This window comes from Neofelis nebulosa, chromosome 5 (genome assembly GCF_028018385.1).
Source record: "Neofelis nebulosa isolate mNeoNeb1 chromosome 5, mNeoNeb1.pri, whole genome shotgun sequence".
NCBI lineage: Eukaryota > Metazoa > Chordata > Mammalia > Carnivora > Felidae > Neofelis > Neofelis nebulosa.
In genome coordinates, this window is record NC_080786.1 from 52,945,109 (window position 1) to 53,017,197 (window position 72,089).

General features: G+C 39.7%; 1 protein-coding gene across 2 annotated transcripts; it reads left to right on the plus strand.

Annotated features, from left to right (window-relative positions):
- The first annotated feature begins 3,519 nt into the window (after positions 1–3,519).
- MFSD1 (major facilitator superfamily domain containing 1) lies at positions 3,520–29,635 on the plus strand. Of its 2 annotated transcripts, XM_058730336.1 has the most exons (16): positions 3,520–3,807; positions 6,116–6,168; positions 7,760–7,872; positions 9,776–9,818; positions 10,126–10,193; positions 11,717–11,825; positions 17,186–17,288; positions 19,477–19,575; positions 20,025–20,136; positions 21,466–21,522; positions 21,855–22,011; positions 23,418–23,515; positions 24,100–24,212; positions 26,318–26,365; positions 27,518–27,575; positions 28,883–29,635. In XM_058730336.1, the coding sequence occupies exons 1-16, from the start codon at positions 3,636–3,638 to the stop codon at positions 28,884–28,886; spliced, it is 1,407 nt and encodes a 468-aa protein (XP_058586319.1). In that variant the 5' UTR covers positions 3,520–3,635; the 3' UTR covers positions 28,887–29,635. The 2 variants fall into 2 exon arrangements, with proteins under 2 accessions (XP_058586319.1, XP_058586320.1); XM_058730337.1 differs by lacking the exon at positions 28,883–29,635 and having other exon boundaries at positions 27,518–27,579.
- Positions 29,636–72,089: the final 42,454 nt, after the last annotated feature.

A 72,089-nucleotide genomic window follows, 5' to 3' on the forward strand; every position in this document is an offset into this window, starting at 1 on the left:
AAAATTCTCACAGTCACCTTGACATTCAAATAAAGTATGCAGGGCACAAATATGATTTTTACTGATGGAAAAATTAAGGTGCAGAAATGTGCAACGAGTCCACGTCACATACTGCGTATCTTTTCTCACTGAAAAATAATTTCTATTTCAATCAACTTTTAAAATCATGCTTAAGGAAGAACATCATTTCAACTTTTTTATTCTGGGCAAAGGAAGTAGATATTGGGAATGGACTTCTTTGCAATCCACTGCTGAGAGAAATGTTAATGAATGAAAAAGAGAAATACCTGAGTCCCAGAGTTGAAAGGTGAGGAAGAGCTTTCTCTACACTGGAGACAGTCAAAGGCAGGTACCAAAATGTGTGGGAGACACAGATTCTCAGACCATAAATGGTAATGCCCAAAAATACCCCAAAAAACAACAAAAAAACCCAAAAAGCTAAAGGAAGCAGGTAAAGAATGATTAGTAGATGAATTAGCCAAGGCTCCCCCAGACCTCCTAGTGGGTGCCTCCCCATTATCTGGGCCAGTAGTTTTGCCAATTCAGCTCTAAAATATAAGAGCAATTTTATCTTACGCTAGTTAGTCCCATGGTTTAAATCAATGTAGTTATTTTTTACCAGACTTCCAAAGCTTTCATTTACACATCTTCCACACAGAATATAATGAAGCTGATATGGCAGTTGATGTGATTTTGTATCCCTTTCTTAGTCTTTGTATATGGTGTTGCTTTTGCTTTTTGCTGTAAATACTTTAACAGGGGGGTTAAGAGATCAAGCTCACTTATTACTGCTTTTGGGCTCCCAAGCAGAACTAGACACTCTTCACTCTTGTCCCACATTAGAAACTCACACTGCGAGGGAAAGAAGGCACTGAAAAGGACTATGGGATTTCCAGCTTGGCTTCCACATAAGATGGAGGTAAGAGGAATATTCTGAACCACACAGCCCTCTGGAGGAGTGGTAAGAAGTAAAGGCATGTGAAGGCTGAATCTGGACCTTAAGATTTTGAGAAAACTCTATCCTCTCTTCTTTCTGTGGGGCTAACTTTACTCTGAAGACTGCAGCCATCCCCACACCAATGAAAACGGCTGGTCAGTCCAACTGTGTCTATGCCCTCATTCTTATTTTTCCATCACTTGATAATTATAAAGTAAGTCAAATTACTTGACTAGTAAAAGGTCATACAGTAATATGACTCAGAAAACTTGTAACACTAATACAAAGAATTTCCATATATCTGGAACCAAGATCCCCTAAATGTTAACATTTTACCACATTTCCTCTCTCTCTCCGTATACATATATGTGTGTAAACAACATACACAATTTAAAATTTTCTAGCAGTCATATTAAAAAAGGTAAAATTGTATTATTTGACCCAATATACATCTGTTATCATTTCAACATGTAATCAGTATAAAAATTAACAAGACATATATATTTTTTCATACTAAGTTTTGGAAATCTGGTGTGTATTTTACAGGTACAGTACATCTTAATTAGATAACCACACTTCAAATGCTAAATAGCCATACACAGTGATGGCTACTTAATGACCAGCACAGAGATAGTGATGATCTTTCAAGCTATGGGATTGGATGAGAGAAAGAGAGCCCAGGACTGAGTCTTGGAGCACTCGAAAATTTAGAATTCAAGCTGAAGACGAGGAGCTGACAAATGAAACAGCAAATGAGAGCCCGGTAGACTAGTAGGAAAACAAGGCAAATGTAGTGTCAAAGAAGGAGACTGCCAACTGCATCAACGGATGCTGAGAAGTCAAGTGAGATGAGGACAGAGAATTGACCACCGTAGTTGGGAAGATGAGAGTTGTTAGTCATCTTGGCAAGACAGTTTCATTAGACTGGGGGCTCCTCTTTTGGAATTGAAGAGAGACTGGGAGGTGTTAAGTGGAGGCCTCATGTACAGCTATCTCCAAGGCAACAAGTTCCAAACGGATCTATCTCCTATGATACTCTCCTTCACTCTCTTCTCTTCTTACTTTGGATCTCTATTTGGGGCCTATGCTGGATATGCAGGAGACATTCTCCAGTCCTTCCTTTCTTTCAGACCTCATATGCTATTATTCACAGTGTCATCCCAATTTCACCTCCTAAATACTTATTCTGTCTTCTTTGCTCTATCCGTATTTCCCCATTGTAGGCCCTTGCCACCTCTTTCTAATCTTCCTAATACCTAGTAATCCTCACTGTAATTATACCTCTAGGATTGTCATCCTCAAAATTCTTTTTGCAAAGCCTGGAGACATGCAAAAAGGGGGCGGGGGTTAAGACTGAGTGATGTTGCCAGGTTGATTTTTTAAAAACACCAATCTTGGGGCGCCTGGGTGGCGCAGTCGGTTGAGCGTCCGACTTCAGCCAGGTCACAATCTCGCGGTCTGTGAGTTCGAGCCCCGCGTCAGGCTCTGGGCTGATGGCTCGGAGCCTGGAGCCTGTTTCCGATTCTGTGTCTCCCTCTCTCTCTGCCCCTCCCCCGTTCATGCTCTGTCTCTCTCTGTCCCAAAAATAAATAAAAAACATTAAAAAAAAAAAAGAAAAAAAAAACACCAATCTTGTATCCTTGCTATTCTGCTAGAAAACTTTGCATGGCTCTTCATGCAACAGGTTCAGTGTCCCTTCTCTTGAGTTCCTTCTCCCTTAATCCCAAAGTAACTCTCTCTCTCTCTCTCTCTCTCACACACACACACACACACACACACGCGCGCGCGCACACACACACACACACACACACACACACCCAGTTCTGTTTCACGTTTGCAACGTTATTATCCCTCCTGCCCATCCCTTACCTCCCAGTAACCCATTCCCTGGAACCGGCAGCACTACTGGCTCATTTTTACCAATACTAGTTTAGACACCACCTTCAAGTAGCTTCAGCATTTTCCCACTCTCCCTATGGCCACTTTCTCCAAAACTAGTTAAACTGTGCACCTGTTCTCCTTTCCCAAATGCCCTTCCTGGGCATTTCAACAAAATTCAGGGCTTATTTCAGCCACTGTTCTCATCACATTCATCCATTCCTCTAGTTTTTTAAAGTACCAGTATTTGGCACTATCTCCAACTAAACCGTAAACACCTTGAGGTCCAAGAGCTTGTCTCATTACATTTTGTATTCCCAGTACCTGGCATGTCACGGCACATCATTAGGCGCTCAATCAAGTATGTGAGTATTAAGAGCAGCCAAAGTGGCTGCGGAAAGCAATGCTGCGAGAAGGGCGGCTCCTCTTTTCCTGTCTCCAGCCCACATCCGATCACGCAGGAGGAGCCTGCGTGAGGACTGGATGCAAGTCCCGCACTATCTCCCGGTGGAGCTGCGCAGAGTCTGCAACAACAGCAGGGCAGGAAACAAAAAGATAGCGCTGCCTGTGGTAGAAGGCCGGAGCTGAGCACCTCACACAGCTCCCCCGGGGAAAAGGAGCGGCGAAAACCCCACCTCTTCGTTTCCTACCAGGCCAGTTCTGCCCACCATGTGATCAGGGCGGCTCACGTGAGCGTAGCTCCACGTGACCTGCCGCGGTGTCACGTGAGCTATCGCGGTGAGCACATTCTTCACTGGGCTTTTGGCCGCGGAGCTTTATCTCGGAGTTACCACTCTAGCGTCGATATTTCCCCGGTTCCATGGGAGAGGACGATGAGGAAGCGCGGGCGCTGCTGGAAGGCAGCCCCAGTGAGGCTGGCAGAGGTGCCTCGGCCGTTCCCGCTGTCCCCCGGGCGCTGCCGGCCCTTTGCGACCCCAGTCGCCTGGCGCACCGGCTTTTGGTGCTGTTGCTGATGTGCTTCCTAGGCTTCGGTGAGCCTCTGGCTGGGTAGGGTGGGGCTGATAATCAACACATTTCCGATTTTCACTCGGAGCCCGGAGATCCGCCCTGAGCTGACAGCCGCCACACGGCCTCAGCGCAGCTTCTGGCTTCCTTGCGCGCCCCTCCCTCCCCCCGTTCGCAACCGAATTCAGTCCTGTGGATGTTGCCAGCTCTTCGGCATCTGTCTGGTGGGAGTCGGGCCTGAGCTGGGCGAGTTTTGACTCACTCTTTTGCTTTGCAAGAAGTCCCAGAGGCTAGCAGCTCGCCTCCTGGGGCCATAGATGTGAAGGAATTCCTATGTCGTCCAAGCTTCTGTCGTTATACTTTTTGTTAAGAAGGGATTCAAAAAGATTTACCCACCCGTAAGCACCCACCACCCGCCTTTTAAATAAATAATACGTTAGCAGTCTATTGTTTGTTTCTCACCGTCTTTGGGTAACATGTAGGAGTGTGTCTGGGTGATAGCTTCAGTGAGTAGATGTGTGGTTAGTCTTCCGCTCTGCCACTAGTGAAGTAATCCTACTGGAGTAGATTTGTGTGTGGTAGTCTTGGCGGTATTTGGTTTCAGTTACGAAATCTGAACGCAGTTTCTTAAGATAATTTTTATTTTTTTTATTTTTTTATTAAAAAATTTTTTTTTTAACTTAAGATAATTTTTAAAACATCTTGTATTCCAGCAACTGATGTATTCCGTAGCATTCTAATGTCAGCTTGGTACGGAAGTAATAATGTGTTTTGCGGAGGGATTGGCTAAAACCGGTGTCATTGACAGGTTTAGAACATTATTATGGTGGATAGCTTAATGCTGCTGCTGGAATAGTAAACAGGCATGAAGGATGGTTTGGCCTTAGTTTCCTTGTAACTCTCTTCACCCCTCTCCCCACACTTTGTGGAAAGATGATGCCCATCAAAGCTTTAAAGCATGACACTGGTATCCTTTATCGCAGTTAAAGCAGGAATCACAACTTGCTGGGTTTAGAAACCAAAAAGAAGAACAATACAAAACACTTAGAATTGCCCCACTCAAGCAGACAGATTATTTTTGGTAAATTATGGTTAACTACCTGGTTTCAGAAGCCAGATTCATATCTTTATACTGATAATTTGCTTTCTTTTGAGCTGATAGCTTCTAATGTGTACTTCTAGAAAGTGAAGAAGTGAACTCAGTATTATCTTGTATCCCATTAAAAATCTGTTAGTTATATAACTTTATTTTTATTTTTAAAGTTTATTTATTTTGAAAGAGAAAGTGGGGTAGAGGTAGGGAGAGAAAGATGGGAGAGAGAGAATCCCAAGCAGGCTCCACACCACCAGCACAGAGCTGGGTGCGGTGCTTAAACTCAAGAACCATGAGATCATGACCTGAGCTGAAATCAAGAGTCGGATGCTTAACTGACTGAGCCACCCAGATGCCCCTAGGTATATTACTTTAAATCTGAGTGCATGTATATCAAACCTCTCTACACTTCTTTCATATCCATACAGACATTATCATCATGTTTTAATTTAATCTTTTAGAACTCTGTTTCTTCTTCAATCCTGGTGCTGTATTCACTAAATTATTTGATCTTGGGTATTCTGTTTGCAGAGTTAGATTCTTACTTCAAACAAACAGAGTAGTTAAACTCCATTCCTGTGCTCTCATGGTAAGTGGTGAACTCAGGTAGCATTATTAGGAAACTGCTGAGGATGTTTGTTAGATACTGTGTGTGTGTTTTGGTAGCTTTAAATATGGAAAATATAGCTGCTTCATGAAAATGCTAAAAAAAAATAGACATGGAGCATGATAATAGTAAAATGGAAGAACAATTAGTTGTTGATTAACTTCTTTTTTTTTTTTAACGTTTATTTATTTTTGAGACAGAGAGAGACAGAGCATGAACGGGGGAGGGTCAGAGAGAGAGGGAGACACAGAATCTGAAACAGGCTCCAGGCTCTGAGCAGTCAGCACAGAGTCCGATGCGGGGCTCGAACTCACATACCGTGAGATCGTGACCTGAGCCGAAGTCGGACGCTTAACCGACTGAGCCACCCAGGTGCCCCGATTAACTTCTTAATCTAAGGTCCCAATATTTGCTATATATGCACATAAGTAATTTGCAAATGTTTTGGCATGTTTTCTCTGCATTGTTTGGCTATAACTTAAAAAATATTAGTGGAAAGGAAGTGGTCCACAGTATTAATCCTTAAGCCCCTCATATAAACATTGAAAATCACCATTTGAGTAGTATTTGCAGCTTGAAACTTCTGTATGGGCAGTATTATCACCTATGAAACATTTGTCGTTTTTTATTCTAGGCAGCTATTTTTGCTATGATAATCCTGCTGCTCTTCAGACTCAAGTCAAACGGGTAAGTTGACTTTTCACCTCGTTTCTTTCCTTGGCTTTGGAATAAGTATAGTTGTTGAGGCATGGTCAGGTCTCAGATTGCCTAGTCTGAAACATTGTCCATTGAGTCCATGTTAACATCTGTAGTCAAATCCATATGTAGCAAGGAGTGTTCCTGAGTTGGAATGAGTGGCCACAAAGACTTCATTTATAGCACTTGTCGCTTGATATTGTTTTATACTTTAAATAAATAATTAAGTGCTATTTCCATAGAAATTCCAAAAAGTATTAGCAGATTTTTGTTTGCATTTCACTTTCCAGTTGCATAATCATCTGAATGGCAAATGATTTGGTAGCAATAACTTTTTACTTTCTTAAATATGTCTTTGTTATTGTTCTTTCATTTAAAAAATTTTTTCTTTAATATTTATTTTTGAGAGAGAGAGAGACAGAGTGGGGGGAGGCAGAGAGAGAGAGAGGGAGATACAGAATCTGAAGCAGGCTCCAGGCTCTGAGCTGTCAGCATAGAGCCTGACATGGGGCTGGAACTCATGAGCTGTGAGATCATGATCTGAGCTGAAGTTGGATGCTTAGCCAACTGAGCCACCCAGGTGCCCCTGTTCTTTCGTATATTTTTTAAAAAATTTATTTATTTTGAGAGAGAAAGAGAGCAGGGGAGGGGCAGAGAGAGAAGGAGAGAGAGAATCCCAAGTACGCTCCACCCTGTCAGCACAGAGGCTGATGTGGGTCTGGAACTCACAAACCATGGGATCATGACTCCAGCTGAAACGAAGAGTCGGACACTTAACCAACCAAACCATCCAGGCGCCTGGTTCTTTCATTTTTTAAATGTGGATGCTGATTGCAGAGGATTCTGCATGTCAGTATTTTTAGTCTGGTTTTGTAAAAACACATTTGATATTTCCCTTTTCTTGTGTATTTAATTTTTTTAAATTTACTTATTTATTTTGAGAGAGGGAGAGCAGGGGAGGGGCAGAGAGAAGGGGAGAGAGAGAATCCCAAGCAGGCTCCACGCTGTCAGCACAGAGCCTGATATGGGGCTCGAATTCACAAACTGTGAGATAATGACCTGAGCTGAAACCAAGAATCGGGCATTTAACTGACTGAGCCACCCAGGAGCCCCTATTTTCTTGTGTATTTAGATTTCTGCCTTTGGACAGGAAGAAATAGATTTGCCCCTCACATTCTAGAATGAAAGGGAAAGAAGATAGGAGTTTGTTGGAAGGGGTATGAATAGGTTAAGATAATTTTTTTCCATGTGTTGGTGGGGGGCACCAATGCAGATAGTATCATGGGAATAAGAGTGTAGAAGATACAGGCAAATTCAGATGGAGGTGGTCCCAGTAATGGGGGATCTAATTGACCCTGGACACCATGAAGCCTCTGAAAAGGTATGTGGACCCAGGAAGTTCCCAGGGAGCCCACGTGTGACCATTTTTTCTGAGGCAGGGGCCGTAGCAGACATGAGCTTCTCAAAGCAGTTAGTGACTACAAATGATTAAGAAACGCCTGCCCTACACAAAAATAATGTTTTGATTTGTTGCTAAACTTAACTGTTTGGAAAAAAATAGTTTTATTTTCTTTTCATATAGGATATGCAGGTGAATACCACGAAATTCATGCTGCTGTATGCCTGGTATTCTTGGCCCAATGTAGTTTTGTGTTTTTTTGGTGGCTTTTTGATAGACCGAGTATTTGGAATACGGTAAGCTTGAAAAACATCTCACCTGTGGGTAAAATATTATTAGGAAAACACAGAACTAGTTAAAATATTTCTAGGAAGAAATGAATAAAATTCTGTACCGACTATGATTTTATGATTTTTTTTTTTATGTCCCTGGAATTGACTTTTGAAATTTGGTTGGTATTTCAGTTAAGGTTGGGACTAGTAATGCTACTAATGGAATATGGTAACTCAGTTATCTAAAAGTGTAAATTATGTCCTCACTTGGGACCAGGCAAACCAAGGTCTGAATCCCATTGCTGCCACTTGCTCAACTTCTTATTGTGAGCTGTCCTGGCTTCCTGAGCTTTAGGTTCTTCATTGGTAAAGTATGGGTAATAATTCCTGCTTTACAGGGTGGTTATGAGGATTGAAAGAGATACATGTATGGCATTTGGCTCATACGTAGTATTTGCCTCTCCCAGTCCCAGTGATATTTTCTCTTTCTGCCTTTGGGCATTGAAATTTTTGTGGCCACTTCTGTGGCTGAGGAAGGAATAACATAATAAGCTTTGTCACTTTTCATCCTTAGGATTATGTATATATTGTTAGTGGAGACTTTAAGGGGGATGTAGTCTGGGAATATTTTCAGGAGGCAGAGTGGAAAATGATGAAGGATCTTCCAATCATATCTGATGGGAAAGGATTGAAGAGACTAAAAGTGTTTAGACTTGGGGACTTAAAAATTTTGAAAGATTAAGTATAAAGGAGAAATTAAATTTATTTTGCTTGGTAAAGAGATGGAATTAGCATGAAACTTCAGGGGGACAGATCTACTTATTATGATGAAGACTTTGCTTGGTCAAGGTTGATGAGGGACCATGAATTACATTGGGACCATAGCAAGTTTTCCAGTGCTAGAGAACATTCAGTAGATTGAGAGGGACTTGAGTTTCAGAAGTATGATTTCTTCATAGGATCTATAGGGACTGTTATAATACTGGTGTTTTATTACTCTGGGGAAACATTAATCAGATATTCAAAGTGTAGAATGTGTAAGTAGGCTGATTTGTAATTGTATTAACTTAGCTGATATTTGTCCTTTTAAAAATAGTTATACTAAGTGGAATAAATCAGACAGAGAAGGACAAATACCATATGATTTCACTCGTGGAATCTAGAAAAAAAGACTGACAAATAAATAAACAAACAAAAAGCAAAGTCTTACCTAAACAGAAAACAAACTGATAGTTGCCAGAGGGGAGGGGGATGGAGGGTTGGCCACAATGGCTTAAAGGGAGTGGGAGATAAAGGCTTCTAATTATGGAGGGAATAAGTTACAGGAATAAAAGGCACACCATAGGGTATATAGGCAATGGTATTGTAATAGCGATGTATGGTGACAGATGGTAGCTATATTTGTGGTGAACGTAGCATATGTATAAACTTGTGAAATCACTGTGTTGTATACCTGAAAGTCATATAACACTGGGTCAAACTATACTAAAAGAACAAAACAAAACAAAACACAAACAGGAAACAAAATAAAAATAGTTTTAGTTATCAGGAATTGTAACCACTTAAAATTACTTAATCTTGGAATAAATTCTAAACTATTAGTAGTAATTTTGTAAAGAATGTCCATTTTTAAGTGGGAACCCTGGGAACTTCTTAAAGATTATTTAACAAGTTTTGTTTGTTTAAGAGATGAAAATGGTTTAAACTAACATATGCCATTGCTAAAACTTCTGGAATCTCCTTAGAAGTCAAGACTTCTGTAGATTAGTATTTAGCTGGGGAAGCTGCTGACTTAAGAGGCAGACCAGCACTTTGTTTTTCTTTCCTTGGAGGAAATGTATGGGGGTAAAGAAAACTGAAGTGAATTATTACTGAAGGACTTGGTGACATACTCTTAATTCATTCTCTTTCTCTCTGTCTCTAACAGATGGGGCACCATTATTTTTAGCTGCTTTGTTTGCATTGGACAGGTAAGAAAATCCAAAACATTCATTGATTATTTATTTAACAGTGACTTCTTGTCTAATTCTACCAGCAAAAATGTGTTTATTGAATGCCTGGCTTAATTAAGCAGGGTCCAGAAATGCTCATGTGGCATAATACATGGTCCATTTTAAGCCTTGAGCTAGAGGAACATTAATATCTAAATTTCACGTATTTACTGAGAAGGGATGTTAAAACCATTATAGAAGTTGTTATTCATTGTAAGTTACTTATTTCTCTTGAATACTTGAAATTCACTTTTTCATTGATTCTACGTTATATTCTACGTTATAGGTAGTTTTTGCTCTGGGTGGAATATTTAATGCTTTTTGGCTGATGGAATTTGGAAGGTTTGTGTTTGGGTAAGTTATATATAATTTCATTCATTCTAATATATTATAGTTTTAGTGTTCACCTATCAATTTATTGAAGATTTACAAAAATCTATTATTGTCTCTTCTGGAGAATTACCTCAAATCCTCGAAATCTAACTACATATACACAAGACTGTTTACTTTTCCTTTAAACTAAGCAACAATTTTGAGTGGTCATTGTTAACTCTGGGGTTTGAATATTAAATAGTTCTCTAGAAATGATATTTTTGCTGAATGTTTTGTTTTTTGTTGTATTGAAGACTGATTTAAACCTCATTTAGAAAAGTATAGACCATCAATTTGTAGGTTGGTGATTTTGCTGTTTCTTAGTGGGTAATGTGTAGGTCCTTTTGAAACCTGTTAAAGAGGCTTGAATGGGCAAAATACCAATAGATTGATTATTCTTCATGAATTTCAGTGTCTGTTCAGTAACTCCATTCTGAGTCCAGCCTTGGGCTTCCTGCCCTGAGGATGCAAATGACATAACTTATTTAAGCTTTTAGAAGTACCGGAGACATGTAGACTAATGTGGCAATTCCATATGTAGACAAAGTGCTCTAAGTGAGAGAGAAGGAAACAAAATGTGTATGAAAAAAGAAAGGGATTCAGAGATGGAAATGTGGTCAGAAATGGCCTCAGACATGAAGTATGTTTTGGCATCAGTATAGGATTTGGATTAGTAGAAGAGAGAGGGAAAATTTTGGATTAGGACAGAGCGAGGAGTCAGTATTAGGATATGGAGGAGAATCTCCTAACTGAAAGCCTAGAGGGGGCGTGGTCAATATGTAGAACTTACAGAAGGGAAAGTTAAAACCCAGGAAATAGGAAAATGTCGAATATGGAAGCGATTGGCCTGAAAAATGAATTTTTGTGTTTCCACAAAGTATGAACCACTCTTCCCACATAGACATTTTGTATAGCATAGGTGGATATTTTATTACAGGTCATGGTTATTGCAGCACACCACATTCCCCCAAATTTACCAGTGTCATACAGCAATTACAATGTGCTTGTGAACGTTGTGGATCACGTTGTGGATTTGGGCAGGATACAGCATAGATGGCTTGTCTATGCACCTGAGTCTGGAGCCTCAGCTTGAAACATTCATGTAAAGTTGGGGGCTGGAACCATCTGAAATCTTGTTGACTTATATGTCTAGTTCTGGCATTGGGATGACCTGAAGACTAGTACTGCTGGATGGAGTGCCTAAGTGTGGCCTCTCTGTGTGGCTTGGCTTTCTTATAGCATGGCGTACTGAGGGTAGTTGGACTTCACACCAGGTGGTTCGGGGCCTCCAAGTGTGAATGAGTGAAAAGGCAGATGTCACCTTTGAGAGCACAGCACCATTTCCACCATATTATGTTGCTTGAAGCCGTCTCAAGCTCACCTAGATTCAGGAGTGGGAACGTAGATCCCATCTTTTATTAGCAGGTTGTCAAAAATTTAAACTTGGATTGTTCATTGTGTATTTCCGTAAAAGCTGTGACTTTTCTTCCTTTCCTCATTTTTAGGATTGGTGGCGAGTCCTTAGCAGTTGCCCAAAATACATATGCTGTGAGTTGGTTTAAAGGCAAAGAATTAAACTTGGTGTTTGGACTCCAACTTAGCATGGCTAGAATTGTAAGTATGACAAACTAATGAAGCCAAATGTGAAGCAAGGGATTTAATCTTGTAGTTATCTCATAAAAATTTGTTTTTTTTTTTTTTTAGGGGCACTTGGATGGCTCAATCGATTAAGCATCCGACTTCGGCCCGTGTCATGATCTCACAGTTCATGAGTTGAGCCCCACGTTGGGCTCTGTACTGACAGCTCAGAGCTTGGAGCCTGCTTTGGATTCTGTGTCTCCCTCTCTGTCTGCCCACCCCCCACTCACACTCTGTCTGTCTCTCTCAAAAATAAACATTAAAAAAAAACACTTAAAAATTTTTTTAATGTTTATTTATTTTTAATGTTTATTTATTTTTGACAGAGAGAGAGACATAGCATGAGTGGGGGAGGGGCATAGAGAGAGGGAGACACAGAATCCGAAGCAGGCTCCAGGCTCCGAGCTGTCAGCACAGAGCCTGACGCGGGGCTTGAACTCACGGACCGCGAGATCATGACCTGAGCCGAAGTTGGATGCTCAACCGACTGAGCCACCTAGGCGCCCCAATGTTTATTTATTTTTGAGAGAGAGATAGAGTGCAAGTAGGGGAGGGGCAGAGAGAGACAGAGACGCAGAATCCGAAGTAGGCTCCAGGCTCTGAGCTGTCAGCACAGAGCCCACCCGGGGGCTCAAACTCACAAACTGCGAGATCATGACCTGAGCTGAAGTCGATGCTTAATCAGCTGAGCCACCCAGGTGCCCCTGTAGTTATCTCTTAAAAATAACAGGATGAAGTATGTTTTTGCTTGATAAATTAGGTATTGATTTTTTCTGTATTTCTCTAGACTACAGTATAGCATTTACTTTCCTTTAATCAAGGCATTTCTAACCTTATTTCATTTAGAAAACAGTGTAAAAAGACCAATTGAGTTTTCATTAGTTCAAAGAATCTGAGCATTGGGAGGGATCTTACAGGTTTTGTTATCTAATTTCTTTGCCTACCTTTGGCATCCCTGCTATGAAAGTCTTCACATATGGTCATCCAGACTCTGCTTGCACATTTCCAGTGATTGGAAGTTCGCTGTATGATAGGGCAGCTCATCTACTTCAGTTAACTTTATAAAGTTCAATCTCATGTAGAGATGAAATCTGCCTCCACAAGTTTTTTCTGATTGCTCCCACTTTTGGCCTCCAGTTAATGTTTATTTCCTCTACTGTGCACCAGACCTTTCTTGTAAAGACAGCTCTTAAGTTCTTGGTCAGACGTGCTCATTTCCTGTGCTTGTCTAAGCCACATGACATGGGTTTCAGCTCCCTGACCATGGTGCTCCCGCCTGCCTGGGCTTACTGCAGGTGGTCATACTTTTCCCAGCATTTGAAACCTGGAAATGTTTGTGGTGTTTCAGGTTTGGTTTGATGGGAAACGTTATACTTTTATTAGTGCAACCTGTAAGGTGTTTGGCAGTCCCAAACCCTGTTAGGTTTTTTTCCCTCATAAACTCCTATGAATGGAGGTTTTTTAAAAAATCCTTGCCATTGAAAATCAAGGTTCAAAAGACCAAGGTTCCAAAAATGGCATGAAAATGCTTGTAATATATTCTTAGAAAAGAAGAAATCGAGTATACAAAAAGTTTTTAATGTACTGCTTCATTATATGAAGTATATGACACGTATGTGTAATCTATAGAACATTTTTGTGATTTTGTGCATGCAGTTCTAATTTTTCACCACTGTCAACAGTGCTGTTGTTGTGTGACATTGCATAAAACTTGCCTGCATCTCTGATTGTTTCCTGAGAATAGGTTGCTAGGAATGAAATTGAGTATAGAGGATTTGTTAGGGTTTGTTAGGACATATTCTCATATTATCCTTCCAGCGATACTTACATCCCCATTAATGGGAAATAGAAGGATCCTTTTTATTACAGCTTTGATAGTACAGACTATTATTACATTAAAAAAAGTCATTTTAGGGGCGTCTGGGTGGCTCAGTTGATTGAGCGTCTGACATTGGCTCAGGTCATGATCTCACGATTTGTGAGTTCCAGCCTCGCACCGGGCTTGCTGCTCTCAGCGCAGAGCCTGCTTCGGATCTTCTATTCCCCTCTCTCTCTGTCCCTCCCTTCTCCCACTCTCAAAAATAAATAAAACATTAAAAAAATTTTAAAAAGTCATTTTATCAAGTTGATTAGAAACACCTAAATATTACTTTAATTTGTAATTTTACTTAGTGTGGTTTCCCATATTTAGACAATATCCATATGGATATTCTGAGTACTTCATTATGTATCTTGTGCAAGCCAAGACATGTCTGTGGCAGTTTGTGGGTCTTGTTGTCTAATAACTTGTCAAGGATGTAAGATGCAATCTTTGTGATACCAGTGTGATTACTAGTGATCTTCAGGTTCTTTTCTGTGCAGTCCACTCAGCTGCAGTCTTTTCCCAGCTGCATTCTGAGGAGCCCCCAGTTTCTAGATAGGAATCTCAGGGGCTTCTAGGATGCAGGGTGGGGGTTATTGGAGTAATAGGAGGACCTGAGGAAGAGGTGGAGCAAGCCAGACCTCAAGCAGCCACCTCTTCTTCAGCCAGAATGGCTCAGCTTTGACCTGATTTCTGCGCTTAGGGTCCTTGTGAGATGCATGAGACCAAAGGATTCCATTACAGAGCTGTTGGGGTAGATGGAGTTTTGGTGTTTTTGCACTTCCCTTGTCCTTGTGCATATTCAGAATGGTCAGAGAGGTTCTGGCTTTACTTCTCCTTTTCTGTAGCCTGAGCTGAGTTTGTCTGGTTTTGGACACTTGATCTGTTACCATTACACCTTCAGGCCGTGGACTTTTCCTTTTTATTATTTATCTCTTACTGGGGATTGGGAGTCCAGCACCCTTTTGATGTTCATTTGTAATGTGTTACTTTTAAACTCATTATTTCAACAAATATTTATTGAGTACTTGCTAAGGCATGTCGTGTTAAGCATTTTAGAATTAAAGGATTATTAAGGTGACATCCCTATCTTTGAGAAGCTTTTATTTTCTACTATAATTCTAGGAAAGTTTCCAGTTTTATACCTATGCCCCATTTATACGTTGTTGCTCATTTGAGTAATGCCATAAGCTAGCATTCTGTAAGAAGTAGCCATGTGTAGGGCACCTGGGTGAGCCTCCTATCTTGATCTTGGGTCTCTCGGTTCGTGAGTTTGAGCCCTATGTGGGGCTCTGTGCTGACAGAGCGGACCCTACTTGGGGTTTTCTCTCTCCCTCTCTGCCCCTCCCCCGCTTGTGCCTTGCCCCCCCCCTTCTCAAGATAAATAAACTTTAAAAAAAATTAAAAAGAAATGAATAGCCATATGAAATTTGCTATTGTGTTTGCTGTGAGAATATTGTTGAGGACATATTCATTTCTCTTCAGTGTCTGACCTATTAACAGCATTTAAAACAGTTAACATTCCCCTTACCTTGATTTCTTCTCTTGGGTTCCAGGACACTGCATAGTTTCCCTCTTGCCTTACTATCTACTCCTGCATGTTTTGCTGGTTCCATCTCAGTCTTCTCAACTTGTAAATGTGGGAGTGCCCCAGGGCTTGGTTATTGGACATCTTCTCTTTTCTTTTGACACCTCCTTGGTGATCTTATCTAGTTTTTAACTTTTTTTTTTAAATACAAACAATAGCATTTATTTACCATTTTATTTATTTATTATTATTTTTAATATAATCTGTCAAATTGGCTAACATACAGTGTGTACAGTGTGCTCTTGGTTTTGGGGGTAGATTCCTGTAATTCATCACTTACATACAATAGTGCTTCATCCCAACAAGTGCCCTCCTCAGTACCCATCACCCATTTTCCCCTCTCTCCCACCCCTCCATCAACCCTCAGTTTATTCTCTGTATTTAAGAGTCTCTTATGGTTGGCCTAGTTTTGAACTTTTAAATAGCATGTCTTTGCTCCTGAATTTATATCACTTGTCCAGGTCTTTCCCCTGAATTCCACACCCCTATATGCAACTTCCTACTTGACATTTCCATTTAGATATCTAGTAGGCATGTCAGACCTGACATGGCCAAACCCAGCTGTTGCTTTTCTACCAGTTATCCCCCAAACCAGCTTATGCTGTAGTTTTCTCATCCTCAGTTATGAGCAACTCATTTCTTCCAGTTGCTCAGTCAAAACCTTAGATATTATATTAAATTACTCCTTGCCCTTCAACACACATTTTCCAATAGCAAACCCGAATAGCTTTACCATCAAAATTCATCTATTTTCTGACCACTTCTTATGATACCCACTGCTAGACATCCTAGTCCCAAGACCCTTCATCTCCATTCTGGATTATTGCACTAGCCCTCTAATGCCTGTCCTTACTTCTGCCTTCATCACCCCTTGTAGTCTCTTTTGAATACAGCAGCCAGGGCCAGTCCGTTAAAACGTATGGAATCCTGCCACTTCTCTACTCAAAACCACAGTGGCTTCCCATCTCACACAGAATAAAAGCCAGAAGTCCATATTATAACCTATAGCCTGTCTCCCCACCATTTTGTCTCCAGAGATCTCATCTCATTTTCTTTCTTGTTCACTTACACTGTTCCAGTCTCTGCCCTTCCTACTGTTCCTTGAGCATGCCATGTGCACTTACTGGCTATTCCTTCTGCCTGAATGTGCTGTCCCTCCCAGTTCACCTGATAGCTAGCTTCCGTCAAGTTTTTACTCAAAGGAAAAAAAAAACAACTCAAGTTTTACTCAGTGAGATTTCTGTTCTCCTTCCCTGCTGTATTTTTTCCTTGTTTTTAGAAGTACTTTTCACAATTTAATATACTTCATATTTTCCTCTTCTACCCCACTGAAGTCTAAGCTTTATGAGAGCTGGAGATTTTTCTGTTTTATTCTTTATTATATTTGCAGTATCTAGAGTATGACTGGTTCAATCAGGGCCCAGTGATTGCTGAATGAAGAAGTGAATGAAGATGATATTTTCTATATTTTTATATTTCTGTAACCTTTACTGTCTTCTTATGGACAGGATGATTTTTTTTTTTTTTTAGATGCCAATATCAGTAAAAGCTGTGCTTTTTCTGAGCTAAAGTTTATTTTATTCATAGGTACCGTATGAATTTTGTCACTCATTGTGTTTCATTTTTGCTTTGGCTGCTAGGAAATTCTAGCATTGTGTTGTTTTCCATACTAGCATTTTCTATAAACTGGCATTTTTTGTGTGCAGTAATCTTATCTGTGGCTTTATCTTAGTTTGTTAGTTTTTTCCTAGTAGTGTTTAAAAAAAAATCTATCTCTTATTTAATCTGAATCCTGTTTTATCTGTTTCTCCTAGCCACCTCACATCCTTTTGGAACAAGGCAGAGTATATACAAGTGAAAATTACGTATTTTTTCCTTTTCTTTCAGGGAAGTACAGTAAACATGAACCTCATGGGATGGCTGTATTCTAAGGTTGAAGCTTCGTTGGGTTCTGCTGGTCACACAACCCTTGGGGTCACACTTCTGATTGGTGAGTGGATCCTGATGTCCCACGTTTTGTCTCTTCTGAAAGCATGTCATAGGAAGTACTGTGGCAGAGAGGGAAGAACACTGGCGTCAGGGATAGGCCACTTTGGTTATAGTTTTACCTGAACAGTTCCCTGGTTCTTGGACCTAATTGGAAATAGTGAATCCTTCACCCTTTCCATTTACTTAAAATGGAGGATCTTGTCCCACCTTGTCTACTTTAGTGTTGTCATGCTGAGCAAATAAGAGAGTGTGTCTGAAAACTCTGAAAACAGAGACTTTATGCTTGTAAGGTGTTACTAGTCTGTAGCAGAGAGATAATTACTTCCTTTTGATCAAATTCAATTGTATACCCATAGAGCTAAGATTTTATAGAAGTCAGAGGTAATATCATATGGTGGGAAGTCTACTAAGTTGGGAGTCAGGAGTCTGGGTTCTAGTCCTGCCTCTAACTAGTTCTGTCATCTTGGACAAGGAAGTTAAACTTTGTGTCTCAGCTTTCTTTTCTGTAAAATTGCAAGTGTTTGACCAAAGCTGTGTAGGTCCCTTCTGGCCCTAAGTTCCGTTAGCTAAGGCTTGGGTTATGCTGGTTGCTTGGTGGGTCACTGGGAAACATATGAGGCCTTCTGGAGTTACCACCTGTGCTTTTTCTCTGAGCAGCAGATTTTTGTAACTGAGCCCAGTGATGGGTAAGAGGTCCACTTTCAGAGCCCTACAAAGACTTGTGGGATGGTGAGGTGAACATTCTGTGCCATCTTTTATTCCTTATAATTCCTTGATAATAGCTTGGTAGAAAGAGGGCATTGGAGAGGAAATCTTGGACATGCAGCCTATACCTAGAGATTCCTCTTTTCCTCCCTGCATTCCCAAATCCTATGCTTTATTTAAAACTTCTTTTTTTGATGGGGGGTGGGAAGGAGGGGAGGGTGGGTGATGGGTGTTGAAGAGGGCATTTTTTGGGATGAGCACTGGGCGTTGTATGGAAACCAATTTGACAATAAATTTCATATATTTAAAAAATAAATTAATAAATAAAAATAAAAAGAATAAAACTTCTTTTTTACTCTCAGATGCTCTTTAGGATTCCTTCTAGTCCTCTCCACAATGGAGAATATGAGAATTTTAAAAAATTTTAAGCCAGAAAAGATCAGTGCCATCAAGTCAAAGCCTCTGATTTTACAAATAGAAGTTGAAGCTCTGAGAGATTAAGTTCTGTGTTGAAGATCATTCAGCTTGTTAGTGGCAGAAGTAGAACCCATGTCTACTGACGCTCATTTTAGCAATTTTCAGCTAGACCACATTATGAAACTAAAGATTCATTTATTTTACTGATCTTCATTTTAAAAATCTTGAGAAGTATAAACTTTATTCACTCTTTATCCTGATTTGCTTAAATAATATAAGATTAGCGTTAGCAAGTGATGCTGAGTATGCAAAGGAAAGAGAGCCTGGGTGAACTGTGCTGTGGGGAGGGTGGGCCCTTTGGGCTGCCAGAGGTAGGATCAAGGGTTACAGACTTGAGAAGGGATCTAGAGGAAGATGAGATGATCACAGAATCAGACTTTGCTTTTATAATTTTTTCCCTCTGGCATCTGTCAATAATCAGTGCTTAGACTGAGTTAAGGAATTAGTACTGATTTGCTAGTTGGTCATCCACTTTCTTAAGTCTGTATTCTGCTTTATAAGCCTAGACTAGTATGTTCTAGGCTTTTCCTTCTAGTCTCCAACCTTCTATTGGGAAATAATATTAGTAAGAGTGACTATTGTTTGTTGAGTTCTTATCACATGCTATTCCTTTTCTTTTGTCCTGATTTAGTACTTGTAGGATTTTCTTGTATGTGTCTAGATGCTATCCCTTTTAGTTGCTAAGTTTTCTGCTGTTAGGTAAGGTGCTGCCTCTTGGGAACCTTCAGTCTGATTCTCTTTTAAAAACGTCTTTTAAAAAATTTTTTCTGGGGCGCCTGGGTGGCTCAGTCGGTTGAGCGTTCGACTTCAGCTCAGGTCACGATCTCGCAGTCCGTGAGTTCGAGCCCACGTCAGGCTCTGGGCTGATGGCTCAGAGCCTGGAGCCTGTTTCCGGTTCTGTGTCTCCCTCTCTCTCTGCCCCTCCCCTGTTCATGCTCTGTCTCTCTCTGTCTCAAAAATAAATAAACGTCAAAAAAAAATTTTTTTTTTAAATTTTTCTATTATAGGAGGTATAACATGTGTTCTTTCACTAATCTGTGCCTTGGTTCTCGCTTACTTGGATCAGAGAGCAGAACGAATCCTTCATAAAGAACAAGGAAAAACAGGTAGGTCTAAACGCAAGAAAAGTGGAGCTTTGGGAATTGCAGACCTTTGAGGATAATTTACAATGAGATAAGTTCCTAATGTAGTGTTATATCCCAGTGAGGCTTAATACATGTTTTTTTTCTTTTAATCTTTTATTTCCCAACGTATTTCTACTTGTCTAAATTTTGGGGTACATTTTTTTCCCCTTAAGCATTGACAGCATTTACATTCTTGTATTTAAATGCAAAATGATGAGTGTTCTTGAAGGGGAGCAGGAAAGTAGACACTAATCTTAGATTTTGCTTTTTCTAATGTCTTTTTAAGTTTTCCCAGAAACTATGTTCCAGTAATTTACTGAGAAAAGTATTTTGTAAACTGAATGGTAAAGGTTAATCACATGATAAAAGAAAAATAATCTTGACCTAGATATGCAAAATTATGCTGATAGTTTCTTCCCTTTCTTTTTAAGGTGAAGTTATTAAGTTAACTGATGTGAAGGACTTCTCCTTACCCCTGTGGCTGATATTTATCATCTGTGTCTGCTATTACGTGGCAGTCTTCCCTTTCATTGGACTTGGGAAGTGAGTATTCTCTAGGATTCCATTTTTGTTGGCTAAATTATGAGAATTTAATCACATAAATGTAATTTTTTTAGCTATGAATCTTGCTTTTCCAGTTACAGTTTATATTTACACAGGAATTGTTTTACATCCTGGCATACAACTGATTTTCTTCGCTTTAAGATTTAGTATTTGGCTTAATAGTTTTATTTTTTTTGATGAAATACTTAATGATAGTTTTTGATTCATAATACAGCTTTATTTTAATGCTTTATATTGGACTAGCATTCTTTTTTATTTCCTCTTTATTCCTTTGTTTGGAAGCTTTTTCTTGGAAATGGAAACAGTACTTTGGCTCATTGTGCCTGGGCACATTTCCATTTGCTAGGATTATAATTATGCCAGGGTTCAAAATCATCCTTTTTTGCTCTGTCACCTGGCTCTCCCTTTCCATTGGCAGCTGCTTAAACAGAGCAGTGTATGAGTGTGTATGTACTGAGTGTCTTTGTAATCAGAACCTTTAAATTCAGACTATGTGACTTTGACACAAAGTCACATACATTATTTTGCAAAGAACCTATCCGGTCCTACTTTAAGGGAAAGAAGCACTCTTAATATCATGTAGTAATACAGTTGATTTTCTGAAAACTTATGTATACTGTTTGCTGTATTTTTAAAATGAAAAAAATTGGGGGCGCCTGGGTGGCTCAGTCGGTTAAGCATCCTACTCCTGCTCAGGTCATGATCTCTAAGTCTGTGGGTTTGAGCCCTGCATTAGGCTCTGTGCTGACAGCTCAGAGCCTGGAGCCTACTTTGGATTATGTGTCTCCCTCTCTTCTGCCCCTCCCCAGCTCATGCTCTGTCTCTCTCTCTCAAAAATAAAATAAACATTAAAAACATTTTTTCAAATAAAAATAATGAAAACAAAATGGAGCGCCTGTGTGGCTCAGTCAGTTAAGTATCTGACTTCGGCTCAGATCATGATCTCGCAGTTCGTGAGTTCTCTACTGTGAGCACAGAACCTGCTTCGGATCCTCTGTCTCCCCCTCTTTCTCTGCCCCTCCTCCACTGGTTCTCTCTCTCTCTCAAAATAAATAAATACACTTAGAAAAAGGAAGTAAATAAAGTAAAATGAAAAAAATTGACATCAATATATTTTATTTAGTTAGTGAAGTATTTATATAAATACTAAAGCTTTAGCTCCAGTTGCTTGAACATGAATGTTAAATAAGATGGGAAAGTAGTATCAAGAAGGAAAAGTTGACTAAACTTGAGTTTTTATTTAGTTTAATTATTATAAACAATAGTTCACTCTAAAGTGCTTATTTCTCTCTCTCTCTTTTATTTTAGAGTTTTCTTTACAGAGAAATTTGGTTTTTCTCCCCAGGCAGCAAGTGCTGTTAACAGGTATTTCATTAATTCTGTAAGTGCTTATTGTGTGTTTAGTATGGGTCTATAATTATAACCAAGTGTCCTAATAGATAAAAAAGACATGCGACTTAACATCCATAGTGTGAAACCAAGATTATATTGGTACTTGATCCTGAGAGGCCATCTTTGCATTAATGGAAAACCAAAGAAATCTTGGACCACCCTTTATATCTTTAAATTTCTGTTTGTTGATGACCATTTTAGAAGAATGCTAAATAAAATGAGCTAGGATTTGCTTTGTCTAGTGATTTTAGGGACTTTCTGGATGTGATATATTTCATTAAATATCTTTTATATTCTCCGGACAGTATTGTGTATGTCATATCAGCTCCGATGTCCCCAATATTTGGGCTCCTGGTGGATAAAACAGGGAAGAACATCATCTGGGTTTTGTGTGCAGTGGTTACCACTCTTGCTGCCCACATCTTGCTGGCCTTCACACTGTGGAATCCTTGGATTGCTATGGTAATATCATTGTTGATGTTTGTGGGGATCAGGGCTTTAGGGAAGACTCTGTAGAGTGCAGGTCCGGAGCCACACTCAGCTCTTCTGATAGCAGAGCTTGTGACAGTGAGAAAAAACATGCCTTGATTTTAATTTCTACAAAGTAACTATTTTTAAAGTAAATATTAATTATTAATGCATAAGGTATTTTTAATTTATTTGGCTTATTTAACAGTAATCTCAATGCTGAAATTGAATTTGAAATAAAGTAGTCTTATAAAAGCCAAAATGCATATTAGTTTCATTTATTTTTCTGTACTTTCATCATAGGTGGCAAAAAAACAAACATACAAAAAACCTATCAGCCCAGGATTCATGATTTTGCATTCTTTTGTCCTTAACTCCTAGAAGGTTAAAAAGTGACAACGAATTCATCAGATTTTTGTTATTGTTCTTTAGAATGTCATTTGAAAACTTTTTTTTTTAAACTTTTATTTATTATTGAGAGACAGAGACAGAGCATGAGCATAGGAGGGGCAGAGAGAGAGGGAGACACAGAATCCGAAGCAGGCTCCAGGCTCTGAGCTGTCAGCACAGAGCCTGACGCGGAGCTTGAACCCATGAACTGTGAGATCATGACCTGAGCTGAAGTTGGACACTTAACCAACTGAGCCACCCATGCACCCCAGAATGTCATTTTAAAGACCACAGGCTTAATGAGTGTATATGTTTGCACACTTAGTGAGATTTCCATAGGACAGATTCTTGGAAGTTGAAATGCTGTAACAGAGGATTTGTGCATGTAACATCTTGATAGACATCGTTAAACTTATCTAAAAAGTTTTTACCCACTTATAGCTTTACCAATAATACACAAATGTGTGTGTTTTTTAGTATCGTAGCCATGTTAGGTGCTGGCCATGTTTTAATCTTTGCCAGTATGATAGGTTTAGATGATCTTATTTAAACTTAAATCATAAGGTTTCTTTTTAACTAAAGAAAAGTCTGCATTAGGTGATAGATAGTTCTCTGCCATGCTGTTCAGTTAGGTGTTGGTTACCCAGAGGTAAGATAATGGATTGTTGGTGTGATGTTGCCTTGATTGCTTAATTCGTAATTAATCAGTACTGGAAAATTAGCTTCCCTGAAACATTGGTAATAATTTTTTGCAATTTACCTTTATTTTCTTATTTACTCCTTAATTGTACCCTGGGCCCAGTCAGTTATATAGGTATGTAATATAAAATGGTTAAGACTCTGTGTGTGTGTGTGTGTGTATCAAATGTGAATTTTAGCATAATTGCAATAAATTTTGTATGAATGTTGATATATTTGCTCTTATGTCACTCTAGCTAATCTGCATCAAAGGAAAATCACCTTTTGGTTAATGTTAAGCTTTTTTTCCTTTTTGGTATTGCTTTCTACAGTGTCTCCTGGGAATCTCCTATTCGTTACTTGCCTGTGCATTGTGGCCAATGGTGGCGTTTGTAGTTCCTGAACATCAGCTAGGAACCGCATATGGCTTGTAAGTGTTTGCACCATAATGTCTCTCTCTGCTGTATAAATTTAATTATCGTATAAAACTCTACGTCTCCTGAATCCAGTCACCTTCAGGCTTCTGGGACAGCTCTGAACCTGGAAATCACTGGAGAAGTTGGTTTAATCTATGGGTGATATTGTGACAACAGAAATGCTCCAAGCCTCCACAAGAAAGCTGGAGTTAAGCTAACCCATTAGAAGTGATTTCTGACATTGACATTGGCTGCCTGTTTATCTGAGGCCTTCTGAGTGAGAAATTGAGGCCTGGTCTCTGGCCCAAAAGGCAGACGGGGGAAACTGCACCCGTGTTGGTATTCACTTAGCTCTTTCTTTCATTCAGCAGGAAAGTATTGAGTTCATACTTCACTTAATAAGACAGGCTCCCTTACCTTTGAGCATAACATCTAGTAGCAGAAACAGTCATGGGATAAAAAACAATTCTAATCATGTCGTTCCTGGTTGAAAACATCTTTTGACACTAACATAGATACTAATGTTTAAAGTGAATTGTTATTCTGTGTGTGAAGACTTTCTAAATTGAAATGTGTTTTTATATTTCTTGAATTGTAGCATGCAGTCCATTCAGAATCTTGGGTTGGCGATCATTTCCATTATTGCTGGCATGATATTGGATACTCGGGGATATTTGTTTTTAGAAGTTTTCTTCATTGCCTGTGTTTCCTGTAAGTGTGATGTGGCAACATTTAGTTTCTTATAAAGTGTAGCAGAATGTTTTATTTATAATTTTAGGTTTTTGTTGTTATTGTTCTCATTTTCCCTCTTTTAAACCAAATCCCTAATATGTACCTCTCAGATTTGCCTATTTCTTAGTTTGTACATCGAAGTTTTCCAGCCAGTGGTTTTCTAGTTCTATGAGGATTCCCAAGCATTTTTTAAGGAGATGCCTATTTTTAAAAGTAGTAGTGGAATTTGCTTCATATTCTGTTTTAAATACAGTTTTTAGGAAACATTATCCTCTTTGAAGTGGAACCATTTAAAGGGTGCCAGGTATGTTCCTGGTGTGAGTGTATAGAATTTGGTATGATTTAGGTGTGAGTGCTCATGGTTTATTCATTAGGCAACTTTTAATTGCTTTTATTCTTAGTCTTATAATTTAATTTTTACCTGTAATGATTTATTCGTTAAAAATAGGAAATACTAGGAAACTGTTGAAAACTACAAAAATAAACTAGTATTTTTCCTGTGGTAGGCTTCACCATACATATAGTTGTATTTACCTGAAAAAAGTTCTTATATAACATACCAAGTTGTCTATTATGCTTTATTTATTTTTTTCATCATGACATTTGTTTTTTTTAATATAATTTATTGTCAAATTGGTTTCCATACAACACCCAGTGCTCATCCCAACAGGTGCCCTCCTCAATGCCCATCACCCACTTTCCCCTCTCCCCCACTCCCATCAACGTTCAGTTTGTTCTCAGTATTTAAGAGTCTCTTATGGTTTGCCTCCCTCCCTCTCTGATTGTAACTTTTTTTTCCCCTTACCACCCCCCACCATGGTCTACTGTTAAGTTTCTCAAGATCCACATATGAGTGAAAACATATGGTATCTGTCTTTTTCTGACTGACTTATTTCACTTAGCATAACACCCTCCAGTTCCATCCACATTACTGCAAATGGCATGATTTCATTCTTTCTCATTGCCAAGTAGTATTCCATTGTATATATAAACCACATCTTCTTTATCCATCCATTATGCTTTAACATGTGTTTAATTGGCAAACCCTAGTGATGATTTTTATCAGACCTCATTTACAGGGATTAAAGACAATTTATACTTGAAATGTGGTATTTGTAGATAATTGTTATGCAAAGCCTGAGTATATTATATTATCTCATACTTTTAGAGTAAGCACATCATATTTTAAAAATGTATTACTTGTTTTTAAAAAGTAGATGATACAGAATTCACAACTAGGTAATGAAAGTATTTTTGTCTGTTTTTGATGCTGCAACATGTGGTTTAATTTCAGTCCACAATTCCACATATATTTGATTCTCAAACCTGACACCATGCCATTTAAAAATGTTTTTGTTGCCATATTAACTTAAAGTAAACTAAGTGTGCCTCACCTGTTAAGGTAAAAAGCCAAGTCCTGACTTTCTGAGGTTTTCCCTGGCTCTGGGCTTCTGGGATTCAAATGACCACGTTCTCATGTTTGGTGAATTTGTAAAATGGATATGATGTTTTCAGACTAGAAGGATTACTTCTGTTTGGTTCTCTGTAAAAAGATAAGTAGGGTGCTGGCAGGACTTTTTGGAAGTGTAAGGAAGGACCACCACTTAAAAGGGAGAGGAAAGAGCTACAGGGATGATCCGTGGGTAGATCAGCCCCTTCTGTCTCAGCTTCTTTGTTTCTGGCCTGCCATGCCTGGTCTCATGTAGCCCATGGGAAAAAATGGTGTGTAAATAATTTTTAGCGATTTTTGAAAACTAATGTGAATAGTGTTTTTTTTTTATTATTTTTTTGAGAGAGAGTATGAATGCATGTATGAGGTAGGGAGTATGGGAGGAGGGGAGAGGGAGAGAAAGAATCTCAGCACCAATATGTGCTCAATATTATGACCTTGAGATCATGACCTGAGCTGAAATTAAGAGTCTGACGCTTAACTGACTGAGTCACCAGGTACCCCAGTAGCGTTTGTATTTTTAAATGCCGGTCAGTAAAGATTTCTCTAAGTTTTACTTTGTAATTATGATTACATAGGAATCATTGGGAAGAAGTACATGTTTTTTAAGGACCTGTGTTTTTTCCACTTTCAGTGTCACTTTTATCTGTGGTCTTACTCTATGTGGTGAATCGTGCTCGAGGTAAGTAGAATTCAGACATTTTCTTCTTAAACCACCGTGGATCATCTTGTGGGGTCACTGGATTGTCTACATGCCTCTTTAGAGCCCAGTGCTTTAGTTATGTAATAATGACATTCCATTCGTAGTGATAGAAACAAAATTCATTATTTAACATATAATTATGTGTTCTGGAACTTCAGATTTATTAAAATTGTTGTCGTTTTCTTTCTGGCCAGTTTAAGTTTTGTAATATAACATTTTAGATGTTCTTTTTTATGTTAGCATAAAAAAAAGTATGGCATTTTTAAAGTAACTTAAAGCCATTATTGTGTTATTGTCTCATATTTTAAAAAAGTACACATATTTATAGCTACAGTTTGCATTTTAAGGTTGAAAGTGTTTGATACAGAATGAGGTGTTACACAATTTTTCTTTTGCTGTATCTTCTACATGCATTTGTACTTCTTTTTAAAATTTTTTTTAATGTTTATTTATTTTGGAGAGAGAGTGAGAGAGAGTGAGCGGGGGAGGGACAGAGAGAGGGAGACAGAATCCAAAGCAGGCTCCAGGCAGGAGCTGTCAGCACAGAGCCCAATGCAGGGCTGGAACTCACGAACCTTGAGATCATGACCTAAGCCGAAGTTGTACGCTTAACTGACTGAGCCACCCAGGCACCCCATTTTCTTTGTTTTTTATAAGGTTTTGATGTTACCTTTATTACTCTTTCTAACTTGCTTGCCCTGAAAGGTTGTTATGTACCTAGAAAAATGTGTGTACTTGCTAATGAAATTATTTTAGGTCATTTCCTTTAGTTTCTCTTAGTTTTCTCTATTATTGAATATTAATACAATGTCCCAGTTAACAAGATGTAATGAAATACGTAAGTCCAAGCTTAAAAAAAACAAAGCTCACATTATACAGTGATTATTTGTATTTGTATCATATAAAGATTCTTAAAGTACATTCCGTCCCTGCCCCCCCTTGGGAAGGTTCCAGGAGATGAACTATTTCTTTCTCATCTTCTGTAGCCTTTTGTGTTACTTTAAGGTATACCAATGTAAATGTGGGGTGTGTGTGTGTGTGTGTGTGTGTGTGTGAGAGAATGTGTGTGAATGTTTGAATTTTAATTTTAGTAGTTTTATAGAAAAGGTTCTGTGCTTATTTGTGTTTTAGGGGGGAACCTAAATTATTCTGCAAGACAAAGGGAAGAAGTAAAACTTTCTCATGCTGAGTAAGTATTAAAAGAGAAAAGTTGTCTTTCTTTTGCAAATCTCAAACGTTAGCATTTTATTTCAAAGTATGAGGTTTGGACTTTTAAGAAATTAGTCTTCTTGAGATTTGAGAGCTAGAAATTATCTGTGGAACTAGTGTAACAAAATTCTTACTTGTTCAGAAAATTTAAATAGGGTCGATGTCAAGGGTTAAAATGAAGGGGGATAAGAAGAATTGGGCTTTAAATTGCTTTCTGAGAGAGAGAGAGAAAGACTTGCAGTATTTGTCATTTATTGGAGGAAAGGTCTTTGTCCTAAGCTCTGGGCTTACCCTTCCATTCTCTCTGATGTTGTCTTTTTCTTAACTAGTTGAGATAATTTTTCATCTTCTGCTACTAACATTCTGTGTCTTCTGACTCATTTGGAACAGATTAAGTATATAGTGTGGTGTTTAAGTTAAATTAATTTTTTCTACAAGTGTATGCTAAAACATAACTGATTCTATTTCCTGTTACTATAATTTCTGATTTTTTAGATATTAAAATTTTTATGATTTAAAAAATGTACTTATAAACATATGCCATGTAATTATAAGTTTTGTGAATTTTGTATAGCTTAAAATCTTGTAGAACAAAGCTGTCTTTTAAGGAGGTGATTCTTGGCCATTTCAAATTCCCTTTTAACATAGTAATTCTACTTCTTGAAATACATCTTGAGAAAATAATCAAAACTATTACAGGTTTTAAATGTCTTTATGACAGTCTTGTTTGTTATATCAAACAGTTGGAAAGAACATGAATGTCCCAAGGTAGGGAAATGGTTAAATAAATTATGACACATCCATATAATATGTTGTTAAAATCATGTTTTAGAAAGAATTTAAAAGTCAGGATGACTTTTTTTCCGTCTCTGCACCAAGTCAGAGATACCTACCCTACCACATGTTAAGTAGGCAAAAGATTAAAATGAAAACATAATATCCAGTTTTGTTAAAGAAAAAGTATGCAGGCATGTGTATTTCTTACTTACTTACTTGTATATGATAGAAGAAATACTGAAAGGAAAAACCCCAAATACTAACAATTCCATTTGAATGGTAAGGTTACAGGCATACATTTTCCTTTATCCATATTTTCCAGATTTTCTACATTGATCTTATGTTGCTTTTACAATCAAGAGGAGTTAAGAGATATTCAGCAAAGTGTGCAGCCTTCAATATTTGGCACTACATGTTTTGTAATGCTTATGGTTTTTATTTTGTAAACCAGTTGAGACCTCCTGTGTTTTCCCTCTCCTTTTTGATAACTTACTGCATTGTGTTTTGCAGATGAGAAGCTTAAATGACTGTGTCATGAGATGGGCTGCACACATCATTGGTTTGAAAACTTCTATTTTTTTTTAAAATCTAGAGATTAATCGTTAGGAAAAATAATGGTGTGGAAGGTTTTTATATTTATATTTCAAAAATACCTAATTCAAAGTATATTTGTGATGACTATTTTGGCCTCTGTCTTATGAATTGTGTATTGCTGAAGAATTCTACTTTGGAATGGGCTAATCAACAGTGAGGTTTAGAAAGTTTCTCTGGTATATACAGGTGAACTTTAGTGAGGACAGTAAATAGTGGAAAACTTGGATCTTGTATTGAGATAATTTTCAGAAGAAGCATCTTTAAATCTTAAAGCAAAAAAAAAAGGCTTTTGAAGGGTAGAAGGGATATTTTATACAGAATAAACAATGGCATGTTCATAGGCATTCCCTATTTTGATAGGGAATATTTGAAAGATATTTTTTATGCAGTCTTTTCATTTTCACAAATAGCAGATTGAATTCTGCTCTCTTTAGTTATGAGAGGTTGATGAGCAGTGACCCTTTTGAACTTCTTTGTATCTCCATTACTCAGGACCCTGATCACTTAGAGATGTAATTTTGTGCTAGAGTTTTTTCTTACAATCTAATTAATTACTAAGCAGTATCCTTGAAATTATGCATATCTACATGGATTAAAACACTGCAAAAAGAATACTTGATGTCTTTTAAAACTTGTTTAAAAAATATTAAAACACTGATTTTAACTGTTGATTATTAACACTGTCTTTAACTGAAGATGATCTCTATAAGAAAGTCTAAGTTGGAGGGGCTCTGGGGTGGCTCAGTCCGTTAAGTATCTTGACTCTTGATTTTGGCTCAGGTCATGTACTCAGTTTGTGAGTTCGAGCCCCATATCAGGCTCTGTGCTGATGGTGTGGAACCTGCTTGGGATTCTGTCTCTGCTTCTCTCCCTCCTTCCCCAGCTTGTGTTCTCTCTCTCACTCTCTCTTAAAAAATAAATAAACAAACAAATAAATAAACAAACTAAAAAAAAGATCTAAGTTGGAATAAAGAAAATTTGCTTAATTAAAGTCTTTATAAGTCAGTGAAGCACCTTTTTCTCCAGAGTAGGACTTTAAATCACATTTATATATTTCGGATTAAATATGGTTATAAAATTTCTTTGACAAACTTAAAAACTTTTTAATTGACTTAGTCTTAGCATATTATATGTTAAAGTCAAGAAATTTTTCATGTGATTTGCTTTTCAGGAGCATGCAGATATTTTAGACAACTATTAAACTGTCATATTTAGCTAATTATATTATTTGAAATATATGACATTGTATGCTCGAAAGTTCTGGAACACATTGAAAATGCATTCCTGATTCAAGTTAAGTTTTATTTACATCAATTTTTCTGATTTACCATTTATTGTGTCATTATTCAGTTGTGAGTTCTTTAGGTTTTGATTGCCCTGTGACTGTTCTAGCCCGGATTATTGAATGTTGGCTTTACCAGTTGGTGAGAGTGGAGGAAGCCAGCTGCTACTGTTGCTGGAGGGTTTGTGTGGTCCAGCCTCTGCCTTACTCTTTCCACCACCTCTGTGCCTCAGCCACAGTTAGCTGCTTAATTACATTTTTTTAAATGGGTCGTGTTCCTCCCCTTTTCAGGGGCCTTGTCCATGCTGCTCCCTCTGCCTAGAATATTTAACTCAAAATTCTCCACAAGCTGGTTTCACCTCATTCACAACAGAAAACCTTAGCCCCAGCTCAGAACCATTCTTCCTGTGGAAACTCTTCCAGGCCCTTTAGGTTATATCAAGTTCTTCTAAAATTTCTGTGATCTTTGAAAAGCCCTGTGCTTTTTCCTTCTTAGCTTACCTCAGCTTATAATGAAGAATTTGTGATAGTGTGGGTTTTGTTATCTACCTCTTCCTTTAGATTGTAAGCTCCATGAGGGCAGGGACTATGTCTATTATGTTAATTACGATTGTGTCAATAGTGCCTAGCACAAAGTAAGCACAAAATAAATATTTTTTGAATGATGCATAAATAAAAAGGAGAGTAAAGTGGAATAACCTTTTTTGGAGGATAAGTTGGCAATATGAATAAAAAGACCTGAAAAGGATGGTGATGGGCTCTGTGCCTTTTGGCTTAGCAATTTCATTTCTAATAATTTATCCCAAGGAAACCATTAGACAAGTACACACATAAATGTCTTTTAAGAAAGTATTTTCATTGCAAGATTGCTTATAATAGCCTAAAATAGGAAACCACCCATGTTTATAAGAATAGAAATTTTGTTAAGTACTTGGTATCATGTGCTTAAAGTGAAATATTAAAGTAGTCATTAAATGGTTTCATTGGAGAGCATTGACATGGAATGATGGCATTATTATGTGAAGATTCAGAGTGCTGCTATTTTTGTAAAAACACACAAACGTGTCTGAAGGATATGTATGTAAATGTCTCTGGGTGATGACTTTGTTTTGGCTTATTTATGTTTTCTAATTTTTCAACAATAAACATTATATAATAAAAGTTGAAAGAAACCCACAAAAATCAAAATTTAGCGCAAGTTTGAGTGCTACTTTTGAGAAAAGTGGAACTTGGTGTTCAGAAGGGAGAAAGGTAACAAATAGGTAGAGTTTCCCAAAGAACTTTGAGGATGTAGGTGGGAGTTAAACAGGGCCCTGAGTTAGAAACAGAATTTGCATTGACAGGAAAAAAATTGAATGTGAAGGGAACCTTGAGAGACAGAATAGAGAATGGGGTAAAGACTAATGAAATAACACATATTCTGTTCCCAGTAGTGTCAGAGAACAGCTTCAAATTGTCTGCAAGCTCTCCATGATTCTGGAATGCCTTAACCTCAGTTTCATCCCCCTTCTTCCATTTGCATGTTCTTGGAGTGCAACACGGGAAAACTGAATTTAGGTCCTGAACACAGATTTGCTACCTAGAGGTTAATGGGGAAAACTCTGATGTTTTGTAAGAAATACTGAAATGTTCTTGACGTCATACAGGTAGGTGACAACCAAACTTATTACATACTTATTACCACTTACCCATGAGGTATTCCTATATAAGGTCACATACTCAAGTACACACTTCTTTTCCTTGTGGATCTTTATCAGTCCCACATCTTGTCAGCAACCCTGCTTAACTCCCTCAACTTCCTAAAATGTTTTTTTTTCCCCGTAGGTTTGACCGCACATCAGTTGTGTAATGAAAAATCAGTAGACCTATGAGGCATTCCATTTGGGATTAGTGTGTACTTTGTAGGAATTTGTCTTTTTGAAGATCATCTTCCATGCTTGTCTTCTAAGTTTTACTAGGTTGTAGTTTCCTGTGCTTCCATTTTCTGATTAGCGAAATGGAGTATCACTAGAATTCCTTCTGGCACTCACGTACTTAATGTATGAAACATACAGATATAGTTTATTGCCACATGTTAGATATATATTCATTGATGGATGACCTAAAACACTGTCGAGAGAAATATCTGTCCATTCCTTGCATTTAGTTGATAGATTGGAGAAGATGGACTGTCTTACAATTATGCTCAGATTCCTTTGGACACTGTGGCAAATAAATGGAGCATGCTTGGAAATTTCTAGGACATAGTGGGTTGTTTACAAACAGCTGAAATTGTGCACTGATGACACTTTCAAGCTTCTTGCAAGATTTGTCTAACTCTCCTGCCCGCTGCCCCAATATTGAGGCTTGTTCGTTTTTTTTTTTAAGGGAAATCTGATTATTTCAGGGTTCAGTGTCTTAGTATGTTCAGGCGCGACCCTATCTGCCCTGGGGAAGAGGTAAATAAAAGTGTCAGGACACAAGGTGAACCCTCTTCTCTTTTTCCCCTCCTTAATCCAATAGAGCCTAGATTTCACATGGTATGGTGGACAAGAGGTGGACAGTTGATGGGGTGAGGTGGGAAGAGGATGAGAGAGGGGAGAGTCTGGGCTTAAACAGCCACTGGTTTGGGAGAGAAATGGCTGGAACATATGTCTCAGGCGGGGACATAGAGTGGGCAGGTGTGCCTGGAGAGAGGTTAGCTCAGATTTGAAAGTCACCGATCATGAAATGGAGAGTGTCAGAGGAGAAATAAGCATCCTCTTTGGGTACTAGTGGGGTCTGGGAAGGTGGAATCCAGGCTTGGTGAATGGAGAGTGGGGGGGATGGGTCTAAGAAGGCAGGCGTATTTAATGGATGTTTAGAAATATTTTCCATAGCTTTAATTTTATTTTAAAGTTCTATGAATTTTAATAGAGATTTGTGTTCAGACTACCACAGTTAGGATACAGAACAATTCCTCAATTATCATTTTAAAGAAAAAATATTGTAATATTTTAAGGTAATGTAAACGTGTTCCCTTCATTTAAGAGTTGTTTGGTTTATTTTTTAACACTTCAACTGCTAAAATGCTTTTCTAGTCTGTTGACTAAGTACATAAAGTTTTTATGATCATGTTACTTAAGTTAATATGCTGTATTTCATAGACTACAATATTTCATCTTTAATATCTCTGAAATTGGGAGATATGTTTGATACCATCTTATAATTCAAAGAAAACCAGTTATGGGAAAAACAAAGCAGGATGCTATAATAACGTGATGATGCTTGATGATGTAAGATACGACAGACTTCTGTGTCATCACTTGTTTTTGGCATCACTGATCCTAAGGCTCTTCACTAGGGATGACGATTCAGAGATGTGGGAAATGTAGACCATTCCCCTCAAGGGTTGCATAGATGCATGGAGTAAACAGACAAAGGCTCAGTGATTCTGTGATTGTGATACAGTGTGATGAGCACTGTCATAGAGCAATGGCTAATGGGGTTCAGAGGACCTAGAATACTTCCAAGATTCCCAGAGGAGATGGTCTTTGAGCTGTATCATAAAGAATGAGTAAGATGATTCACCTAAGCAGGGGAGGAGTGGGGCAAGAATGGGGAGGACAGGAGGTCCCAGAGCTAATCCTGAGCGAGCTTGCTGGTTAATGAAAAAGGAGTGAAGGGGTGCCAGGGGAGTTTAGCTTGAAAGTTTTGTTTGGTACAAGGCAGATTGCTGAGGCCCTTTCATTCCATGTTCAGCATGATGTTAATCCTGAAGGAAAATGGGAGGTTCTTTTGGAAGATTTTTCTGTTGGGGATTCAGATAGGGTTTACATTTCAGAAAGATGACCCTAGAAGCAGAAGGAAGAAAATGAAGTAGAGGTTGAGGGGAACAAATCTGGAGTCAAGAGGATGTTTAATAGGTTGAGCAGTGAAGTTCACGAGAGGTAATGAGGATTTGAACTAAGGCAGTGGCAGGAGAGGACAAGTTCTAGTGATGCTTAGAGGCTGAACTGACAGCGTGATCATGATGTGAGGTTGGGGAAAGGCTGGAATTGAGGACAACTCCCAGATTTCTGGCTTGAATGGACGGTGGTGCCATTTAACCAAGAAAGAGCAGCCAGCTTGTAATGATTTGGAATAGGAATCCAAGGTAGAAATTAGGATAAAAAAGGTAGCCTACTCTTGGAAGAAACTAGGTTATAAGAGAGAACATAAGGAGTCTTCAGCAGCTGTTTTTGTTTTTGTTTTTAATTGTGAGGTTAATGCTTTAGAAAGGTCTTGTTGTTAATGTGTTTTTCTACTTGTAGAGTGGAACATTCTCATACTCTGCAATTCTTTAATTTTCTTGAAGTGGCACTTTTTGGTTTTTGTTCATGGTTTAACCACTAAAAATTCCCAGCTACAGCTTGCTGCAAGAACCTAAGTTCTACTTCTCATCATGGATTTCTTCTTGAGGCCATTATCTTTGAAGTTTGATAACATTAAAAAAAAAAAAAAAAACCTCTCAACAAAACAAAAAGTTGAGAAATTGAAATACTAAAGGAATTTGGCTTGTTTACAAGAAAGTAAAAGATAATGAGAATATATAACTTTATAAGGTTAGGTTAAGTTACGTTTAATTGCAAACAACTTTGTGAAACATTTCCCCTCTTTATTGTCTTTAAAATGTGGGCTGCAAAGTATGAATGCTTGCAGGTATTGTATATTCTGGAGTTGCTTTGAATTGGAGTTGGTGAGTGTTAGAACAAATAAATCCCAGGCAACTTGTGATTTAATTTTATAGGCACACATTCATAAATTGGATTTAGGCAGTAATTCCAGAAAAGCATACACAGGAGAATCATTTGCTTTGTGTTCATTCTACAAAGATTTAGTGAGTACCCATACGTTGAAGCCTTTGCTACATCCTGTGGCAGGGGAAGTAAGAGGATTTAAACATTGCCACTCATGCTTGGTAGAAGGGATATGTGCTTGTGGCATGGATAATGGGTCAGAGAACGGAAAAGATGTTCTGATGCATGATCAGGGAAGGCTTCTTGGAAGAGGTGGCAATTGAGTTATTTGCCGAGAGATAGCTGTTCATTCTCTTTGACTAGTCTGTTTCATGTGACACTCTTTTTAAATTTTTTAAAATTTTTTAATGCTTATTTGTTTTTGAGAGAGAGAGACAGAGTGTGCGTGGTGAGGGTCAGAGAGAGAGGGAGACACAGAATCCAAAGCAGGCTCCAGGCTCTGAGCTGTCAGCACAGAGTCCGACGCAGGGCTCGAACTCATGAACTGTGAGATCACGACCTAAGCCAGAGCCAGACGCTTAACCAACTGAGCCACCCAGGTTCCCCTCATGTGACACTCGTGATTCATTACCCCCTTTCTTCAAACTGTTCCCTCATTTGATTTTCCAGTGCTCTATTATCCAGTACCATTTCCTCTCACTGTGTTACCTGTCAGGATTTTTATGGTTCCTGTATCTCCTAGGTCCTCTGTTCTTTCTCTTTCCTCCTTTCTCAGAGGTACCATTTACATCTGCAGCTTTGAATACTTTGCTGGACAGATAACTCTAGACTCAGAGCTGAGCCTAAGCTGTCTCTGAACCTCCATCCTGCATTTCCTGCTGAGGCCTCCCTAGCCACTCACATTTAATTTGTCTGAATCTGAACTCTCCCCTACAATGCACACCCTCCCTCCCTCTTTCTTTCCCCAATGACTGCTGAGTGCCTACCATGTGCTAGGTGCTAGTTTAACCTTCTTTTGATTTCTCAGACTTGGAGTCTCAGAGTCATTTTTGTTCTGTCTCCCTTACCACTCTTGCCTAAATAAGTATTTTATTTCTGTTCATTCTTTCCAATATGTTTTAAAATATTTTTAGTTCTACTCGTGCCCATCATCTGTGTGCTTGGATCACTGCAGTGGTCTTCTAAATGTGGATTGCCTTCGTCTTCATTATCAGTGTCACCATTGCTTACTGAGTGTCTACTATGTTCAGAATGTTGCTAGCATGCCATGTTCTATAGACTGGAAAAGGGAGTACTGGGGGAGAGAAAACAGACCTGGGATGATAAAGGAGCCCGACATTAACTCCAAGGTGATAAACCAGTGGGAGAGTCAGCAGTGCAGAGTGAGATGGGAGGCAGCTGGAGGAAGTAGAATCCAAGGCTTGGGAAGATGAGCACTTAAGCATGTGGAGAAGGTTTTGGGCAAGGTGTTGAGTGGTAAACATGTGAGGGCTAGAAATCCACATGGAGTGGTAGGAGAGCTGTGAGCTGAAAAGTTAAGCTGGGAATAGACTCTGATGGGTGTAGTACGCCCATATGGGAAGTCTGGGCTTTGTCCTGTGGAAGTGAGGGTATAGGAGGGGCATGGACAGAATTGGGGAGAGTGTGATGTATGGAAAATGCTCTTGTAAAGAAAATGTGGAGGTAGTGTGTAGGCTGGCTTTGAAGGAGGGAATTAGGAGACCTCACAGAAGTCTTCTGTGACAGTTTGTTCCTCTTCCTTAATTCATTCAAAACACGGGAGCTGCCAGATTAAGTTCCTGAGTCACGGTTTTGATCATACACTCTCCTGCTCAAATGACCTCGAAGATTCTCTGTGCCTTGAGTGGTTCTTTGCTGGGTTTGGGGTGGCCTTTGTAATCACACTTTAGTCCACCTCCTCCCCTTCAGGAACCAACATTTGGCTCTCATACAGATTTTCCGTTTTCTTGAACCCACGTGGGAAATTGTGCTGTTTGAAATTTCACCAATCTTCTGCATGCTCATAATGCCTTTCATGGCCTCTCAGCCAGTAGTATTCTTACCCCTGCTCGTGAAACTTCCCTAATACTTACTGTGTGTACTGTTCATTTTTGATTAATCAACAACTGACATTTCTTTTGTAGCTGCAGAAACTGTTTAATTAGCATTCATGTTGTTGTTTGTATGTTTTTGTTTTGTTTCTTCAACAGTCTGTAACATCCTTGACCCTTTTGTAGGTGGCTACGGCCATTATATTGGTATCTACTACTGCCCCAGTTATGGTATTTTGAACATGGTAATATTTGCTGACCTTCAGTTTTGTTTTAGCTTGTCAAAACAGCCAGGCAGATTATGCAAGATTCGTGGGGCTCAGGGCAATAACACATTTGAAGGTCCCAGCTTTTATCAGGGTGTTGGGCATTGAATGAGTAGATCTAGGAAGAACTTTCGTTTCTTCTAGTCTTCTTGTCCCTTTCTATACATGGGTTTTCAATGACCACAAGGGAGTCAGGAACATCCCCTTGACTTATGTTGGGCAGTGGGTTCCCAGCTCCCCTTACAAGGCGGTCCTGTTTTCAAAGGGAAGAATCTACTTAGATTCTTGTCTTGAGATTTTTGTCTTGATATAATTGTCCCTGAAAACCGGGATTTAATATCAACTAAGTTAAACTTTTTTGATCCCAACTATCCAGAAGTAAGTTAAAAATGGATGCTTACACTTTGCTGTTAAGTAGGTCAGAAGGTCTGCAGAGCAAAATTAGCATTATATGGATCAGAGAAATAATTGCAAGCACCTAAGTTAACAAAGACTAATGGCTGGAAAACTTTGGTCAGGGGTGTTGAAACACTTGCTTTTTAGATGAAGGTGATATATTCTGAAGATTTTAGATTAGTTTTCTTCTTACCTCCAGGGTTGGCAGGCTGGTGTGCATTAGAGGTAAGGACTAAGTGGGGAATATGGGGTGGCTTTATGCTTTTATTGAGGAACCTAGTGCACCAATTTTCCATTAACATAAGCCATATTAATTTGTAGGGGTGATAATTGGGACTGTTGGCTAGCTGATTCTTCCCTGTGCGCTGCTATGCAAAGAAAGGGACAAAAATGAAAAATACAAGCAAGAGAACTGAGAGAATGTTCGAAAGAGCAAACAGTTGTAAGTTCTTTTAGCTGCAACAGAGGCACTTATGTGGAAACAGCTGACCTGCTAATTAGAAAACATCCTTGCCTATTCATTAAATTAATTATCCTAAGGAATTCTGCTAGGCAACACTTCGTCTAGTTCTAATTATTATGTGCCCTTGAAAGCAATAAACTGCACTTTTAGAATAAAATTTTATAATTTAGACATCTACATGGCTTACTCAGACACTTCCTGTAATTAGAGTAGGATAGTAATGAGGGGTTACATTTTGGTTTTTATTAAAAAGGCTTATCCACCTCTTCATAGGGAGATTATAATGAATTATTAAATAATGTATGTTTAGATTTGAGAACTCCTTGGAGATCATTATTGTTCAAATATGAGAGGTTTTTAAGGTTATCTTTTTGGATTACTTTGGATCTTTATTTTTTTGAATGAACGTCATATTATGATTAAAGATAATAGTAAAACTTTTCTGTCATAAACTGACATTATGTTCAAGTAAGAATAAGGTGAATTATCGTTCATGCAGCCACATTATCCTGTTTTCCCCACTTTATCCCGCAGAGCGTTTTCTAACCTTAATCAGAACTCTGTAAGAAGTGTAGGAAAAGAACACCTACTGTATACCCCCAGTGGTCTGCCCATGAGAGCAATTCTGTGAAAGGTGAGCTGATCTAAAACAATGAGCTGGTGTTATTGAGGAGAACTTGGCTGGCTCTTGACCAGTGTTTGGATTGGGCCGTATATGTTTCAGTCTTAGGAGTGTATGCTTCAGAGGTCAGTGCCTGGGTCCAAAGCTTTCATCTAGCGCTGTGATCTGGGCATTCTCCAACTGGCTGACCTTGGACAAGTTACTTGGACAGTCTTAGGAGTGTATGCTTCAGTTTTCTTATCTGTAAATGGGGCTAACATTAGCTCCCACCTCCAAGGGTTGTTGTGAGGATTAAATGAGTCCCTTCATGTAAAGTGCTCTTACATAGTAAGGGCTTTATTCACTTATCCATCCATCCATCCATCCATCCATCCATCCATTACTTATTCATTCCACTCCTATTTATTGTGCACTTACTGTGTGCTGGGCCCTGCTGTGGGGACTGGTGTTAGGGGTACAGGAGTCAAACAGATGAGGTCCCTGTCCTATTGGAACCTAAGTTCTAGGGGGAAGAGACACACTATAAATAACTAAAATTAACAAGTTCAGGTACTAAGTGTTAAAAAGACAATAGCTAGGGAAATAGAGAGTGACTGGGTTGTAAGGAGAGAGGTCATTGTTAACTAGGGTGGGTAGAAATGGCTTTTGAGGAGGTGATAGTTAAGCTGAGGCCTGAGTGATGAGATAAACATCAGCTTTGATTAAAATAAAAAAGTTTTCTTTTGTGTTGGTGGCTGTTTCCATATTCTTATTTTAAAATTTCTTAACATCAATATAAAATCCTTTGTAGCAGGACACCACTAGGAGACCTTGAGCCCCTCCTAGTAGCACATGACTGTGTTCAAACCAGTCATTGTCAACATCTTGGAGCTCATTGTCTCCAAACTTCATCTTGTCAGTACCCAGATCTGCCCATCCCTGGGTCTCTCTCCCTTGGCTCCAGCTGGGTGCTCACCCACCTTGTTATGCCTGAGTTCATGAAAGAGCCTGACTCCATTGTTCCCCACTGATAGAAAGTACAGGATTGGGTTGAGGCAGCTGCTCATGCTCACCAGTGGTCTCCATAGCTTATAGGCCAAGCTGGCCACCATCAAGAGCTGGCAGTCCTCTGAAGATAGGAAGCGGAGTGTGAGGTAGAGGGAGCGTGTGATGTGGAAGGGCACAAAGCAGACAGTGAAGAGGCCGCACACCAGCAAGATGGTCCGGATGGACTTGGTCCGGGCTGCATTGCCTGTCCTCATGAGGGTCTCTCCTGGCTTGATCAGTCTCTTCACCATCAGCGAGTAGCACACCAAGATGACCAAAGAAGGAAAGACAAAGCCAGACAACGTTAGAACCATGCCGTAGGTGAAAAACCGATCAAAATTTTCAGGGCTTGTCATGTCGTAGCAGACCATCTGGCCGTCGATGTAGTCTGTTTGGGAGAAGAACAGTGTGGGCAGTAGCTGGAGGACCACCAGGGCCCAGGTGGTGGCAGTGCCCAGGAAGGCATGCCAGCGGGTCCGGTAGGGCAGTGAACGCAGGGGGTGGCACACGCCCAGGAAGCGGTGCACAGAGATGCAGGTCAGTAGCAGGATGCTGCCATAGAGGTTGGTGTAGAACAGGAAGCGCACCAGCCTGCACAGCAGCTCCCCGAAGGGCCACCTGTCACCCAGAGAGTAGGTGATGATGAGAAAGGGTAGCGTCAGCACATAAAGCAGGTCAGCTACCATCAGGTTCACCAGATAGATGGTGGCACAGCTCCAGCGCTTGCTTTGACGGCAGGAGAGCCACAAGACCATGACATTCAGGGGCAGCCCTAGCACGAGGATGATACCGTAGGTCAGGGAGAGGTAGATTTGCTTGTAGTCCTCCGAGAACTTGCAGAATCTCTGTTCTTTTGAGGCATTAGTATCCAGCATCTCCATCTCCTGGGAAGCTCCCTCTGGGACCATAACTGCTCCTGCTTGTGCTTCCCCTGGGAGGAAAGAAAATGGGCAGCATAGCATCATGACCTTGGCTGAGTGTCAGCCTCTCCCTTGATCTGGCATTTTACTCTGTGTTCCCAAAGTCTGGTCAGAGTCCTTGTTTGAAAGAGGCTAACTCCAGGAAAGAAAATGTAAATTCAAGGGCACAGCAGCCTTTAAAAGCCGAGCTTGTAGACTTACCAGGTCCAGAGGGCTGGCCCTACACTATCTTGTATGCTTGCTGCTCTAGGCTGGGTTGTGACAGGAGGCTCAAACACACATGGTGCTTCCTGTCATTTAAACAGGGCATACAACCTGGAACAGCGTGACTGCTCCTCTGGCTAGAGTCCTTTGCATAGAGTCAGGAAATCTCCAAGGGGATTTTTATTTGTATCTCTTTCAGGATTTATTAACTGCCTATTTGAATACTGAGGCTGATTTGCTTATTAACCATCTCAGCATCCCGAACATCCAAGAAAACATATGTGAGCCATGAAGCCAGGTGCAACTTCTTCCATATTCCCATTTCTGCTGACAAAGCAGACCTAATAGATCCATGTAGCTGAGGAAGCTGTGTGTGGAGCCTGCCGGTTTCTGTCCCATTGGGAAGTCAGTGGGTCAGTTAGCCAATCAGCATGGAGTCTACAGAAATGAAAAGTTTATTTCTAGGGTCTAACATTCAGAAAGATAAGTTAATACAAGGCAAGAGAGAAAGGTTTAAGATAGGTAATTTTGGGATAAATTGAGTGTTGCCTATATAACACATAGCTTTATTCACAACAAAAGGAGCAGAGACCTCATTCACTCTGTCAGTCAACAAACATTTATTGAGCATATCTATTGGGTCTGGCACTAGGGATACAAAGATGAATAAAATATGGCTCTTGCTGTCCAGGATTTCACAGTCTGGTGGGGAAGACAGAAACCAATACAGCTAATTGTAACAGTGTAAAGAGTGGTCAACAAAATGCTGTGAAGGCCAGCAGGATGCAGCAGTTCTCTGCTAAGGGAGTCGAGTGAAGGCTTCCTAATGAGGTGCCATTTGAGCTGCTTGGGAGAAGAACAGAGACAAAGAAGGGTAAGAGGCCTTCCCAGGGGGTGGGGGAGGCAGCCCATGAAAGGGAATGGAGCTTAAGAGCATGGTGTGTCCTGGGGTGGCAGGAGAGCCAGTGTGGGGGATGCCATCATAAAGAGGATGGATGTTCTTCAGCAGGATGGTGATGGGATAGGCTGTTTGAGGGAGATACCCAGCAGCCTGGAACTGGGCCTGGAGCAGTAGGACTGTAAGGGACTGTAGCAATGCATGCAGGTGAGAGATGCTCAGTACTCCCAGTGAGGCCATGCAGCATGGATGGAGGGGAGGGACCTGTCCCCGGAGATGCTGCTGGGGCAAGAATGACAGGACTGAGTGGACTTGGGGCATGCACCAGAAGAGGAGTTAAGGGTGTCCCTCAGACTGGGTGAGTGGGCGGTGAGGCCAGTGTCTGAGCCGAAGCCTGAAGCTTGAAGGTTGGGACTGATGTTCTGAGGTTGCAGGACGGTGGCTGTCTATGCTGCAGCTTGCACACGGGCTCGCCACCTTGCTAACTAGCTTTACAATCTACTTGAGCAAAGCAGAGCAAAGCTTTCTGGCTAGGTGAGTGAAAAGAATATCATTTTCTCTCATTTTGTTCCCCGTAATCTTTCATGTGAGGGGGGGGGTGCTGGAAAATGCTTAGTTATTTCCAGCGAAGCTGCCTTCCCAGCTCAGTGTGTGCTCTCAGAGGGAAGCCAAAGAAGGGAACCAGCCTGGCTTAGTATAGGCTTGGCCAGCCAGTTCACACTGTGATCTTACTTAATCCTCAGAATAACCTTGTGGATGAAGTGTTATTAGCTCTAGTTTACTGCTGAGGAAATTGAGAGTCAGAGAAGACACCCCTATAGGGCTCACTAGGCCCTCTAATCTAGTATGCTAGTTCCTGATGTGGATTGTGGGTTTCTGCTCCCTCAGAGCACATTGTGGTGTGGTGGAAGGTGCTCAGATCTGGCTCTCCCAGGAACCGCTAGTATAGTTTGAAACAAGCCACCTTGTCTGTCTCAGCCCTGGTCTCCTTAGCTATAAGACGGGACAGTCTCTCTGGTGAGATTGCTGAGAATTAGCTGGAAGAAGGGCACACAGTCCCCACAGGCCTGCCACAAGGGAGGGACCTGACACATTTTAGTTCTCATCCCACACCCTCCTCCCTCTTGCCCTAGAGATTATAGTGCTCTGAAAACCTGAGCTCTATTGTTTATTTGGGAGGACAGGAGGGCAAGTGTGCCTTTGCTACCCTATAACTAGAGAAAGTGACTTCTTCATGGCTGTTACCTTCTGCTATGGTCTCAATTGTGTCCCCTACAAATTCATATGTTGACCCCTTAACCCCCACTGTGACTGCAGTTGGAATAAGGAAATGATTAAGGTTAAATGAGGTCATAAGAGTGGGACCTTAATTCTGTAGGATTATTGCCTTTGTAATGAAGGGCAGCAGAGAGTTTGCTTTATGTGAGGACATAGTGAGAAGATGGCCTGCAGGCCAGGAAGAGAGTGCTCACCAGAAACCAAACCTTGCAGTTCGTTCTTGATCTCGGACTTCCAGATCTCGGACTTCTCAGTTTCCAGAATGGTTTCTCCTGTTTAAGCCCCTCAGTCTGGTATTTACAGCAGCTTGAGCAGGCTAAGACACCTTACTTAGACTTCAAGGCCAACCTGGTCTGGAGGGATAGCTGTTTAAGTGAGAGGATGATCATCTTAGTCAAGGCATAAGTGTAGAGAACTACAGTGTTTGGACTAGTGCATTACTGAGGTTGCTGTTATGGAGAAAGGAAGAGGGAGAAAAAAGTCAGGCCATAAAGGGGTAATTGACTTGGCAAAAGCTGTGACAGTCTTCACCACCTCCTTTTCCTTGAAGCTTCTCTTCTCTGGCTTCTGTCATCCGCTGGCTTTTCCCCTGCCTCCCTACAACATCTAACTCTCTCCATTCACTGGGATGAAGAACTGAAAGGCTATATAACTATTCATAGAAGAAAGGAAAAGAGTGGAAGAGAGGCAGGTTGGGGTTTTGCAACAGAAGGGAACGTGAGGGACATTTGCCACGATGAATGGGATTCTAAGGAGAAGTCCACACATCTACAACATATGTATTGCATAATGCAGTTTCCCCTCTTTGTCGCCATTTCTTCAAGAACTTTCAACAAGACTGACACAATTTAGAGTTGGAATTTGTTTCTTTTAAATGGGCTCAGTGGGAAGATGGACCTCGTGAAAGAATGAAGCAGGAGTCCTCAATGTGCTATTAAATGGGTACCACAGTTTCTGACCTTGAGCCCAGGGTTCTTCCCACTGTGAGTCTCCAAGAGCCTGGGGCTGTTTCTGGCCCTGCTGAACAGGGGCCTCAGCAAGCCATCCCAGGAGCAGTCGTGATGTCTGCGGACCACACTGGACATCTTCCAAAGGGGATGGGGAAGTCTTTGTCATCTCAGTAGTCTAAAATAGTTATCACCACCCAGGAAAATGACACACCTACAATGAAAGAAGTGTTCTCCTTCCTTTTAGTGTTTAGAAGTGTTTATGAGATACATATTTTAAGAGTTCAGAAGAGGGAAATTTATGAATAAATGTGAATAACTGCAAAGTGTTACTGCCTTTCAGTTGTGGAGGAGTGGTTGTTGAAAGAGAATATCTTTAAAAAAGATTTTGTGCCAAAGGAGTGGGCATTGCTCATTTTCATTTTAAAATGCCACTATTGGGGCACCTGGGTGGGTTAAGTGTCCAACTCTTGATTTCCACTCAGATCATGATCTCATGATCACGTTGGGCTCCGAGCTGAGTGTGGAGCCATTTTTTCTCACCTTCTCTCTCTGCCCCTCTCCTCTCAAAATAAATAAACAAGGGCGCCTGGGTGGCTCAGTCAGTTAAGTGCCCGACTTCAGCTCAAGTCATTATCTCATGGTTCATTGGTTTGAGCCCTATGTTGGGCTCTACTGACAGCTCATAGCCTGGAACCTGCCTCGGATTCTGTGTCTCCATCTCTGCCCCTCCTCTCCTCACACTCTGTCTCTCTCTCAGAGATAAACATTAAAAAATTTAAAAATAAATGTTAAATAAAATGCCACTATTGTATTATACATGTTTAAATCAGTGAATCGATTTTAAAATTTAATATTTTACCTATATTTGGAGACTTTTTGTTTAAACAGCTGAAGCTATGTAATGGAGTCTCAATGACTTCAGGCAGTAAAAGTTCATTTATGCAGGTTATTCTGAAAAACTGTTGATTAATATGTGTATTTCTTAATTTACAAAGATAAATTCGGGATTTATTATTCATATCACAACATAATTATTTGATTTTTCAACAAGTTTTTAATTTTTTTTTAATTTTAATTTTATGTTTGGGAAATGCCAGTGGGGGGAGAGGCAGAGAGAGGGGACAGAGGATCCAAAGCAGGTTCTTTTTTTTTTTTTTTTTTTTTTAATGTTTATTTATTTTTGAGACAGAGACAGAGCATGAACGGTGGAGGGTCAGAGAGAGAGGGAGACACAGAATCCGAAGCAGGCTCCAGGCTCTGAGCTGTCAGCACAGAGCCCGACACGGGGCTCGAAGTCATGGACTGTGAGATCATGACCTGAGCTGAAGTCGGACGCTTAACCGACTGAGCCACCCAGGCGCCCCAGCAGGTTCTGTGCTGACAGCAGTAAGCCTGATGTGGGGGCTTGAACTCATGAATCATGAGATCATGACCTGAGCTGAAGTCCGATGCTCAACCGACTGAGCCACCCAGGTGCCCCTGATTTTTTAACAAGTTTTTAAAATATGAGTCCCCTAGGTACATTTAATTAGGTGGTGGATTAAAGTAGTTGGAGGTTTACTTTGAATTGCTTTTCTGAAATGTTTCAAATTGGCTCAATAATTTGGTGTCATTTGGCCAGTAGACCACTGGGTGGCAGATGAAGACCGACAGGTTACAGTCTCCTCCCCCTCGCCCCCAAGGAATTAGGAATCGAGGTTGGGCTCAGGTCCAGGAATAGCAGTTGTGGATGAGGTACAATTCATCGAGGACATAGAGAAAACGCCACCAATCAAACCACCTCTTATTTTTGTCTTTTGTCTACAGTTAACGATGCTAGGTTCACACAATGATACAGAGTTACAGTCTGCCAAAAGCACCCTGTTATTGTGATTGATTTTTAAAAAGAGTGGCAGGCATTATTTACCCCATTTTACAGCTGAGCAAACTGAGTTTCAGAGAGACTCAGCAAAAGTCCTATCTGCTGTGATTTGGGGAAAGCCTGCATTTCTTTTACAGAGCAGAGACTCAGCACATTTCCAGATTTCCAGGAATGGTTTCTTACCTACGTACCTCCTCTCCCTGCCCCCAGGTCATAAAACACAGAAAGAAGACATGGAAATAAAAGAGCAGATCATCCCTGAAGTTTTATATCTAGTGCCCTTGTTATAAGTGATAGAGCCCCAGTTTAAACAGCATGATCTGAAAATAACGGTAAAGAGAGAACAGTGAATAGAAAAAACAAAACTATCAAGAATGGGACCTACATAGAAACCCTCTACCCGGTTTTAAACTATACCTTGGGTCTGAAGATAAAAGGCACTGACATTAGCTTTTTAATGATTTTATGCTATATTTTTACAGTGTACTGACTCCTAATTTCAATAATTAATTTGTATAGCGGCTTGCTCATTTTTGTTTTCTGTTGACAAGGATCTGACATAATTGGCAGCTTTAAATTAGTGTAAACATGGGGAGTGATAGGGAAACATTGCTCTGACATTGTACCATCACAACAGAGAAGGTGGCTGTTCTGAAACTGATGGTACTTTGTCTAGAAAAATAATCACTGTTGAAAAAAATAACCTTTTACTCCATCTGCACAATTGTGTGATTGCTCAAACTGACTTTGAAATCCAAATTTTTAACATTAATGATGCAGTAAAAATAACTGTAGCTATATTGTCCTGTGGTTGTGGAAGTTCATCGTTGCCTTTGGGCTCCCAACCTTGAAAGGGATCTTTATGAAACTTTTCCTTTTCCTTTCATTTGGCATCAGACAAAGATCTTTAAATGCACCAGGACCGAATCTATCTTTCCCTGTGTTTTGTGTCAAGAAATGTAGAAAGCTGGTTTGGTTTGGGGCAAGAGCAGAGATCAGTAACAGAGCCTGGGGCTCTCTGACTAGTGGTAAAGTTGCCCAAGGCATCTGTAGAGTGGACGGCTTGTGTCCCAGGATACCTCCTTCCATCCACTCTTACCCTCAGGCAGCAAGTTCCCTTCACAGCCTTCGCCTAAAATGCTGCTTAAAGCAGTAACGTGCAGACATGCTGTCCATTACCAAAGCCTTTCCCGTTGCTAGGGTGTTGCTAAGGTGGGGGGCAGTGGTGGAAGCAATCCCCAATGGCTCTGGACACTCAGCACATGGGGGAGGTGGAAGAATGCTGTTGTCTTAGCTTGAGTCACCGAGAAAGCAGAGCCGAGGTTTAGTGTGATACCATTTTATTAGAGGGTACAGTCCTAGGGAGCAGGAGTGAGGGACAAAGGAGAATAACCTGGTGAATGAGGGAGAACTAACAGGGGGACTCAAAGGTGGGTTATTGAATTGGCCCCCACAAAAGGCAACTGAGTACTCAATCCCAACAGACTGTCATCTGAAAACCTGAATCAACTGCATCCCAAAAGGCCCTCCCCGGGCCAGAAAAAAAGTAGGCATTTGTCCACCAGTTTCTATCTCCCATTGGCCAGGTCATGCTGGTGGGTATGTCCTGTGAGCACAGGAGAACATCAGAAAGAGGAGACACACTGAAGAGAATGCATTTTCTCACCAAGCCCCATTTTTCTTTTGCCTTAAGAGGTGTTACCTCTTCCTTTACACACACTTCTGTGTTGCTTTTGCATGGGAGATGAGGGACTCCTTCTGTGTCTCATCCCCCCATCCTTTTGTGTGAACTCATTCTGCAGTTTTTTCTTGCTCATTTTTTTCTATTGAGTTGTCTTGCTTTTGTTGTTATTGATTTTTAAGATTTAAAGAGTTAAAGAGTTTTTAAGATTTAAAGAGTTCTTTACATATTTTGGATAAGTCTTTTCAGCTATTTATGTTATACATATTTTTTTCTACTCTGTGGCTTTGCTGACTTAATGACTTGTATATAAGTGTGTATGTATATGTATGTATATATATGTATTTTTTTTTAAGGAATAGAAGTTGTAAATTTTAGCATAGTTGCAATGATCAATTTTTCTTTTATGGTTTGTGATTTTTAAAAAATTTATTTTATTTATTTTGAGAGATATTTATTTATTTTGAGGGGCAGAGAGAAAGGGAGAGAGAGAAACCCAAGCAGGCTCCATGCTGTCAGTACAGAGCCCAACGCAGGGCTCAAACCCATGAACTATGCGATCATGACCTGAGCCTAAACCAGTAGTCAGACGCTTAATCGACTGAGCCACCCAGGTGCCCCAGTTTGTGCTTTTTGTATCTGGTTTAAAAATCTTAATTTGGTGCCTGGATGGCTCATTTGGTTAAGTGTCTGACTCTTGATTTTGGCTTAAGTCATGATCTCACAGCCCTCAGATCAAGCCCCTGCTTGTGTTCTCTCTCTCAAAAATAAAAAAAATCTATCTTGATATCATAAAGATAATTGTCTATATTAGCATGTGAAAGATTTTCCCAATTATATCTAATTGACTTTGTCCTACTAATGGATTTAATGTGTGTGTGTGTGTGTGTGTGTGTGTGTGTGCATAAAAAACACAGGAAAGCATGATTAGGTCAGATGCTTTTTGGAGATTGGAGAGCAAGGGGCATTGCAAATTAGTTAGGAGGCATTTGCTCTAGTTTAGGAGGAAGAATATGGTAGCTTTCACTTGAGTCGTGAGAGGGCAATGAAGAGAAATGGACAGATTCAGTTGATATTTAGGAGGTAAATGAACATGACCTGGCAATAATTAAATATGGGAGTGAGGGAGGGGTTAAGGGTTTCCCCAGTGACTTTATTATCTCCTGCTACCAACCAATGCTTTCATTCTTTTGTCTATTATTTCTCTATTTTATTGCTTCTCTCTTTTTAGTTTCTGCTTCTTCTTTGCTTCTTCTGACTTGGCTTTCCCTCTGGGCATCCTTTGGCTTCTACTACTGTTGCAGATGGCTAACTCTGCACCCGGAAGCAAAGAACTTTTCCCGAGACTCTGATTCACCCAGGTATTTATCGTTATTCAGAAAGAGAAGATACACGTGTGAGAATGGGTTTTCTTTTCCACCAAACCCCATTTTTCTTTAATAATGTCTAAACTATGAACTTGCTTTCTACAATACATACTTATAATAGAAGCTTCTTATGACTCTAAAACAATTATGGTAGCAAATATAAAATTTGAAGCTCGTCTCCAACACAGAGTGTTTTATTTGTTAATAGTATGCCTGTCAGAACTTTGAGATGTTTTGTTCATATGTAAACCTTAAATTTAAATTGACAGTCCTATTAATGATGGAATGCAGCTATGTATGTTTATGGTAAAAGAACATAGTGAATATTTTTGAACCTTATTATATGAAGACAGATTAAAAACAGTAGTCATAGAGAATGAAAACAGGCCTTGATGTCATGTTCAGTAAAACATGTCAGAAGTGATGTCTCAGAAAGCACTAGGGTGAAATACGAGGGGAAGATGTGAAGTTGCAAGGGGTTTCATTTAAACACGAGGCTCCTGTATTAATATTTTCATTGATTTATTTTCATGCCAATATGTTCTGACATAAATATGGTGATCTATAATGTATCGACCATAAAAGTCAACATTATTTTTAAAGCTGACTCAGGGAAATAAAACCTCATTGTTAGTGCTGATATATATGGTATGTTACCGTGTTGAAAAATTAACCTCTCCTGCTCTGCTCCCGATTGAGCTAATAGGAGAGATGCATTTCAACACTGCTGACCTTTTGTGCATGTTTTTCTTCATGGCCAAAGTTTAGTTTGCAGTGGGACTGGCCCATGGTGTGAAGTAAAGAGCAACGCATATTCATATTCGACTTCCTTCTGAAAAGAACTTTGACGAGAATGAAACCTAATCAGCAAGAATCTTTGCCTTTCAGAGGATCAAAAGGCCTGGAAAACTCTCTGGGTTAGATGCCTTGGAGCCCATACCTTGTATCTTCAGTAAACAGAGTGGCATGAGCCCCAAGATGTAGAGGAACTTGGGGACAGTGTTGGCCAAGGGTGACCACAGAGGAGAGACTCAGTCTGGAGTGCCAGAGGCAGGTATACACCCTTGTGTTCTGTGCAAGCCAACCACAAGAGTGATAGGACCTTCTATGAAATGGTTCTACCAAATGGAGAGTGAGCCAGGGAGAGTTTAATTTAGCAGCAAAGGAGAGTATGCTTGTAAGACCTGAGTTCCAAGCCACTAAGTTCCAGAACAGAATAAAGTTTGCTGAAAATAAGAAAGTGCTGAGATTTTTAGAGCCAGAGGGGCCCCTGGGTGCCAGGCAGCTGTAGTCACTTGATAGATGAGGAAACTGTCAAGTGAGCAGTTTGTCCAAGGTCATATAGATGGTTAGTGGCCGAGCTGTGTCTAGGTTCCAGATCTTCTGATTCTCTGTCCAGTGCTCTTTCTGTTCCGTTTTATCAAATAGGAGTCATGACTGATAATATATGTTCATGGAGGGTATTCTACAGGACCTTTCGAATCTGGTTTCCAACCCACCACTGTACTGCAACTGATCTTGTCAAGGCTCTCAATGGTCTCCATGTTGCTACATCCTATGGAAACTTTCTGACTCCATTTAAACCTCTAATCAGCATAGGCCATATTCGTTGAAACAGTCTTCTCTTGCTTTCTCCATTAGTTAGGATTTCATTGCTGGTGAGGGAAGCCCGTACCATAGGGGAGACCAAGTAAAACAATAATTTATTGCTCATATAATCACTGTCCTGGTAAGTGTGGCTTTAGTTACAGATGTGCTACCAAGACTGCTTTCTCTATATTTCCTGGCTCCATTTTCTCCAAATTGGCTCCATTTTCATATGTACTCTTTTGTCATAGTGACAAGATGGCTGTCAGAGACTCTACTCTTTCATTTAATGATATGCAGATCCAGCAGGAAAAATTATGCCTCAGCCAGGGATTCCTAGGATTAGCACTGATTGGTCCTATTGTCTTGTTCTAAGTTCTGTGTCTATCTCTGAACCAACCACTGTGGCCAGGGGAATGGAATGCATTGATTGGCGTAGGCCTTGGTTAAATGCTCCAACCCTAGGACCCTGAGGAGAGAATTGGCTTCATCCAAATCCCATGTATTTAGAGTTGAAGGAGGGGTGGCTCTCCTAAAGCATATTTGGGGTCCTCTTACAAGAAAGGGAGTGAATACCAGGCAGCAAAATTAACAAATACCTGCAACAACTTCTCTGATGTGACAGTGCCCTAATATGCCTCCTATGTCACTCACCTGCCCTCCTCAACTTGATCCTCAGGGCCCAGCTCCAGACCTTCTCCCCTTCCATGTCTATATTTGCTCTCTCAAGGTGATTTTATCCAGTCCATGGAATAAAATCTTTAACCCTGAGGCTGTGGTTACTGCAAAACTTGTTTTACATATTTGTTGTGGGGAATTGCATTTATTCACTATGTATCTATTATAAGAAATTGTATATATTAGAGTATGTCTGAGTAGGAGATTGGATTTATGCACCCTAAGGTGTTACAAGCCAACCAGCACTGTTAATGACCTCACTAACTTTATTCTATAACTCCATTTCTGCATAAATTCATAAACCCAGTTTCTAGTCAGGAACCATTAAAACCCTTTGTCTTGGCTTTCTTATTATAAGTTTACTTGAGAAAAATAAATTTGTGGCTCTATAAGAATAATTTCTAACTAGTATGTGAAGCTTGTTTTTTTCATGCTACCCATGTCTTGATAAGTCCCCAATCCATACTCACAGCTCAGTTCTGTGAGCTCCAGTCTTGTGTATGTAACTGACCATTTGGCACTACCTGGATATTTACAGGTTCCACCAACCTAACCTGGCTAAAAGTGAGCTCCTGATTTCCTCTTCCCTCCCCACCACCCCACCAAATCTGTGTCTCTGTACAACATTCTTCGTAAGTTCAGTAAATAGCATTGTTTCCCCACAGTCCATTCCATTACTTTCACTCCGTCTGGATTATTCTGACGTTGAGTTTGGTCCTAGGACTCAAATCACAAGTCCATTTTTCTGAAAACCTGTGTGTTCTTTGATTGTATCATGCTCATTCATGCCCCAGAGTCTCTGCGATTCCCCATCCCCCTCCCTGCTTGGAGCACACTTTCCACAGCTCTTTCTCTGCATGGCTGAATTCATCTTATCCTTCAGATCTTAGCTAAAATGTCATGTTCTGAGAGGGCTTTGTATTATCTAAAACAATTTGTACTGTAATCCCTTACTATAGCGCCTTGTTTATATGTATATGTGTATATACATATACATATGTGTGTGTATACATATATAAATATACACATATATAAATATGTTTATACCTATACATATGCACATATATGTGTGTGTATACATATATATAAAAATATATAATTTTTTTTTTTTTTTTTTACAAAATCTTTGCTTATAGTTTTGCTTGGTTTTTGTCCATTTACCACTAAAATGTAAATTAATTGAAGTCATGGACTGTGTCTGTCTTGTTCTTTATATCCTTGGGCCTAGCAGTGCCTTGCACATAATTAGCATTCAACAGATCTTAGTGGAATGAGGGATTGTTCTGTTTACTGTCTTAAAAGGGAGGGATACAAGTGACTTGCTCTATTGAGGGTGATGCCACCTTTCTCACCCCAGCAGGATGGGCTTAATTGCTGGATTCATACAGGTGGTGATAGGCTGGCTTCTAAGACAGTGGTTGTTGGATGACTACCATCATGGATAGGCATAAAGAGAAGTAGCTTGAGCCTCCAGCCCCCAAGGCCTTGACTCTGGGAGTGTTGGGCCTCTCTATGGCCTGTACTCTTTAGCCTCCTTTTTAAGAGCAAATGATGCTGAGATAGAACATCTTAATTTCATGCAAAGGTTTTGATTCCTTTGATATGAGATATGCATTCTTGAGAAAGATAAGTAAAAAGCACCAGTAGTGATCCCATAACCAACTTTCAGCACTGCTCTTGGAAAGGAAGTTCTGTGCAATGTGGAAGTGAATACATAAAAGTAGAAAACATGAATTATGGCTTGTTCTCATCTTTGGAAATGGTGTATGAGGTTAGTTTCTCTATTCACAATTTTATGAGTTGTTTGTGATGACTGAGCAAACATTTTTGTTGTTTTTGCTTTTTGTTGGTAACTGTATCAGTCAGTTTTTACTAGGTGTGCTGCAATAACAAAGAACTCTGAAATCTTCCTGGCTTACAACAGCTAAGTTTTGTTTCTCACTCACAATGTGTTAATTGTGAGTCAGGTTCAGCTTTTCTTTGTGTCTCCTCTTCATCCTGGGATCCAGGTTGTAGGAGTAGTCCCAATCTGGGACATGCTTATCTTACAGCAGAGAGAAAAAGAGAGATAAAGGAAACATGAAATAGCTTTTAAAGCTTCTGTTTAGAAATAGCATGCTTCACTTCATGGGGCGCCTGGGTGGCGCAGTCGGTTAAGCGTCCGACTTCAGCCAGGTCACGATCTCGCGGTCCGTGAGTTCGAGCCCCGCGTCGGGCTCTGGGCTGATGGCTCGGAGCCTGGAGCCTGTTTCCGATTCTGTGTCTCCCTCTCTCTCTGCCCCTCCCCCGTTCATGCTTTGTCTCTCTCTGTCCCAAAAATAAATAAAAAACGTTGAAAAAAAAAATTTAAAAAAAAAGAAATAGCATGCTTCACTTCTTGTCACATGTCATTGGTCAGAGTAATTCACACAGTCAAGCCTGATACCAATAAGGTGGTTTAATCCTCTTGCAGAAAGGTAGAGCAAATGATTGGAAATGTTAATATAATCTTTCACAGGAGTTTTCTAATGAAGACCTAAAATACTGCTGCTGGAAAGTTTTGGCAATATGTAATGAATGAACATTTAGTAAAGAATGAATGTTTTTTAAAAGCATGTTTTATATATTTTTAAATGTTTATTTTTGAGAGAGGAGAGAGAGAGCAAGCCAGGGAGGGACAGAGAGAGAGAGGGGACAGAGACTCTGCAAGTAGGCTCTGTACTGTCAGCCCAGAGCCCAATGCAGGGCTTGAACCCATGAACCGTGAGATCATGACCTGAGCCAGAACCCAAGAGTAGAACGCTTAACTGACTGAGCCACCCAGGCACCCCAAAAGAATGAATGTTTTTAACTGTTCTGATGTGTTAGCATTATGTGCAAGTCACATAATATAGGACAAAGAACCTGAAATGGAGAATTTGGAGTCTTTGTATGCCAACAGTTTACTGTGTGAGCTTGGACAAGACATTTAGTATCTCTGGATTCCTATTTCTGCAAAACAAGGGGTTTAAATTAGATGACCTTCAAATTCATTATAAACAAAAAATGTCTATGCTCTTCTGGTTCCAAGTACATGATGAGTAGTGTGTCTGAGTGATGGCTGTATTGAAGGCTCAATTTGTGGGGTGTCTTAGGGCTGTTCAAAAGCATTGCTCTGCACTTTACTGGCAAGTGAGGATATCTAAGACCTTCACCCTCAGCCAACTTCGAGGGGATGGATCCTGTACCTGATTTCTTCCCACTGAAGCCTTGCCCCTTGCCCACATGAGACTACTGTTCAGTTTAAAAGGAATTTTCATTCTCAGTTCACTTAGCCAAAGGGCAAGTTCTGACAAGGTGGCTGTTTGAGTATTGTCGATGAGTGATGATGAAAAAATGCAGCAAGCAGGAAGATGTGAATGGAAGTCCTGACTCTATCCTGGCCCTAAATTGTTAGTTTTTGAAAAGAAAAAATTAAGAAAAAAGAAACCTTGCTTTGAAAATCTCATCTATCTGCAGCTAATTCTGTATAACTCTTCATGTTGGATGAGCTTCAGGATTTATGGGAGACTTGTTCAGTGAGCAGCTAACCTGAACCTGTCAAGATTTTTTTCTCTCAGTACATCTATTCCTGTTTTTCCTTGCTATTTAGATCTAGTTGGCATATGTCTTAAATTAGAAACACTCAGCTCTTTTCAGCCAGGTTTTCAGCTTAGATCAGACTCTGTAGAGCTTCAGCCACTGAATTTAAAACTTGACCATTCTTGTTGACCTCTACATGCTCATTCATCTCAATATAAGTGATTTCATACATTTTTGAATAGGTTTCCTAAAAATGGTGGCTTTGGACTATTCCCTGTAACCTAAACATATCGCTGACATTCTTGTCACCATAGCAGTTAGGATATTACTTCAATTTCGTGCACTACTTTCCTCTAATGTGTTAAAACTTTTTACAAAGATATTATCCCTCAGGGACACTCTCACACATGTGCATCAGGAGAAAGATAAGGCCAAGGATATCCACTGCAATATTGTTTGTGATCAGAAAAAAAAAAAAAGAATGCCCAAATATCTATCAACAGAAGAATTGATAAATATATTGTACTATAATCATACAATATTCATGCAGCAGTTAAAGTGAATGAACTAGAGGGGCACTTGGGTGGCTTAGCTCATTGACTGACTCTTGATTTTGGCTCAGGTCATGATCTAGCCCTGCATCGGGCCCTGCGCTGAGGGTGGAGCCTGCTTGGGATTCTCTCTCACTCTCCCTTTGTCCCTTTACCCGACTCGCACGCACTGTCTCTCTGTAAAATAAATAAATAAATAAATAAATAAATAAAAAAAATAAAGTGATAAATAAATAAAATAAAGTGAATGAACTAGAACTACATGTATCAATATGAATGTATCTCAAAAACATGTTGGGTTAAAAAAAAAGCAAGTTGCAGAATTATACATACAGTATAAAACCATTTACTTAACATTTAAAAACATAATACAAGACTACATATTATATATAGATGCATTTATAATAAAACTAAAAATAAAATGTAAAATAAGGGTTCACAAGAATTTTGGAATAATGGCTACCTCTGGGGAAGGAGGAGAAGATATACACAGAGTGATCAGTTTATGTCTGTAATATTTTATTTCTCAGCAAAAAAAGGAAACCTAAAATCTTGTAAAATGTTAACCTTGGCTAAATCTTGCTGGTGAGCATGAAGGTACTAGTTATTTCTTTATGCTTTGGGTATATGGGAAATACCCCAGTTCATCCCCCTTCCCCATTATCCCCCTCTTCCTCCTACCAACCTCCAAGAGATGTAGTAGCATTCCATGTGAAAAACAACTTCTAGAGGACCGGATTTACTTCACGTGGTTTGGAGAAGGTGACTTCTTTCTGTTAATTTTAAAGACATCACCTCAAACTCAGATTTGAGATTGGTTTTGAAAAAGAGCTGGACAGTCCGGGCCTTTTTGTTCACAGTGGTTTGTTGCATACATACCTGAGGCTTTTCCCCCACTTGTGCCGCCTCCATGCTCAGAATCCTCTGATGGTCTCCTCTTGTCCTCAGAATAAAGCCCCAGATAGTCTGCAGCCCTGCAGCATCCGGCCCAGTCTCCTCCCCTCCCTGTTGGGCATCAGTCTTCTCCTGTCACATTCCCTGTTCTCTTCCTTCAGGGTCTTCACAGGTCAGCAGCTCTGCCTGGCTTACTCTTATCCCTCATCTCCCTTCAGCTCTGAGTGCTTCTTTAAAGACATCTGCCCTGACCCCCTCTCTGGGGTCTGTGTTGGTCTCATTCTCTGCTCGATCCCCACAGTTCCCAGGACACATGATCAATACATATTTATTAACTCTCACTAACCTGAAATTAGAATTGTAGAGATTAAGTGAATCAGGTCGCACCCTAACATCAACTTATTCCTCTTTACGAATGGTGATATGTCTGTTTATTCTTGCTTCATTTTTGCTATCATAAGACAATAATAGGTATAAAGTTAATTATCTTACCAGATTAATAGAAATTCCTACCATGTTTTTTAGACATATCTAAATTTAGTATTACTTAGTAAGTGGCACCTAATATAAAGGGAATCATGAATTCATGATTATGAATTATCTTTAAGTCAGTACCTGTAAAATAGATGTGTGCTCTCATTCAGGAGAATATATTGGTAATAAAAAATCCTTAGAATTTCTCTTGAGTTTAATACCAGCATTGGCAAGCACTATGCATGGGAAAAAAGTCACTGAAAATTCTACAGGAAAGGAGAAGTCCATCTGAAGCAGACTTGTTCTGTTTTTATTTTATTTTATCTTATTTTTTTAATGTTTATTTATTTTTGACAGAGAGAGAGACAGAGCATGAGCGGGGGAGGGGCAGAGAGAGAGGAAGACACAGAATCGGAAACAGGCTCCAGGCTCTGAGCTGTCAGCACAGAGCCCGACGTGGGGCTCGAACCCACAGACCGTGAGATCGTGACCTGGGCTGAAGTCGGACGCACAACAGACTGAGCCACCCAGGTGCCCCTGTTTTTATTTTTTTTTAATGTTTATTTTTGAGACGGAGAGAGAGAAAGCGGCGGAGGGACAGAGAGAGAGGAGGACAGAGGATCCAAAGCAAGCTCTGCACTGACAGCAGAGCCTAGTGTGGAGCCTGAACTCACAAACTGTGACATCATGACCTGAGCTGAAGTCCGATGTCAACTGACTGAGCTACCCAGGCACTCCATAAACCAGACTAGTTTTAAATCAGAGAGTTTGATTACTAAAGTAAAGATATTTTTTTGATGGTTTTATTGTATCAGGCAGTTCTTGGGAAGGATTCACAGGGTGGTGATAGAATCAGAATCTTTTAGCTAAATAGTGCAAGTGAAAATTTACGGAGTGTGTCTCTTGCTTTTTTGTGCAAGGGGCTGGAAGTCTGCAAATCTTAATAGGGTATGTCTAATAACATGATAATAACTCACAAATTGCCAGCTTTGGACTACAGATCTTGAGTGAAAGGGTCTTCATAAATTATACATGTCTGACAAATAGGTGATACATTTTTCAAATCACATAAGCTCCTCAGAATCAAGTCTGCTCTATGGAGATAATTAAAGAAAATCGATGTGTGTTGATTGATAGATATTTGACTTGAAAACATTCTCCATGCTGCCTCAGACAATGAGACGCCTGAGCTTTAAGGCCGTTCTCTGAAGATGGTAGGAGTGTGGTGGAAGGCTTGAGCATGCTGGGTGTAGTGCTTATTACTTTACATGCTGAGTTCTCACCTCATTGCTGGCCCTGACCCTAACTCCCCACATTGCTGAGGGCAGCTGATTTGACCTATCTCTGTCTCCTTCCCTGAGTGAGAGTATGACTCTCTGTTTTAGTCTCACTGGGATGGTGAGGGGCTTAATTCATCAATGCTGGTAAAGTGCTAGGAAGATGAGAAGTGCTGTGTCCATTCTAAGCAACATTATTGATTCAATTTTTTTCCTTGTGGTTAATATAAAATTCTCCACATATCAGATAATGGCTCAGCATTGCATAAACAGCCAAGAATTGCTGGCAGAAGAGATCTGGCCTTTGTTTTCCCCTAGGAAAACTGATGTCTGTAAAATGCCTTCAGTTTCTCTGAAAAAACATTATTGCATGATTTAAACTGATTATGTATTGTTATTGCATTTTTATTTGCCTATCAGAATATTTTTTTTTATTTGTTTGTTTTGGTTTGCTTTTCAGTAACCATCTATAATAGTGTTGAGCCCAGTAAATGCTTTACATTATGGAAGGTCTGGATTGGTAAACATTTTGCTTTTCCACTCAGCATAATCCTGTTCATCAAATGATAGTGCAAGTATATATATATTATATATATATATATATATATATAATATATATATAATGGTATATACGTGTGTGGTATATGTGTAAACATATATGTTTATATGAATATAAAATCTAACTTGCATTATCCATAGTGCATAATCCTGTTTATTAAATAATAGGAATAAATAAATACATATATCATGTTAATATCCTTGTATATATCTTTATTATTATTCTACTGAAGTAATAAATATGACAAGTAACCACTAATTGTAACATTTAGCTAATTCACCATTCTTGAAAAGATTTAGGAATTGTACTCCTAAATGACTTTCCACAGGTATTTTAAAAAGTGTATGAGAAATCTAGGCCAGTTACTTTATCATTATATTAACAAATCCCTTAACTGTAATAATATTGTGATAATATAATATCATCTAGCTTATAATTTATCAGACTTGGTTCTGGATCACTTTTGCATGCTTCCAAATTCCAAATATCCCCTCAGAAGGTGGAAAATTCAACAGAATTGGTTATCGTAAAATGTAATGTGCAGGGGGCTATACAGACTGCATTGAAGATAAAGACTCTCATTTGGGTACATAGGGTCTGGTTTATTTGTTTAAAAAAATTGTTTTTTTTTAATGTTTATTCATTTTTTGAGAGACAGAGAGAGACAGATCATGAGCAGGGGAGGGGCAGAGAGAGAGGGAGACACAGAATCCGAAGCAGGCTCCAGCCTCTGAGCTGTCAGCACAGAGCCTGATGTGGGGCTCGAACTCACGAACTGTGAGATCATGACCTGAGCCGAAGTCAGATGCTTAACCAACTGAGCCACCCAGATGCCCCCCCCCCAAATTCTGTTTCTAATGATATTATGATTATGGTGCTAGAAAAAGTCTTTATCTTTCCATGATACATACTGGAAAAAGAAATCCATCTCATTATCATATGGTTGTACTATTTACGTATAGCTCACCTATGAAAATAAAGCCTACCAAGGAATGAATTTGCTTGTTTTATTTTTTATTCATCAATTTATTTCCTACTTCATTTATTGGATGCTGGGTATGTATGAGATGCCATGAAATGCATTAAAGGGTAGAAGATAGTCTTTACTTTTAAGGAAGTTGTGATCTAGTTGAGTCAAAGAAAATGTTCTAGAGACAAGAGATTATATAAATTACTATGGACAGGGGCTGGTAGTTGTCCCCCAACATCTATTTTCCTCTTCTTTTTCAGTAACAGAATTCCTAGTTTTTAGTTGGGCACATGGCCACCCAGAGTAAAGATGCATCTCATCAGCCTCCCTTGCAGCTAGATGTGGCCAGTGCCAGGTTTGGACAGTGCTGTGTAAGAGGAATTGTTCTCTGGCAATTTCTGAGACCCTCCATTATTTGTCCGCTCTGCTCCCTTTGGCCATTCTTTTTCACATCTTCTTGCTCATTGGATGTGTATGTAACTGTTGAAGCTCCTGTGACCATATTGGAGCCTGCAGATGAGGGCCTCACCTAGGGATGGAGGAGTGAAGTCTGGAAGGAGACTGGGGCCCTGTGTTTATGGGACTGCCATACTGCCCTGGGCACCCTCTCTCTGGATTTCTATGTGAGGAAGCAATAAACTGCCTTCTGTTATAGGTATTTGGTACTTCTGGCCAAATATAATCTTGACAGGCACATCCGGCAAACTGTGCATTTTAAGTGTGGAGGGGACAGCATGTGGAGCAGTAATCAGAATGGGGAATTGCGAGGAGGGAAGGCCTCCTGGAAGTGTTTGCTATCCCCGCTCCAACTCTTCTCTTAACCTACTCATTATTTCTTTCACCTCATCATTTCTTGAATGTGACAGCACCCTCTCACTTCCTTACCTTTGCTCATGCTGTTCCTTTTGCAATGCTTTCTGTATGCAACTTCTGCGCACTGAGTTAATTTTATAATTATATTAAATTACATAATCTCCATAGGCACTGAGCACAGTTAATTAAACTGAGTAAACACTCAGTACATTTAGCTGTTATCCTCATCGTTATTACTGGCCAGCTCAAATTTTGCCTGTGTTCTAAAACCTTTCTTGAACACTCGCCCACTTTTCTCAGAAAGAACTGTCCTCTCGGCATCCTAAAACCTGGCACTAAACGATCGTCAGGGAACTAAACTGTTTGGGGGAAGTGACTGGCTAGTTATTTGTGTAGCTACCTGTCAGGAACAATGGAGGGGCAGGAGAAATATGGCCTTCCAGCATTCTTTCTTTGCATTCTGGCTGCTTCTTTGCCATTGTGTCCCCTCTGTATCTCCAGGTTGCTGCTTCTATGGCCACTTTTCAGAGGCAAGGCCATAGCAACACAGCTTCAGCCCTGCTTTAGTTTTGCCTCCTGGATCCTGAGCTTTGCAGACATGAATTCTTATCTTTGTTACTTGGGGGTCAGGAGAACAGATTAGAGTGTAGGGCTGGGGACAAGTAAGTATTTTAAGACCAACTTTAATACTATATTGTTCTGCTCTTTGGTTTTCAGGTGTTTCTTTCCAGGTGATTGCTGTGCCAGCATGACCCAAGTGTGGGGCTTACTCTCAGACACGCCACTGTCAGCTCTGCTCAGGTGTCCACCTTGTACTTTCCTCCTTGCAGCCTGTCCTGTTGCTGTCCTGCAGGGTGGGGCATGGTCACATTGGGGTCCGTACAGCTGAGCAGGCACTATTCTGAGGTCTTGGTTGGGCTGGCACAGAGATTTCTTGGTTAGTCTTTGGGAGTTCAAACACACTAAAAAAAAAAAAAAAATCTTCCCATCGATGAGGGCCTTGACATTCACAGGATGAGGTAGATTTCACTCCAGATCATGGTCTTTAGAAAAAGAAACTAGTACTGTCAGATTTGAGGTTTTCAGTCATTGAAAAAGAAGGGCTGATTTTGAGACTCATTTCCACAGTCCCTTCCCCCTTTCTTGGTCTTGTCTCTGTTTAGAGAACTGAGTGAAGGAAGATGTCTGTTCAGCTTCCCCCCATTGGTGCTGACATACCTATGCTGGTTACTTTTTGTACCATGTTCCACACTGGCATGTCTCACATCCCTGAGGCCAGCATACACAGGACTGTATTTCATTGTAATGGCCTATTTCATTGAGGGCTTTATAATCTTACTTGCTTTACCCAGTAGGACAAATGCTTACTTTATTTAAAAGCTGTCTTCTGATAATAGGTGATTATAATATGTTCTTTTATTTTTTAATTTTTTTGTAATGTTTATTTTTGAGAGGAAGAGAGACAGAGCGCAAACGGGGGAGGGGCAGAGAGAGAGGGAGACACAGAGTCTGAAGCAGGCTTTAGGCTCTGAGCTGTCAGCACAGAGCTGGACGCCGGGATGTGGGGCTCAAAATCACGAGCCATGAGCTGAAGTTGGACGCTTCGCTGAGTGAGCCACCCAGGTGCCCTGATTATAATATGTTCTTAATCTAAGCATATCCACCTGTGTTTCCCAAAAAGCAAAGTCTCCAGGTGAATATTGGCTACCTTTTTTTTTTTTTTAATAGGCTGGGAACATTAAGTTCTAACATTTCTTTTAGTACTATTGCTTTTTGAGTCTACATTAAGAGTTAAGGGCATATTTTTAAAATACAGTTAGTCCATGATATATATATATATATATATACATATATATATATGTATATATATATATATAGTTATAGATATATATAGATATATATATGGCATAACTTGCACTTAGTAAACAATGTCATTTGAAAAGTGGAATGGAAAGTGTTTCTGGAATTGTTAAATTAGAAAATATGCTTTAAAAAATCCTGAGCATATAGTGTATAAGGAACCACCTAATAGCTGATGTTAGGGTGACCAGTGACATAGGTGGCAAAGAGTTGCACAGAGAGTAGCGCAACAAGCAGGACAGTTAATTCACTCTCCAAAGGAAGAGAGGGGCCAGATGTCAAAAGAGATGTTGGCCCCAGCTTCTGTTGGGTAGGGCCTTTTAAAGTTTTTTTTTTTTTTTTTTTTCTCAAGGTTGTGAGAGGGTTGCAGCTGCCCATGAGGGGTGAAGGGAGGGGGTTGATTCTTGGCCAGGTAGAGCAGGAGGTGGCAGGTTTCTTGAGGGGCTCTGCCTGTGGGTTGTGGTCTGGTCAGAGGAGCATGTGTTTTGTTGTTGTGGTCTATTTTCTGATAATGAGGGGGGCACCATGACCTGGAAAAACAAAAGAGGGCCAAGTACAGACACCTGTGAGTTTTGTCTGCGAGCTTGACTGGTGAGGGGGGCTTTGAATAGAACCCTTTCAGCTGAAATGCAAACTAAGGATATCTGATGTATTCTTATATAGTTTTTTTTTTAAACCTGGATTAAGTAGGGTTTACAGAGCCGGGGGCAAATCTGGCCTCCAAATACTTGGGAAATGCTTTTGAGTTTCACTGCTTAGATCTTACGACCTTGCACGGAAACCACATGATCTAAATAAACAGCTCTCCTGGTTCATCAGGACAGATAACACACACAAAATCTCTGCGTTTGTTACTTAGCGAACTACATAAGATTAGAGAAACTAATCATTTCCGTTTCCGAGGAAAGGCTCCCCCTTCGCGCAGTTGGAACTGGATGCTGTGCCCGGTGCGGGGTATTGTGGGAGTAACGAGGCAGCAGCCCGTGTGGGGGGCGGGGCTCACGCCCCACTTCCAGGAGCAACAAGCGCTTGCGGACTGGACGGAGAACGCCACCACCTCAAAACTCTGTGACTGGGACGGAGTTCATGGCTTTAGCACGTGCGGGGTGCCTGTTTCTCTGGAAGGTCTCCTCCAGGACGGAAAGGCAGGTAATCGAGTTCCTTTTTTTTTTTTTTTTTCCCCCAATATATGAAATTTATTGTCAAATTGGTTTCCATACAACACCCAGTGCTCATCCCAAAAGGTGCCCTCCTCACTATCCATCACCCACCCTGCCCTCCCTCCCACCCCCCATCAACCCTCAGTTTGTTCTCAGTTTTTAAGAGTCTCTTATGCTTTGGCTCTCGAGTTCCTGTTCGGGAATAAAGGATCCTCCCGGAGCAGGTGTGGTGTTGGGGTCAGAGGTGGAATGAACATGGTATTCTTAGAAACTGTCCCTTGTTGGATTTCGAAGTCCTCCCTACTTGCAGTGAAGTGAGGCCAGCAAGAGTTGAACCCTCCTGGGTTAACCTTGCCTGACCAGAATGACCCTCGAAGGTGACTTCGTTGGCACTGCCAGTGCACTACCCTTCAGACCTGGTCTTTAATGAGACCTGAATCTCAGAGATTGAGGGGAAGGCTGGGAAATGCAGAAGATCTTAGTTCTTTGTTAGGAAGCCAGGTGGCTGGGGGCCGTGTTTGCAGCGGTCGTAGTTTTGTCGTCCTGCGTCAAAATACAGGGACTTGTAGGCAAGAGGTAATGGTACTACCCTAATCGGGGCCAAAGGCAAACACTGGGAAACTGCTTTCTCAGAGGATTGTGAAAACTGGCATTTTGGTCAGTCTTTTCAACACCGCTGCCAGAGTGTTGTTAGCTGTAGTTTACAGGCTGGCTATCTTTTTTTTGTTGTTTTGACATGACAGTAGAAAATGGCTGAGAAATAGCCTTCTCCCTGTGATTCGCTTTCTCTCCCCCTATCTCATAGGTTGGTATAATAGTGCTAAAGTAACAAAATGGCAGCTGTAGAATGGCATGTGGCCCACAGACTTGGTTTTTATTTGGCTTGCAGAGGATTTAACATTTTGGGGAGAATTAGTTCCTAAATAATAAGTGGGAGATTTCACATAAAAAATGATTTCCAACTTTTCCTGCAAAGTCAGTTCTCATTTGATGACAGTCAGCTAGCACTGGGTGATGGCTGCCTTTGTTAGCTGAGGCATTTGCTCACCACTTCAGCACGGCCCCCATTTGTCCAGTTTTGTTCATTGTCCATTCAGTCCCAGAAGGCGTTTGGGTTTGAGACCCTTGACACAGACTGCTTCTCAGCGTCCACACTTTTCAGTGTCCCCTTTGCTACCCCTGCTATCTCAGGAGCTCCCTCAATGAGCCTGGCCCACATGTCCCTCTATAATAGATCCTATACTGCAGCCCTCTGTTCCCATCCTGGGGAAAAGCTCCATGCTTCATTGTGCTGCAGACTTTGTTGCAGGTGTAGGAGTTGGGAAGCCAAGTGATGACCCCACGTAACTATTGGGGTGAGCTCAGTTACAACCTAAAATCAGGGGCAGAGAAGTATGTTTTTTTGTTTTGTTTTGTTTTGTTTGTTTTTTAATCCTCTTGGAGAAATGTGGACCTTCCCTCTATAAAGGTTATAATAATAATAGAATTATTATATATATATTTAAAAAGCTTTTTATAAATCATTTCTTTACACCCGACTGTGACCTACTTAAATGAGGATTATTGTTGCCCCTGTTTTGCAGATGAGCCCTAGAGAAGGGTCAGAGCACCTGCCCCAGGTCTGTCACTCAGCCCAGCAGGGCATCAGAAGCCTTTTAACATTTTTTAAAAATTTAAAACTAAAATCTTTTATCTGTATCTTGCAGGGTCACAATTTCAACCTTAAATGTTTCTGTATAGAGAAATGTGTGTAATTTCTATGTATTTACATATATATGTATATATATGTATATATAGCCACAGTTTAGTGCACAGAAATTATCAGAATTATTACTCACATTCACCTGTCAATGAATAGGTCATTAAGGACCCTAAGGAGGAAAAATCCCCAGTACTAATACCTATAAATTTCTCAATTTAAACTTTTGGTATCCTGAACTAAATATCAAAAACAAATGCACTTTTAGTAACACAAAAAGGCTTTGGCACTTCTAAATATTCAGAAATTTGCAAATCACCATCATTCCTTTAACCATATCCACATACTGTTATAGTCTTAAAATTTTTAAAGTAAAATTGACACCTCAAAAGTTAAAAATGTGTCATTTTAAATTTGAATTAAAAAAATTAAGAATAGTCACATCTCAATAAAAATTGAAGTTAGTTTGCTAGTTATATTTTTTAAATGTCCATGAAAATAAATATATAACTATTTATTTCATTTTAAGGTTCATTTGTGTATTATCTAAAATTATGGCACCTTTACCACCCTTTGGGAAACTCTGCTTTTGATGGAAAAAAATCATGCAAATTGTAGCTCTTTATATTTGTGTAACCACTGAGTTTCCCTGGCTCAGTGTTGGAAATATATAATGTATAATACAAGAGGCATGGAACAAAATCATTGGGGGACTTGGCAACATCTGTGTAGTTCTCACCATCTGTCACGTCTTCCTAGGATTTTGTGTGGTGATGGGCAAAGCTGGTGCTTTGGTGGATATAGGATGTGCTAGGCACCTATAATGACCTATATCCTTATGGTGATCCTGCCTCACAGGTGGGGACCTGCATTCTTCACCTGGTTTTGTGGAGAAATCTGAGTTTATCCCTGGTTGGTAACCTCTATAAGAACTCATAACAGGAACTGTCATATGAATATTTATTTTCTCTAATCCAAATGTTAATTTGATTGATTCAAGAGATGGTAGGAAAATATTCCTCATGTCTTGAATATTGAATTTAAATGTACTTTAGAATTGTAGCAGTAATTCATTTATTTTATTTTATATATTTAGACTTAGAGCCTTTTGAACTCAATTAAGCAAATTTATGCACATCATAAGCTAGTTATTAATTTGAACAAAAGGTCCTGATCTTTTTTTAATAGATTTCAAGTACTGAAGATCAAGTGAGGAAATTTGTATGTGTTTATTTAAAAATACTGAAGGCAGCACTAAAACCAACAGGAACTCTTGTGGCTTATGTGCCAGAAATTCACATTGCCTGGATCCCAGTGTCTTCCTAAGCACTTACTTTATTGAGTTATCTGTATGGTTCATATTGGTAGGCAAAGATGGGGCCATCTTACAAGATCCAGGAAAAATAAGAGTTTGGGAGATGCCCTTTGGGCTGCTTGTAAAGAAGAAGGCTCTGATAGCTCAACCTTTGTATATACCAGCTTAGCCTTTTGAAAACCAACAAAGGAATCACTGTATAACATTACTTAATACAGTTTTTGAAAAGCTTATATTGTTCTTTAAATATGTTTACCCACTATAGTAGCCCTTGTAATCTTCTGAAAAATAATTCATAATTTGTGATTTTGGAGTGATTATATTTTTGAAATGTATGCATCCAGTCCAGAATAGCTCTCAGAGGATATACTGCACATAAGTACCAGGCTGCAGACAGGGCTTGGATTAATAGACCATGGAGGGCTATTTTTATTGAGAGTTTAAGTGCATATTATTATTATTATTATTATTGCTAAACTGAATTAATAATGTCTTACACATGTCCAGCATGTGTATGACATTTTACTGTTCTACCGAGTGCTATTGCATACATTGTCTCATTTGTTCCTTGCAGCAAGCCTGGGAAGGAAGTTGGGATGTTTTTAAATGTTGACACTGAAATCCTTTGCTGGAGATAAAGTTCTAGTAATGTGAGGGAAAAGAAGATGCTATAGAAACACAAGCATTCTTATTACTATATTTTTGACCAATGTCATAGCAGTTGCTTAGATTGGTTTCGGACATGTTAGTCCTTAGGGAGAGACCATATCTCATCATTTCTTCTGCCTGGTAGGAAGAAAAAAATGAGCAAAATATGAGTGCTTTCTTGGAGGAAAAACTGCAAGAGTAAGGGATTCACTTCCATTTCACAGCAATTAACAGCAAACCCTTGGATTCCCTGTAGAGCACTTCTGGATATTCTTCTTGTTTAAAAACACTTTTCTATATCCCTCTTGTACCATGCGTGGTAAAATCTAGAGAATCAAGTAAGTGTGCAGAGATTGTCAGAGGAAACAGACTATTTTGGTATTATAGTCAATAGTGATTAAATCTGGACTTATGTATTATTTATGTAATATTTTGGGCTTTCCTGTTTTACCAACAGCAACATGGGGACTCAGAGACAACAAGCTGCATATGTATTGACAGCCAGGCTGGAATAGTGAACCTAGGACTCTGGAATCCTAGAATCTGTGTTGAGAAATATTTAAATAATTCATCGTAATGATTATTTCTACAGGATACAACTGCAGGATTAAATGATAATTTTATTTGACTTACATAAAGGGGAATTATTACTGCAGTTACTTTTAAAGAGCTCCCTGGGTTTGCAGGGAGCATCTGAATTAACAGAAAATTGAGTACCATTACTTATTAATGGGGTCTAGCTGATTTATTGGTGGTATATCTGGCAATTAGCCATTCTGCATAGTGTCTTTTGTTTGGCCATTACTTTTTCCCTATTGAGTGCAAGCTCAGAGATGAGCGAGCACCTTGAACCAATGGGGAAGTCTGCCTGTCAACCTAATAGGGCCTTGCATCATCTTAATGGTGAGTTATGATCTGTCTTGAAGGATATTTGGACACACTTAATATCTTCTGGATGATAACCATTGGAAGCATAAGTGAAAGTACATGTTGTCATTGAACCACTAAAAATCTTTATTCAGTCACTAGATAGCCATTATATTATCTGAATCTCTTTGGACATTTATTTTATTTCTTAAAATTACACAATTGCTTTTGGCTTTTGTGGCACTTATAGAATGAATTGCTGTGAGTGAACAGTAGCACAGCAAGGTATGGCTAATAGTATTTATTTGCAAGAGTCACTTTGGGGTGCCTAATTTGTCCTCAGGAGAAATATCTTTTTGCTCAGCCTGCAAAACGTTGTAATAAAAATTGATGATTGATGTTGATTATAAGATTAAATGGCTGGGCCACAGTGGCCAGTGTCATAAATCAAAGCAGCCCAAAGTTGTGATTGGCCACTAGAGAAGGTTCTAAGTAGGAGTGTTTTTTTAATGAGTCACTATATTTCAAGTCTGTATAGTATTGACTCCTACAGTTTATTGAAACTGTATTTAAAACATCATTCTACAGTGGTTTAAATAAGTTTCTAGTGCAATTTGTTTTTGCCTATCTATGCAGTAGTGGAAGAAAATATATGGGAAAACAGTTTAAAAGATGGTTGGCATAATGTTGATTGTTTAGCGAAAAAAATTGATCTTCTCAATACACATTTGTTTTTTCTTATGTGTCGTGAAGAATGCTCTTTGGACATTCAAATGTAGAATACACAGTGTTAAAAGATGTGGAGGGCTTGAGATGGGAGGTGGTGTTTCAAGAATACTTCTGGCTTTTTGAAAGTGGTTGTGTTATACTTAGGGTCTTAGAAGAACTTCCCTGTGAATTTTTCAAACTGGTGTTCACAATTGCTGAGGAATTATTCTGCTCCTAGATGTAGCTGAGAGAGTTAATATATAAATAAATGTGATATCAAACAGGGGTTAGCAAACTATGGTCCATGAACCAAATCCGTCATGCCACCTGTTTTTGGAAATAAAGTTTTACTGGAACACAGTCACCCATTGATTTATATACTGTCTATGGCTGTTTTCATGATAAAATGGAAGAGTTGAATAGTTGCAACAGAAACTCCCTAACCCTTTACTGAAAGTCTGCTGACCCGTGATATAGAGCAAAATTGTTGTTAGGAATCATACTCAAAATTCTATGGAAACATGGAGAGAAATCAATTAATGGTGATTAGGTGAGTCTTCAAAAGATGGGAGCAGTTGAGTTGGATCTTAATGATATGATGAAAATTCGTAGAAGGCCATGGCCCTCTCCCTCTCTTTTCTCTTTTTTTCATGCTCTAGCCTTCTTATTCTCTATCTCTGCATCTATCTCTCTATAATTTTGTTAAATTTGCCTTTTCAGTATTACATAAAGGTTTGATTCTGTATACTCCATGTTCTAGTCAGCTTGGATATGGAAGTCAGCAAAAGTCTATGAAGTATAAGGCCAGGAAGTGGTATTACTGTGGTGAAGTAGGAGTTCAGGAATTCTTCATTTCAGTAGGCAGATATCCAGAGAGGGCTCCAGAGTGGTATCTGGAAAAATGATCTGAGGGTGATGCTATAGCCTGTCCTTGAGTCGACTGTTGGTGCAGAGTTGGGTGCTATTCTTGGCCATGGTAGATCAGTACGGCTCCAAAATTTCTTGAAATTCGATGTTGTAGTACCTGCTGTAACTGTGTCAAATTAGTGAATCATTTCATTAACTGTATTTTTATAAGCCTGCTACTGAAGCCATTATCTAATAATTCTAACATAATTCCCTTTAGAATTTCCTTTCCACTTCTTAAAAAAATGTTTTTGATGTTTATTTATTTTTGAGAGACTGAGACAGAACACTAGAGGGGGAGGGGCAGAGAGAGAGGGAGATGCAGAATCCAAAGCAGGCTCCAGGCTCTGAGCTCTCAGTGTGGAGCCCGATGTGGAGCTAGAACCCACGAACCATGAGATCATGACCTGAGCCAGCGTCAGACACTTAATCGACTAAGCCACCTGAGCGTCCCTCCTTTTCACTTCTAACAGAAGCCAGAAGGAAAGGTGACATAGCAGTGGTAGCTTCCTGGTCTCTATCTTCCCCAGGTACTCTTTTTCCCAGTCAGTGGGATAACTTTATAATCTTTTAGCAACCGACAGAAAATTTTCTTCTCCCTTCCATCTTGCCAGGTGCTAGTTGAAATTTGCAGATAATTTAAATACAATGGTTAAGTGTACCCATTAACCACTTCACTGAAGCTCAAAACTCATAAATGTTCAGAACACAAACAACTTTCTGTTATAGGGGGCCATATATCTTCCTAGTAACAAATCCAAGCTTAACCAGCATGTATATTTCCAAAACACATTCAGAAGGAGTTTAAAATTTTATAATAACAAAACTATAAAGAGCTTTCACCCCAATATATTGTTATTTATCCCAGATTATACTTTACTTTTTTATCCGAAGCTGTCAGGGATTGAGTTCAAAGCAATAAACGGTGGGGTGATTTTCTGGAATCTGGAAGGATTATAAATAAGGTTTCCATAGGAAGGATTTTGTTGCCCTTCAGTTGCCACTTTGGGTTGTTATTTACTCATATCCAGGTCTCATTTAGAATCCCAAATGTTAACAGAGTAAAAATCCTATTGTTCATGGTTCCTGAATCAAATGAGAGAAAGCCACTGGAAAAACCCCAATGGTTCTGTGGCTCTACAAAAATAGAAGTTATATCGGTTAGAAAACCTAAGGAACAAAGCCTTTCTTTTCTTAGAACTAAACCACCAGTCAGTCTGGCAACAGCATATTCCAACTAGAAACAAACACATTTATCTTTTATTGTTGAAAACAAGGAAGAAAGCCTAGACTGCTGAAAAGTTTTCTCCCTCACCAAATGAGCATGCCATGTAGGTTAATCTGGTGAGCATTTATGAATACCAGCTTTGTGCAAAGGCTGCAGTGGGCAATGTGAAGGTGAGTCCCCTGTGAGTCCTGAAGAAGTTTTCTTAGTACATGGCTTTGCTTTGTGTGGTTCCTTACGAACCTGGGAAAAGTGAGAGGAAGGTCTTGGAAGTTGAATCAGTAGATCTTCTCTTTGCATGAAAAGCAAGTCAAATGTAATTTGGTGGCTTTGGTCTTAAGGGAATGGGACTGTCAGAATCATGACATTGGTCTGAGCAACAAAGCGAACTAGGCTTTCATTTAGCCTTGCACATCGCTTCTTCCAGTGCACTAATTGTTCATTGTGATTCATACATCGTTCTGACAAGATGGCAAATGGAAAATGTGGGAAGTAATTAAAATAAGTGTGTGGCTTAAATTATAATAATATATTGCCCTGAGCTGAATGCCATTATCAGGGGGAAAAGGGCTGCATTCAGGCATAGAGGACTAATAGTTTCTGGGCTTGTCTTTATAACAGAAATTCAACTCCAGGAAATGGACTGAAGAGAGAGTTGGAGCTTAACTTGATAGTTCTTGGAAGTTGGAATAATAATTATATTTATTGGTTAAGATCAAATTTTCTAGGGTGTTATCCATGTATATAAACTGATTAGGAGGGCTATGATTGAATTTATACATGATTATCATATGACCATGTAAATTTTGGCTCTTATTGAAGTAATATTGGAATGTTGGTCTTGTAAATATTCCTTTTTACTTTTGTCAAGTTTTTATTTAAATTCTAATTAGTTAACATAAATGGTAAAATTAGTGATTCATATAATACCCAGTGCTCATGACAATGTAAATATTCCTTACAAATACAACTATACATCTTGGAAATTGTTTCCGATAGGCAAAATTTTTGGGAAATCAAATATTTGCCTATTTGGAAAGTTTGAAATGTGCTTTATTACAAATAGCTTATATTTATTATTACAAATATAACAATGCTTGTTACAGATATTTTAGGAAACAGATAACTGTACAGAAAAACATTTCTTTGGGGCGCCTGGGTGGCGCAGTCGGTTGAGCGTCCGACTTCAGCCAGGTCGCGATCTCACGGTCCGTGAGTTCGAGCCCCGCGTCAGGCTCTGGGCTGATGGCTCAGAGCCTGGAGCCTGTTTCCGATTCTGTGTCTCCCTCTCTCTCTGTCCCTCCCCCATTCATGCTCTGTCTCTCTCTGTCCCAAAAATAAATAAACGTTGAAAAAAAAAATTTAAAAAAAAGAAAAACATTTCTTTGCATTCCCATTAGGCTAACTTAATAATCTCTGTAAATTTTCTG

What these genes read in the sequence shown, in the direction of transcription:
- MFSD1 (XM_058730336.1), top strand. Translation starts at nt 3,636, where the DNA reads ATGGGAGAGGACGATGAGGAAGCGCGGGCGCTGCTGGAAGGCAGCCCC. An exon ending in GACCGAGTATTTGGAATACG is followed by an intron (nt 7,873 to 9,775) that starts GTAAGCTTGAAA and finishes TGTCTCTAACAG; the next exon opens with ATGGGGCACCATTATTTTTA. An exon ending in TAAAGAACAAGGAAAAACAG is followed by an intron (nt 19,576 to 20,024) that starts GTAGGTCTAAAC and finishes TTTCTTTTTAAG; the next exon opens with GTGAAGTTATTAAGTTAACT.